The following is a 72089-nucleotide window of genomic DNA, read 5'->3' as shown; positions in this document are numbered from 1 at the left end:
GATAATGGCTTCCAGCTCCATCCATGTCCTTGTAAAGGAGATGATCTCATTCCTTTTTATGGCTGCATAGTATTCCATGGTATATATGTACCACATTCTCTTTACCCAGTCTATCATTGATGGGCATTTCATTTGAGTCCATGTCTTTGCTATTGTGAATAGTGCTGCAATGAACATATGTATGCATTTATCTTTATAATAGAAATGATTTATATTCCTTTGGGTATATACCCAGTAACGGGATTGCTGGGTCATATGGTATTTCTGGTTCTAGGTCTTTGAGGCATCACCACACTGTCTTCCACAATGGTTGAACTAATTTACTTTCCCACCAACAGTATAAAATTTTTCGTATCTCTCTGCAGCCCCACCAGCATCTGTTGTTTCTTGACTTTTTAATAGTCGTCATTCTGACTGGTGCAAGATGGTATCTCACTGTGGTTCTGATTTGCACTTCTCTAATGATCAGTGATATTGAGAGGTTTTTTTTTATATGTTTATTGGCCACATAAATGTCTTCTTTTGAGAAATGTCTGTTTATGTCCTTTGCCCACTATTTTTTTTTTTTTTTTTTTGAGACAGAGTCTCACTCTGTTGCCCAGGCTGGAGTGCAGTGGTGCCACCTCAGCTCACTGCAACCTCCGACTCCTGGGTTCAAGCAATTCCCTGCCTCACCCTCCCCAGTAGCTGGGATTCCAGGCGCCCACCACCATGCCTGGCTAATTTTTGTATTTTTAGCAGAGATGGGGTTTCACCATGTTAGCCAGGCTGGTCTCAAACTCCTGACCTTGTGATCCACCTGCCTCGGCCTCCCAAAGTGCTGGGATTACAGGCATGAGCCACCATACCCAGCCTCCTTTGCCCACTTCTTAATGCTATTTTTTTTGTTGTTGTAAATTTGTTTAAGTTCCTTTGTAGACTTTGGATATTAGATCTTTGTCAGATGAATAGATTTCAAAAATTTTCTCCCATTCTGTAGGTTGTCTGTTCACTCTGATGATAGTTTCTTTTGCTGTGTAGAAGCTCTTTAGTTTAATTAGATACCATTTGTCCATTTTTGCTTTTGTTGCAATTGCTTTTGATTTTTTCATCATGAAAGCTGCCCATGCATATGTCCTGAATGCTATTGCCCAGGTTTTCTTCCAGGGTTTTTACAGTTTTGGGTTTTACATTTAAGTCTTTAATCTATCTTGAATTCATTTCTGTATATGGTATAACAAGGGGTCCAGTTTCAATTTTCTGCATATTGCTAGCCAGTTCTCCCAGTACCGTCTATTAAATAGGGAATCTTTTCCCCATTGCTTGCATTTGTCAGGCTTTTTGAAGATGAGATGGTTGTTAATAGCCGGTCTTATTTCTGAGTTCTCTATTCTGTTCCATTGGTCTATGTGTCTGTTTTTGTACTATGCTGTTTTGGTTACTGTAGCCTTGCAGTATAGTTTGAAGTCAGGTAGAGAGATGCCTCCAGCTTTGTTATTTTTCCTTAGGATTGTCTTGGCTATACACGTTCTTTTTTGTTTCCATATGAATTTTTAAATAATTTTTATCTAATTCTGTGAAGAATGTCAACAGTAGTTTAATGGAAATAACATTGAATCTGTCAGTTACTTTGGGCAGAATGACCATTTTTATGATATTAATTTTGCCTATTCATAAGCATGGAATGTTTTTCCATTTGTTTGTGTCCTCTCTGATTTCCTTCAGCACCACTGTTCAAGGAGAACTTGGTGTTTACTTTTGAAGTAGTTGTAAATTGGCTGGATTTTGCATTGGTGATTTCCACATTTCTTATCACAAATGAGCAAGTTGAATTAGAGTAGATGAGTTGATGACAGTTGGTGACACTGTTGCTTTGCACTCCTATGTACTTGAATGAGCCATCTGATGTTTCAAATACTAAATGTAACCATTTATTAAATGAACTTAGCTAGACTTACGTAACCTAAGGTTTGGATGAAACCTTATAAAGATCTTGTCATCTACATTTTTTCTTCACAGATTACTACAGAGAGAGAGAGAGAGAGAGAGAGAGAGAGAGTTGGGGAGAGAGAGAGAAAAAAAGAGAGAGACAGAGAGATCATAAAATCTCATGTTTTTACATACATAGTTTTTCCTGACAAGTTATTATGGCTATCACTACATAGAAAGATTGCAGATTCGTGTCACATTAGTATCCTTCTTTCTGCTTAAAATAGAAATAGCTCATGATTTATTTATTTAAAGTAAGTTATGTGTCCTATATATAATTGATATGATTTGGCTGTGTCCCCACCCAAAACTCATCTTGAATTGTAGCTCCCATAAATCCCACATTTCCATGGGTGGGAACCAGTGAAAGGTAACTTAATCATGAGGGCAAGTTTTTCCCATGCTGTTCTTATGGTAGTGAATAAGTCTCACGAGATCTGATGGTTTTATAAAGGGCAGTTCCCCCTGCACATGCTCTCTTGCCTGCCACCATGTAAGACATGACTTTGCCCCTCCTTCACCTTCCACCATGACTGAGAAGCCTCCTCAGCCATGTGGAACCATGAGTCTATTGAATCTCTTTTCATTATAGATTGCCCAGTCTCAGGTATTACTTCATAGTAGTATGAAAATGGAACAAAAGCACATATTTTATAAACTTCTTTGCAATAAGATTAATGAGAAGTCTTTTGCTGGTAAAATAAAAGGTTTTATCACATCAAAACCTCATTTGTAAACTGGTTTTTAATTTAAAGGTACATTTTGTGCCTTGGTACTCTTTTATAAGAAGATGTAACACGTGTTCTTTACACTGGGCATTGAAATATCTATAGTGTTAGAGTCTTGAACTATCTCCTCTCTCCCTTTTTCTCATTCATAAATTCCTGATATATACAATGATTTGTTTCATTAAGTCTATAACCAGAAGCTTATGCCTGAGGTGAAGCCTTTTAGGAAGTGTTTGTCTGCAGCCATCTACATAGCTTATTGCAACGGTTAATTTTTGTGCCAATTTTACTGGGCCACGGGGTGCCCAGAAATTTGGTCAAATATTGTTCTGAGCATTTGTGTGGGGGAGTTTTTGAATAAGTTTAACATTTAATTTGGTAGACTTTGAGTAAAGTAGATTGCCCTCATTAATGTAGGTGGGCCTCATTCAATCAGTTGAAGGCCTGAATGAAACAAAATCACTAGTTTCTTCAAAGCAAGAGAGAACTCTATTAGCAGACTGCCTTCAGACTGGAACCATGCCACTGGCTTTCCTGAGTCTCCTCTGTCAGTTCACCTTGCGGATTTTGGACTTACTAACCTTCACATGACATGAACCAGTTCCTTACTATAAATCTCTTTGCATGTTTGTGACCCAATCTCTTTTCCTTCCAACACACACCCTATTAGTTCTGCCTTACTGGAGAACTATGACTATCATACTCAGTTTATATATGATGGAGAGGTAATTTTTACTGTCACTTTATAACAACTGATTGATGCTGTCAGCTGTGAATTTTAGTGAATTAAAACTCTTATATCAAGGGGGGTAAATATGAAAGCTTTGAGTATGAAATAGTTTTGGTACAAGTATAAAGGAAATACAAACTGTCACTGTCTGAGATATTTTTAACACACCAAAAATTGTACAGAAACAATAAAGATAGAGTCAAAGGAGGAAATTGAGTTTGTTTTGAGGTGACCGTGTAGGGAGTCAATGGGAAACATGCAGGTTGTGACCCTAAAATTTTCTTTGGATTGTGTCAGTGTGAGAGCTACTATGTCACTGATAGAGATGGAGAAGGGTTTAGAGCCAAGAACGTATTTTCAATGACAGTGTGAAATCTGAGGACATTGTTTAAAGAAACTTTTAAGAATTCAGTCTGGAAATTCCTTGTAAAAAAATTGAGGACAGTCGGGAGAAAATATCTGCAAATAAAGGGGAGATTGAAGCCATTCGTTGATTAAATTTGTGCGGAATAAATGTAGAGAAAAACAAAGCTAAAAACTAATGCTTGAGGAAATTACTCCAATCTAGTGGGAAGAGAAGAAAGAGAAGCTAGTAAAAGAAACATTCAGAAAGTAAGAAAACAATTAGAGATAGTCTAATGTAGCTAGGAGTACATATCCCAGACCTTAGAAAATGGTTTTTACCTTCTCAGATTTTTCTGAAGTAAATATAAACAAATCCATTTTCTGTCTCTTCTTCCTTTAATTCCATTATTATCCATTGGTCAAAGCAATATGAACCAATTCTAGTAGAAATTACATTGAAAGCTCCAATTAAATAGGATTTTCTTGTGAGTCATCCAAGAAATAGATTCTCTGAGCAGAGGTTTACACTTATGTATGGTACTAATAAAGATTATTTGCAATGAGATTGGCAATGACAAATTGCCTACTATAGTAATAGCTTCATTATATAGAATTATTACTTGGAAAATTAATTTTAATTGAAAACAATTTATCTGAGTGGTAGAAGTAAAAAGATTCTCTGGGCAGAGTATACACTTGCTTTGTCTACTTAGCAGTGATTATTTCCCTAACTTTCTTTTGACTCAAGGCTTTCTGTGCTCTATATATGCCTCATGCATATGAAATTATTTCCACAGATAGGAACACAGCATTTATTTGCATTTAATCTTCATTTATAACAAAATTACCATATGACACTTATATATCTGCATCTCATTTGGGGAAAAAATGGTACTTGCAAGAAAGTTTATTGGCAATAAAAAGGATGTGATTTAAATTTACACACACACACACACACACACACACACGCAAACATTCAAAATAAAGTCATCTCCTGATAGCTTCTCCCATTTACAATATTTGTTCGAGGAATGAAAACGACATATTCCCTATTAAGAACGTTTTCCTCCATTATGATTTGAAATTGTCAAATAAGAGGAGTGGTCAAATCCCAAATCAAAAGTTCTTTCTGAACTGCACCATTTCTCCCTATTAAGTATTTAATCCTCACCTAAAGGTCTCTCTAAAGTTGAGATCTTGACAAACTCCTTCTTGGTGTATCTTCCAGATGGAAATGCACTGTTAAAGCTTTCATACAATAAGAACACATTTGGAATTACATATTTGATTCATTGCTACAGTTTACATCTAGAACCTAGGAGTTTCCACTGAAAACTGAGATAATCACACATGGTAATTTAAGAATCGTAACTTTTCTGTATGTTTCCTACTACCATCATATTTGTAGAAAATAGCAAATACCTATTTTAAAAAGATTTTTAAAAGATTCCATAGAAATGTGTTTAATATATGTCACTATGCACAAATGGATGAACAACTTTATACTGTCTTTTGATTTTTTTTTTAAGATGTAATCTCGGTCCATTGCAACCTCCACCTCCTAGGTTCAAGCGGTTCTCCCACCTCAGCCTCCTGAGTAGCTGGGATTACAGGGGCCCACCATTGTGTCCAGCTAATTTTTGTAATTTTGTAGAGATGGGATTTCACCATGTTGGCCAGTCTGGTTTTGAACTCCTGATCTCAGGTGATTTTTTTTTTATATACTTTAAGTTCTGGGATACATGTCCAGAACGTGCAGGTTTGTTACATAGGTATGCATGTGCCATAGTAGTTTGCTGCACCCATTACCCCGTCATCTAGGTTGTAAGCCCTGCATGTATTAGATATTTGTCCTAATGCTCTCCCTCCTCTTGCCCCACAACCCCTGACAGGCCTTGGTGTGTGATGTTCCCCTCCCTGTGTCCATGTGTTCTCATTGTTCACCTCCCACTTATGAGTAAGAACATGCAGTGTTTGGTTTTCTGTCCCTGTGATAGTTTGCTGAGAATGATGGTTTCCAGCTTCATTCCTGCCCCTGCAAAGAACATGAACTCATTCTTTCTTATGGCTGCATAAAAAGAGGTATATATGTATGTTATATATGTGCCACATTTCTTTATCCAGTCTATCATTGATAGCATTTGGTTTGGTTTGGCTTTGAAACTGCAATCCCTCTTCCCAAAAATCCCCACTTTTCCCACTTTCTGAATTAAGCTCACACAACAGGTTGGCATTTAAGACATACTGCTATCTGGAAAAAAACCCTCAATTTTACCACATATCTATAGTCTATAGATTAACTGGATTATTATTAATCTGTTTTTAAGCCCACCTTGAATATATGAGACTCTCAAGATTAGAAGATGTGATGGCATTCTCCAGGAAAACTGACCTCTGGATCAAATGACACACCAATTTCAAGATATTCCTGATTCCATCAGTTACTCCCTTTTTCTGTCAACTGCTTTGTGTGTTTCTGTCCTTGGATTGAAGATATTTACATTTCTGATTTACATCAATATGTGAAAATCATTTTTTTTTTTTCTGAGACAGAGTCTAACACTGTTGCCCAAGCTGGAGTGCAGTGGTAAGATCTTTGGTTCACTGCTACCTCCACCTCCTGGGTTCAAATGATTCTCCTAGCCTCAGCCTCCCGAGTAGTGGGGACTATGGTACATGCCACCAATCCTGGCCTGATATATATATATTTTAGTACCAACAGAGAGACAGGGTTTTGCCATGTAGGCTAGGCTGGTCTCAAATTCCTGACCTCAGGTGATCCGCCTGCCTCAACTTCCCAAAGTGCTGGGATTATAGGTGTGAGCCACCAAGGTTGCCCTCTTATAATCATTGTGATATGCGCATTTCCTTCAAAATTTATGTTAATGGAACCGAATTGCTTGTAAATCATGAATGAATGGCTTGTAAAATCATCCCACAATGAAATATTCATTGGAATTTTTTTTCTGTACTGACTCACAGCTGAATAAGAAAGTAGAAACAGTCAATTACATGGATATTTTATGTGCATATTATCAAATAAAATTATATTTTTAAAAAAATAGCATATTTGATATTACAGATACATATATTAAGCCAGGATAACTTCAAGAAAATTTTATTTCAGGTTCTTTAAATTAGATACCAGTTATCATTACTCTTTATCTCATTTATCTGAAAAAAATGCACATGAGGCATAGGAATCTCTCCTCCCTATTACAGGGGAAACAAGCAAGAAACACATTTTGTTCTTGTGAAAGACTTAATGGGAGGAAAAAACAGGATGGAAAGCCCTAATCTGACCTTCAAACAAAAAAGTCCTTTGAAAATAATGAAGTAAGTAATTTCCTCCCCTCTATTGGCAATGCCATCTCAATCTCTAAGAATTTCCTATTCACTCCTTGACCTTTTGAATGAGGTCATCACCAAAGGAAATGTCTTACTTCAAGAGTAACGGCAGACTTTAGAGATCTTAAACAGTTTCAGAATATAGACCTTGTTAGATCTTGTTCTCTTGAAGGGGAAGAGTAACCAAGAGTTATTTGCCAAAGAAATAACGTTTCAATGAATTTCAAAGCACTTGTACGTGTTCTGAAAGTATAGAGTTGGACTCTATATAAATTCTAACATTTCAATATATTTTACATTGCCTACATCATGAAATAATACTTTAGCTACTGAGGATTGTCATTTATTGATAAGGCTATATCTGATATAGGAACTTACACTATTAAAAAAAACAGAAGAAATGTTGAGCTGAAAAAAATATAAACTTTTCTCAAATAAAAGATGTCCATTTGATTGACTACATGGTTTCACCTTATTCAAAGGACAATGATTTTCTATTAATCTATGTAAGTTTGTAATTTATATGAAAATTTTAGAAAATAATTTGTACTGATCATATATAAGTAGCTACAGTGTTAACATTTCTATTATATTATTTTACTGTTTAAAATAATTTGTATCTGATTTACGGTGTCCACAACTTAAGATGAGAATTTAGTGAATTATATTTATCTCATTCAGAACAGCAAAAAATATAAATAAATGATGGCATATGATTTTCTAGTCATGGCTGGGCATGGTGACTCATGTCTATAATACCAGCACTTTGGGAGGCCAAGGCGGTTGGATCACCTGAGGTCAGGAGTTCAAGACCAGCCTGGCCATCATGGTGAAACCCCATCTCTACTAAAAATACAAAAATTACCCAGGCATGGTGGCAGATGCCTGTAATCCCAGCTACTCAGGAGGCTGAGACAGGAGAATCACTTGAACCTGGGAGGTGGAGGTTGCAATGAGCTAAGATCACATCAATGCACTCCAGCCTGGACAACAAGAGCAAAACTCTGTCTCAAAAAAAAAAAAAAAAAAAAAGATATTCTAGTCATGAAAAATAACAGTTGTGAAACTTTACATTAAGAAATTGAGGAAATGATAATTATTTTTTACATTGCAACAGCTTTCTTTGTGCTGATATTAACTCACAACTGTTCTAAACATGATTCTTATATAATTGTTTACTATTTTAAAATCACAGATATTGAATGTGTTAATAAAACTTTCTGAGGCCCTCTTAGTTCATGGCCCCTCAGAAGTAGAATCTGAACCCAGAATTTGAGAGCAAGTGACGCAATAAAGAAGTTCTGCCAAAAGAAACCACTCAGAAGTGTGGGAAACGTGACTGGAAAAAAGAAGTCAAGCAAGGCTATGATTTCAGGTGAGGTACCAGCCTCAGACTGACTGAATGGGGAGCTCTGGAGGGTAAATTGCATTTTATAGTTGGTCTTATGGGGAATCAAGTGTGTTGAGCTGTTGTATTCCACTAACCATTCATTAGCTGTGGGCCATAAGCTGTCCACAGACCACTCAGCTCTAAAAAGACAACCTGACCTCTAAATTTTCCCTACCAGTCGTTAGCAGCAAAGCACAGACAGCCTAAGGAATGGTCACACAATTTCTATGGGGGATCCATGGTTTTTAGATGAGGCACCAACATTGTCTACTCTAGGAAGCATGTTGAATTTTAATTAGCAATATTAAAAATAGCTCATAATATTGTTGCAGATATTCCCAGCCATTCACCACTCCAGAACCATTCACCACTGCTACAACCACCACCAACGCTGACACCACCACCTGTAGCTCTCTTACCCTTTGCTGATTTAGCCTGATATTATTAAAGTGTCTACCTTTACACTGTGCACTTTTAACTATTAGAATGATTATTGGTTTTAGCCAGTCATATAAATGGCGTTTTCTTTCACAGTGGTTAGTTTAGAAGTTAGCAAGAAACTTAATCCTCTTGATTTTTCAGGGAAAATGTGTCCACATTTTCCACCTAATAAAAAAAAACTGCACAGCAGAAAATATTCTTCACGACAACATCATTATGCCTGCATGCATTGACAGAAATTACTAAGGCCATATTGCCATCAAAAGTGGCAATAAAAAATACAGTCTGTAGGTAGCAAAGTAAATCATGGAAAACCACAAAGGTTTGGGTGAGATTTCTGGGCCACTGTAACCTCCCCAGAGCTGGATTTCTATTAGGCAAATAAAAAATACTAAATAATTGTCAATTGGGTCTTCTGTGTTAGCAAAAGCATTTTTATTAATGTAATAATAGCTATCAAGCTATTGGACTTTATAAAGAGCCTACAATGTGCCAGCTATATTTAGAAGTACTTTATATATATCAATTCATTCTGGTGAAAGAGAACACATCCCATAGCTGCTAATAAATATCATAATTGTCACATATAGTCAAGGTATTTGGCTTATTGAAAACATTCAAATTACGTTGTGTTGCTCACTAAAGTTACTATACATTATCACTACTGCTTCCAGCAAAAACTATAGCAAGGAAACAGCAGATTATATGATTTTATGTTTAAGTAATGTAAATAGCCATCTTAATAAAATAATTACATAACATGTCTTTTTGATTTTCTTAATAATCATCTTGTGCAGAAAAAAAGTATTATAATTTATAAGAATACTAAACTAACTATTGAAAACATTTGTATGTCGTTTTTCATCTCCTATATTTTTCTAGGCAATATTAGCAGAACACTACCCAGAAAGATTTCCAGGCCATATCAACATAATCAATATGTTTGTGAAATCAAGCACAAAAATTCAAATTTCTGGTATGTAATGTAAAAAGTGTATCTATACAATTTATAATTTGATAAATTTTACATGCTTATTCTTTCTCTGAATGTATTACATAATGACATGAGATATATTGACTCATGGGCTATAATATTTCATTTAAGAATAGTGTCCTCTTCAAAATAGATTTAGGAATACTTAAAGCTTGATTTACCTCAACCAAATAAATGAAAATCTTAGCAGTGTCATTGTTGCTAGATCCAATAAGAAAAACTATCCAGTCTGGTACCTTTGGCTGCTGTTATTCTTCTCTATTTATCTTTATTAGTATTCTAGAGTTATTAAGAATAGATTATAGTTGAAATACGAGAAGTCCTGGGAAAAGCTTCATGGGCAGACACCTAACCACTTTTTTATATTCTACCTGAGACTGGCTTTAAGGAAGAACAATCAGAATACATACTTTAATTAGAGGTGGAAGAACAGAGTAACTTTAACTCTATGATACTCTATCAGGGGAACCAGCCCCGATATTTCAACATAGGTTCTTTTCTATTTTCCCTAAGTGTCAGCTGTTCTGAGAAATAAAGGGAAAGAGTACAAAAGAGAAATTTTAAAGCTGGGTGTCCAGGGGAGACATCCCATGTTGGCAGGTTCTGTGATGCCCCTGAGCCACAAAACCAGCAAGTTTTTATTAGCAATTTTAAAAGGGAGGGAGCATATGAATAGGGTGTGGGTCACAGAGATCATCTTTATAGGGCAATAAAAGATCACAAGGCAGAATGTCAGCGTGACATCACAAGGTCAAGGCGAAACTAGAATTACTAATGAAGTTCCATGTCCCATTGTGCACGCATTGTCACTGATAAACATCTTAACAGGGTTCAAGAGCAGAGAATCAGTCTGGCTACAATTCGCCAGGCTGGAATTTCCTAATCCTAGGAAGTCTGGGGACGCTGCAGGAGGCCAGGGCATGTTCCATCCCTTATCTGCAACTGCATATGGCAGACACTCCTAGAGTGGCCATTTTAGAAGCCTCCTCCTGGGAATGCATTCTTTTCCCCGGGCTATTAATTATTAATATTCCTTACTGGGGAAAGAATTCAGCGATATTTCTCTTACCTGTTTCCAGCAATAAGAGAAATATGGCTCTGTCCTGCTCAGCTCCCAGGCAGTCAGACCCAATGGTTATCCCCCTTGTTCCCTGAACATCGCTGTTATCTTGTTCTTTTTACAAGATGCCCAGATTTCATATTGTTCAAACACACATGCTTTACAAACAATTTGTACAGTTAACGCAATCATCACAGGGTCCTGAAGTGACATACATTCTCAGTTTACAAAGATGATGGGATTAAGAGATTAAAGATAGGCATAAGAAATTATAAGAATATTAATTTGGGGAACTAATAAATGTCCATGAAATCTTCACAATTTATATTACTCTGCCATGGCTTCAGCAGGTCCCTCTGTTTGGGGTCCTTGACTTCCTACAATAATATGCAAGAGTTTTTTTATCCTAATCTTTATGTGACCCTGGAAATGTGAATTCAGGCTGAGTGTGGTGGCTCATGCCTGTAATTCCAGCACTTTAGGAAGCCCAGGTGGGTGGATCCCCTAAGGTCACGAGTTCAAGACCAACCTGGTCAACATGGTGAAACCCTGTCTCTATTAAAAATACAAAAATTAGTTGGGTGCGGTGGCATGTGCCTGTAATCCCAGCTACTTGGGAGGCTGAGGCAGGAGGATCACTTGAACATGGGAGGCAGAGATTGCAGTGAGCTCAGATCACGCCATTGCACTCCAGCCTGGGAAACAGAGATTCCATCTCAAAAAAAAAAAAAAAAGTAAAATAAAATAAATAAATAAATAAAGTGAATTCATCCTTCTGAGAGTTAAAGCTAATGTCTGTAAATTTTGATTGATAATTAATAATATTTATCTGTGACTTCATAAAGAGTTAAAGGATGAATATGAAAGAATATCATTGCCTTAGTGTGTGAATCTCATGTGGTAGCACACTTTGTAAATGTTAGATCCTCTCAGTTATTTTTTTCTTTGTGACTCAGAACCCACATTAGGTGGAAATACCAATTCCAAATTACCCTATTGAGACTAAAAATAGGACTAAAGGAGTTAAAGATCTGAACTTCAGTATCTTGCAGGAGCTAAGATTTAAATTTATGCTGAGATGTAAAAAGCTGACCTGATGTATTTTATGCCACAAGGGTATTTGAATTTTAAAAGATAAATGTTTAAATAAATGTTATTATATATGTTTATCCAAAATACTCGAGGACAGAGTAGAACTTTCACAGAGGAGGAATTTTCCCAAGGTGGTAAAGTGCAGTGTGCCATGCAGAGGGCTGCAGGGACAGTAGTATAAAAGGACTAAACAGTGGTTAGAGTGTTGAACATTCTCATGTAGCTGACACATGAACTGTAAATGGGATGTGAGACAAGAAAAGCAAAGGCTAGGTTTTGAAAGTGAGGGCCAAACTTCAAAAATCTTGTATGAAATAAAGTAATAATTAATAATCATAGTTGACATATGGATTTCAAATGGCACTCTAAGGCAGTATGTCTTGGAGTATCAAATTTAGTTTAAGATTGAGAGTAGGATTATAGAAGTAGGAGATGCATCATATTCAAGTGAAAATAGAGATACACTGAGGAACAGAAAGAGAAATTAACTTGAAAAGTTAGTATGAGACTTCAGAGAATTGTAAGTACCACAACTATAGAAGGCAATCATCACCTTTATTGATAAATGAAGAAATTAAATTTAGGTGATCAAGATAATTTTCCCAGGATTATGTAACTGACAAGTCAGAAAATGGGAAATTTACTTATCTAAACCTTGTTTTTTCTAAAACAATCTACTATATATTAAGAAAATAAATTTTTAGACAAAAGTAGCAAGTCATTTGAGCATTTAAAATAGCTAAAAGCTACAATCAGACACACACACACACACACACACACATCCCCACAACAAGGAAGGTAGAGGTATTTTGGCATTTGAAATTATCCTAGTAAGAAATGATAAAGGTCTGAAAGAGTGTAGAATTATTTCACTTCACTATCAGAGGCTAAATTGATCTTGGAAACATTACTTTCTTTGATAATGAAATATTGTCATTATTAAGTATTTATAAGGTGTATGTGAATAATCACAGAGTTACTTTTAAAGATAACTCATGCTGGTGAAAAGTTATGGAGGAACAAATAAGCCAATGTTTTAGTTTTAATACATTTTTAAGTGTATGAAGCAACCAATTTATTTTGATATAATCAGTGGTGAAAGTAATGCCATCAAGCATTAGTGGAGGCTTTTAATTAGAATCATGTGCTATGTAAAGCTGTTGGACAGAGTTTAAAGGATCAGAATGTTGGAGGATATAAAAAAAATGGCAAATGCCCAGTTGCTTTTGTAAGCGGTTTTAAATTAAAGCAGCAAACCTTTTAAAGCATCACACAGTGGGCAGAATGAAAATGAAAGCTAATTAACCTGAATTATTTTTCAGTTGTACAGCTTTGCAATAATCTTCCATGGAGTTCATGACCAGAGGATGACTAGACCTTGAGAAGTATTTGAAGAAGGGGTCAAGGTGGGAGCCAAGGCAACCATCTGAAACAGCTGGCCTGCCTGCCCGGGCATGTCTGAGCCAGATGTCCACTTCTGGTCCAGAGTTAGAATTATGTCTAAAATCAGGTACTGGGAACAATTTATCTATGTTAAAAAGTTGTGTGTGTATGAATGGATGTATAGATGTGTGCGATAAGAACAGGAAATAGTACCTTAACTGTAATAGAAGATACTCTGACAGCATGTTTCAAAAGCCTTAAAATTCATATCATTTTATACATTATTTCAATTCTTACTAATTTATATTAAAGATATCATTAGAGCGAATATGAGTATTTATTACTATACTGTTTAGTGCCATTTTATTTATAATAACAAAAACTTCCAATAATTTTAATTGTTAGTAGTAGGGGAATGGTGAAACATTTCATGGAATATTTATGAAATAAAATGTGTGCAGCCATGAAAAGTCATGCAATAGAAGACTACTTAATGACAGGTGTACAGTAAAACTAAAAATTATTATAATCACATCTACAAATTGTGAGTTTAAAAGTATATTTAAGGAATTTATATCCAAATTATATATGTTTTTATAAAGAGACAAGTAATGAGATTTGAAAGTGACCAGGGATGAAATGATATGGTACGGCTATGTCCCCACCCAAATCTCATCTTGAATTGTAGCTCCCACAATTCCCACATGTTTTGGGAGGAACCCAGGGAAAGACAACTGAATCATGGGGGGGTTCCCCCATACAGTTCTCTTGGTAATGAATAAGTCTCACGAGATCTGATGGTTTTATAAGGGGAAACACTTGTGCATGGCTCTCTTTCTCTCTTTGCCTGCTACCATGTAAGATGTGAATTTTGCCTCCCACCATGATTGTGAGGCCTCCCCAGCCACATCAAACTATGAGTCCATTCAACCTCTTTCCTTTATAAATTACCCAGTCTTGGGTATGTTTCATTAAAAATGAAAACATTTAAATCAAAACATTTAAACGTTTACAAGTGTTTCTAGTTGTTGAAAATTATGTAAAAGACAATTGAAAAAAAATAGAAAACACTGTCTTGGAACACATATATCCCTGTAACCATCCACCTAGAATTTGGTGAGTCCAGTGGGAAAGGCTTTCCAGTATTCGTATTTGTGCACCCATGTTTTAGCTGAGTGGTAGGAATACAGTTATCATTTCATTTCCAAGTATTGAATAGATATAGTGTCATATTTGAAAGAAGATTATAGGACTTAGAAAATCTAGATATCATAACATCCCAAACAAGGTATAGGCAGGATTTTCACTTCTATAATTCTTGGTCTTCATTCATAAAAATCGAGGCACACTAATGCTTACCTTGGAGGAGCTGAATGTCAGCAAAGGCTAAATAATGTACAGCTTAATGGATCGTATTAAGAATTACAAGTTTTATTTGAAAGAATATTTCCATCTGAATGGTCTTTCTAAACATCTAAAGAATGTGTCAAGCATAAAGATTAGTCTATCTCATTGAAGTATGGAGAAGTAACTAGAGAGTAGAGAGGTTAGTGGGGAGGCTAATTAATAGGTTGTCATGTCAGTACAAGTGAGAGGACAAGTCTAGCTTGCACTAGGATGCTGACATCAGAGAAGGAGACAAATAGATTCAAGAGGAATTGGCAGATAAATGTCTCAGAATATATTGATGAATGCAAATGAGGATAATTTATGGACAGCCAGAATTCTGGTCTGAACAGCTGGATAGGTGGTGGTGCCACATAACAGCAGGGATCATTGAGGGATACAGGAGAATCAGGTATAAGAGTGACGATCATGATTATAATATTGGTTAGGTTGAGCTGAACCAGTCTTTGAGACATGAAAGTGAATGTGTGAAAGAAATTGGGTGTATCAAGCTGGAGATCAGACAGGATGTTCTGATGCTATAGATGCTGATGAAAAAGTCACTGTTAGTGGAATGCTCTCCCGCTTTCTACTAACAGAGATAAGGACTGAAGTTATTTGCATGGAGTTGGTGGAGGGAGAGAACTTCAGGTGTAGACTCTGAGGATCATTAAGTTGAAAATACTTATTGTGTAGTGTGGATAAACACATTATACAGAGTAACAGTGTGCTGAGAGTAATTGCAAACCCTCAACCTCAATCCAGAGGTTGAATGAAGCTGAAAATAGTTTGTTGGAGGCTGGCCTCCATTACCAGGGAACATAGAGAGCTCACATTAATTAGTGTGCATTTTTGAAATTCTAATAGTCTTTCTTGGTTGAGCAGCTAAACAAATCAAAACAAAACAAAAAACCTCATTATTCACTGAAAGTTGCTAAGAGAAGATATGGGTTTACATCTGAATAACCTGCATATGGATTTATACCTGAATTTCACCTTTCCTAAAAAATATAATAACCTTTGTGTTTGTGTGTGAAAGTGATGTATAAATTCCTGGAATTAAAACAAACTAACAAAAAGTAAGTAATTCAATCTGAGAAATCAAAAGCTGATGTATATGTGTGTGGGTAAGTGTGGAGCGATGGAAGTTAGAAGTAGGGGAGGCGTATCAGCATCTGTGGAAAGGGACTTCCAGTCATATCAATTGAAGGAAAGTTTGGAGGAAAGCTTTGGAGCTCTATTCCTGTCTCTTGATATTAACTTGAGGATAATTGCCCTTTCATTCATTATGGAAATCCTAAGCAAGAGGCTAGGTTGCTGAAGGATACTGAGTAAAACTAAGACAGCATAATAACATTAATGTATCAGTGTAGTAAGGAGCTGACACCAACCACACCAGAATAACAAGTTTTCCTTCTGTGAGTTTTCCTTTCCATCCCATTATCCTTTCAGTCTCAAAGATAATGGGGTGGAGCAGGGGAAGCTAAGAAGATATTCTCCTCTCTCAGTCTGGTCCCAGGGAGGAAACACTTTTGATATTTGTATGTATGGGGTCCTCTCTGATACAGTATCTAGAAAAGAGCAAGTAAAGCTAGGGTAGGTATAAAGATTAAATGAACAGCATTGCAGTTGCCACAGTAATGTCAGTCAGTCCCAAAAGGAATTCTAGAGCCCTTTAGAGATATCACTAATTGAGACCAGGGAGTCAGGCCTTTGAATGCAGCAATGACCAATTATTGGACACCAATCACTGGACACAGGGAAAGAGATGGGACAGTTCCCTTAGGTTGAGAACAATTTCTGACAAGGGATGCAGGCAACACTGCCGGTAGCTAAGAAAATAAGAGCCCCCATCCTGAAGGATGACATAAACTGCACCTCATAATAACCACTACATTTTCTTTCAGGTTACTCTTTTCTTTTAAAGAAATGTAAGGTGAGTATTGTCCACTCTACCCAAAAGAATCTACACATTCAACACAATCCCTGTCAAAATACAAATGACATTAGTCAGAGAAATATTTTTAAAAATCAAATTCTGTGTGGAACTACAAAAGGGCCCGTGTAGTCAAAGAAATTTTAAGCAAAACGACAAACAAACAAACAAACAAAAAGCTGGAGACATCACACCACCTGATTTCAAAATATACTACAAAGCTATAGTAACCAAAATAAAATGGCATTGGTATAAAAACCAGACACATAGATGAATGGAACAGAAGAGAGAACCCAGAAATAAATCCACGGATTTACAGCCAATTGATTTTTGACAAAGACATCAAGAACATACGCGGGGGAAAGGACAGTATATTCAATAAGTGGTGCCAGGATATTTGGATATCAATATACAGAACAGCTAAACAGGGCCCTTTAAACAAAATTTAACTTAAAATTATTAAAGACTTAAATGTAAGATGCAAAACTATAAAAATAATAGAAAACAAGTTGCAGAAAATTCATCAGGACATTGGTCTAGGAAAAGATTTCATTGATGAGACCTCAAATGCACAGACAACAAAAGTTAAAACAGACAAACAAGAATGTATCAAACTAAAACTGCCTGCATAAATAACAAAGGAAACAATCAACAGCATGAAGAAACTATCTGTAGACTAGGAGAAAATATTTGCAAACTACGCATCTGACAAGGGACTAAGATCCAGAATATATGAGGAATTCAAACAACTCAACAACAACAACAGCAACAACAAAAAATCAATCCATTAAAACACAGGCATTTCTGAGTAGACATTTCTCAAAAAAGACTTACAAATGACCAACAAGTATATAAAAAATACTCGTCACAAATCATCAGGGAAATGAAGATTAAAGCCACAATGAGATAACATCTCACTCCAGTTAGAATGGCTACTATCCAAAAGACCCCCCCAAAAAAAATTGTGCAGAGAAAAGCAAAGTCTTACATACTGTTGATGGGAACATAAATTCATACAGCCATAATGGAGAACAGTAGAGTTTTCTCAAAACACTTAGAATAGAATTTCCATATTATCCAGCAATCTTACTACTGAATATTTATCCAAAACAAAGAAAATCAGCATATCAGAGATACATCTGAACTCCCATGTTTATTGAAGTGCTATTCACAATGACCAAGATACAGAATCAAACTAAATGTCTATCAACAGATGAATGAATAAAGAAAATGTGGTATATATACACAATGGAATACTATTCAGCCATAAAAAAGAATGAAATACTTTCATTTATGGCAACAGGGATAAGCCTGAAGGAAGTTATGTTGAGTAAAGTAAGTCAGGCACAGGAAGATATATAATGAATGTTCTCACTCATATGTAAGAACTAGAAGAGGTTGAACCTATAGAAGTGGAGAGAACTGTGGTTATTAGAGGCTTGGAAGTGTAGCGGGTATGGGAGGATAGGGAGAAGTTGGCTAAATGATACAAAATTACAGCTAGATATGAGGAGTAAGTTCTAGTGCTCTATAGCACTGTAAGGAGAATATAGTTAAAAGTAGTTTATTATATATTTTTTGAAAAGCCAGAAGAGAGAAGTTTGAATGTTCCAAAAACTGTTATGAATATGCTAATTATCTTTATTAATCTTGATTACCTTAATTGGATTATTACACATTGTACACATGTATTGAAATATCACTAGATGCCACAAATACGTATTAGGTTGGTGCAAAAGTAATTGCGACCTGGGGCTATGAATTGAAAATCATTATAATTAGGCTTGAACATATCTTTATTAATCAAAGTAGGAGCCATTATAATCAACACATTTTTGTCAACAAGAAATAAGTTTGTTTATTCTTGTAGCATAAAAATATGTGCTTCAGGATTCGACAAACTCTTGGAAAGCATTTTCTGTATCTTGCTGGTTGTGGAAGCATTTTCCCTGCAAAAAGTTGTCGAGATGCTTGAAGAAGTGGTAGTTGGTTGGAGGGAGATAAGGTGAATATGGCGGAAAAGGCAAAGCTTTGTAGCCCAATTCGTTCAACTTTTGAAGCGTTGGTTGTGCAACATGTGGTCAGGCATTGTTGTGGTCATGGTGTCAGGCCCTTTATGCTGACCACTGCCAGCTGCAGGTTATGCAGTTTTCGGTGCATCTCATCGATTTTCTGAGCACACTTCTCAGACATAATGGTTTTGCTGGGATTCAGAAAGCTGTGGTAGATGAGACCAGCAGCAGACAACCAAACAGTGGCCATGACCTTTTTCTGGTGCAAGTTTGGCTATGGGAAGTGCTTTGGAACTTCTCAGTCCAACCACTGAGATGGTCATCACCGGTTGTTGTATAAAATCCACTTTTCATCGGACATCACAATCTGATCGAGAAATGGTTAGTTGTTGTTGCATAGAATAAGAGAAGATGACACTACCAAAAGTCAAAATTTTGGATTTTCACTCAGCTCATGAGGCACCCACTTATCGAACTTTTTTGCCTTTCCTATTTGCTTCAAATACTGAACCACTGTAGAATGGTGAACATTGAGTTCCTTGGCAACTTCTTGTGTAGTTGTAAAAGGATCAGCTTCGATGATTGCTCTCAACTGGTCATTGTCAACTTCTGATGGCCAGCCACTGTACACTGTGCTCCCCATCAAGGCTCTTGTCTGCTTTGCAAAATGTCTCGAACCACCACTGCACTGTACATTCGTTAGAAGTTTCTGGGCCAAATGCATTGTTGAGTTTGCAAGTTGTCTCTGCTGTTTTATGGCCCACTTTGAACTCAAAAAGAAAATTATTTGAATTTGCTTTTTGCCTAACATCATTTCCACAGTCTAAAATAAACATAAAACAAACAGCAAGTAATAAGTCATTAGCCAGATTTATTACTAGTCTAGTAAAGCAAAAAAATGCCCATTAAAACACTGTATAACATAACCACATTTATTTAACAATGTATTCCAATATTGAATGGCAAATTCCAACAGTGAAAAAGCCGTAATTATGTTTGCACCAACATAATACAATTATTATGTGTCAACTAAAAATAAGTGAGAAAATATGAATAGAATTAACAATAGCTATCCTTTGCAGAAACCAATTCTATTCTATGAACTGTCAAATACGATCAACATGTCCTTCACACCAGTGTTCAAATCAAAGGCAGGGAAAAGTTCATTGATGTGTTCTGATAAGAATAAGACTTACAGGTGGATTTGCAAACTTTGGGGAGTCATTCATGATGAGTGTAAACAAAACTTATTATCTTTGATGAGCATTCAAACCAAGACACACAATTCATGAAACATGACTAGCTTTTAAAATTCCCTCATTGGCTGCAATGGCTGTTTCTTTTAAATAAGAAAAGGGACCTGGTGAGATCTGAAACACCTGGGTGACAGTGGCATCAATCAAATGTCTCTTTCATCCATTTCTTTACCCCGATGTAAGAAATCTAGATGCTTGCAAAAAGTTCCCTTTAACAGGATGAACCATGTTTGTCTGTAACGACAGTAATAGTTTATTCAGAAATGCAGGTCCCTAACATTTGTGGGGCTCAGGATAGGAAATCAAATGTAAGCCTACATACCATATGTCTAAATAATTAAAAGTTATAAATCAACCTAAAAACCCATTAAATATATTCTATTCTTCTACATTGACCAATATAGCTTTATAATGATCATTTGCAAATATGTGTGAAGCTACCATTTTCAATCTAAGAACATCTGGAAAATATCAAATACCACTGAACTTTATTATTGTTGTTCATGTCAAGCATCTTGGAGAAGGCCATGTTGTCTGGATTCAGCAAGTTGTTTTCTGATTAAAAGGCAAATGTGCTTTTGCCATTTACAAAGAATTGTATTACGGCTTATGGAAATACATATTGTTTTAACATTTACCCAAACTGTGACTTTCAGGTTTTGGAAATTACTAGGAAATGCACCAGCTAAAAGTCAAAGGGATTACTGTTAGTTTTATCTCCACTATTTTTACTTCAGTATTAATGATGAAGTCATTGCAAAAGCAAGAAAAGGATAATGTCAACCAGGGCAAATACAAAATGAGCAGGTATATAATATGTTAAAGCCCTTCATGGTTTACTTTGTTTCTATACCTGTAATGGAAATGCTTGCTTTTTCCTAGAAGAATCTCTACCCAGTTTAACTCTAATTTCCCAGTGTACCTGTTTTTGTGTTTTATCATCACAATCAAATAAGCAGGGTAAAATAATAAGCTCAGATCTTATTTATTAAAATTTATGGACCATTTTTTCACCAGGAAAAGTGAAGAATATTCTGAACAGCCTTGCATACATCAGACAAAATATGCATAATGAGGGCAGTAGGTACATTTAAAATTGTGGGGTGACACATTGACTTCTTTTAAAAGTAAACAAAGATGGAGGAAAATGTGAGTTTTTAAATATTAAATTCCATCAAAATTCCTGATATCTGATTAAGTACATTCCACTGTTCTTATAGGCAGATACCAATACAATAGCATGCAAGTAATGTTTAAAATGATTTTTTCTCTTTAGACAATCACATTGTACTCACCCCTCCTAAAAGATTTCCTACTTTAAGACCCAATACTCCAATATAAAGAGTACACAGATGTAAGGCCATGTAGAGAAAAGTTAAAAATAAAAACTACAGAATCTCGTACAGCTGGGGATAATTAGCAAAAACCAAGTTTTTGCCAGAAATAAAAGGAAGTTGGGTAGACAAATTTTTCTTTAGCCAGGTTTTGGAAGATTCATGGAAAGAGAACATATTTACAACCCCACCCCTTCTCTTCTATTTCATAGAATCTAGCAAAAAAAAAACCTCCATCATATAATACTTCTTAAAATCACCTAACAGTCATACTCATAATTCAATTGAGAATTTTTAATGAAACTTGGTTGATTCTAATAACATTTGAAAAATCTATCAATTTTGAAGTTCTCTATGTCTTCTTTAACCAATCCTGAAGCTTAAACATGCTGTTTGGAGACCCAGAGCAGTCCTTCCAAATGTCTGTATCATTTGTAACCTTTTATTTCCTGTACTTGAATGCTAGTGTCTGATAGTGGAAGATTACTATTTTACAAATACTATTTCACGTATTTTCCTTTAGAAGCAAATCTTCCTCTGGGTTATGAATTTAATGACATGATGTTGCTTTCATAAAACCAAACTTTCTAGCAAGATTTCATTCAATTTAATAAACAGTAATCAGCATCTGCTGTGTGTCAAATAGTTATGTGGGGATACAAATCTTTCTACATAAGATTCAGTTTCTAGCCTCGAGTCCCTTGCAGTCTAGTTAAGTAAGCAGACACAGACTGTGTTTCCCCTTGATGATTAAAATGTTCCATGGGCTGCGAATTCTGTGCACTAGACGTTGTCTGCACTTGATTTCTATCATTCAACAGGATATTTTTTTAAATTGGCGAGCTGAAAACACTTCCAATTGTATATTTCATTTCTGCTCTCATTGCAAAAGTATGCAATCAATGAGGAAATTAATCATAATGAGGAAACTGATTGAATATAATGACATAGCTATACATTTATATAAAAATATATCTTTAATATTTAGGTGCTTCAAATGAAGTTACACCCAGTAGTTCTAGGAATGAGAGAAAACTGGATTTGTTATTGTGAAGCCAATTTAGACTTATGTTGACTTAAATTTACTTTTTATTTAATCCATGTGCTACTCCTTAAATTATCAACATACATCAACTCAAAAGGATAAGACTGCATTAATTTATGATGTCTGGGTAAAGAGCTTGGTCTTTGCTTTTCTGTCAAGCAGAGCCATCACATGAATATTCACACTTTAAAATTCATAAAAGGACATTCTCACAGGTTCACTGGAGCTTAATGAGTAGTTAATACATCTGCACCGAAGTGACAGGAAATGTAAGTTTTATGTAATGCTTCCATTTTGGATTTTGCTTTCTTTCTTGACATCCTTCCCTTCCGTATAGTTACCTCTCTTACTTCTAAACATTTCCTGTTATTTTCCAGTACAGTCTTCCTGCAACTTTTTAATGTTGACATTAAGCCTAGGCCCGATGTATGTTCTTTGCTTAATCTTTAAGGATCAGGTGAAGAATAAACAAGGATTTATAAAATGTTGAATTAGTGAACTGATTTAATATGACCTCAAGGCAGTTAAACTTTCTATCTACTTAAGTAATTTAACACAGGAGCTGAAACAATTCTCTAAATCTATACCTACCATATTGCAGAATATTTGCAACAAGCATTTTAATATCCAACATAATTTTTACAATTTTCTAAAGACCTTTTGTATAGAACACTCTGGATAACAGGTTTAATAAAATTGCCTTATGGAAAAAAATCATTATCATTTTTACTCCAGCAGTGATAGTGGAAACAGACTCCATTACATTTTACTTTCTTGAAAATGTTAAAAAAAGAAACACATACGTATCATTAATATTCCCTAAATAAGATACTTGAATCTAATTACAAGAGTCTTCAAAAATCATATAACAATTAGTTTAGAGCAATTGATTTTCTCTTCTACGAACATCTTGAAAGCATTTTCTTTGTGTGAAGAAACTTAGAAGTTTCAAAACCAACATGGTAAAATCTAAATACGCTTTTATTTCGGTAAATTAAAATTATGATTAAGAATATTTATTCCGAGGGGGGCGGAGCAAGATGGACGAATAGGAACAGCTCCAGTCTCCAACTCCCAGCGCGAGCGACACAGAAGACCGGTGATTTCTGCATTTTCAACTGAGTTACTGGGTTCATCTCACTAGGGAGTGCTGGACAATCAGTGCTGGTCAGCTGCTGCAGCCCGACCAGCGAGAGCTGAAGCAGGGCGAGGCATCGCCTCACCTGGGAAGTGCAAGGGGAAAGGGAATTCCTTTTCCTAGCCAGGGGAACTGAGACACACAACATCTGGAAAATCAGGTAACTCCCACCCCAATACTGCACTTTAAGCAAACAGGCACACCAGGAGATTATATCCCACACCTGGCCGGGAGGGTCCCATGCCCACGGAGCCTCCCTCATTGCTAGCACAGCAGTCTGCGATCTCTCGGCAAGGCAGCAGCGAGGCTGGGGGAGGGGCGCCCGCCATTGCTGAGGCTTAAGTAGGTAAACAAAGCTGCTGGGAAGCTCGAACTGGGTGGAGCTCACAGCAGCTCAAGGAAACCTGCCTGTCTCTGTAGACTCCACCTCTGGGGACAGGGCACAGTAAACAACAAAAGCAGCAGAAACCTCTGCAGACGCAAACGACTCTGTCTGACAGCTTTGAAGAGAGCAGTGGATCTCCCAACACGGAGGCTGAGATCTGAGAAGGGACAGACTCCCTGCTCAAGTGGGTCCCTGACCCCTGAGTAGCCTAACTGGGAGACATCCCCCACTAGGGGCAGTCTGACACCGCACACCTCACAGGGTGGAGTACACCCCTGAGAGGAAGCCTCCAAAGCAAGAATCAGACAGGTACACTTGCTGTTCAGCAATATTCTATCTTCTGCAGCCTCTGCTGCTGATACCCAGGCAAACAGGGTCTGGAGTGGACCTCAAGCAATCTCCAACAGACCTACAGCTGAGGGTCCTGACTGTTAGAAGGAAAACTATCAAACAGAAAGGACACCTACACCAAAACTCCATCAGTACGTCACCATCATCATCAATGACCAGAGGCAGATAAAACCACAAAGATGGGGAAAAAGCAGGGCAGAAAAGCTGGAAATTCAAAAAATAAGAGCGCATCTGCCCCGGCAAAGGAGCACAGCTCATCGCCAGCAATGGATCAAAGCTGGACGGAGAATGACTTTGACGAGATGAGAGAAGAAGGCTTCAGTCCATCAAACTTCTCAGAGCTAAAGGAGGAATTACGTACCCAGCACAAAGAAACTAAAAATCTTGAAAAAAAAGTGGAAGAATTGATGGCTAGAGTAATTAATGCAGAGAAGGTCATAAACGAAATGAAAGAGATGAAAACCATGACACGAGAAATACGTGACAAATGCACAAGCTTCAGTAACCGATTCGATCAACTGGAAGAAAGAGTATCAGCGATTGAGGATCTAATGAACGAAATGAAGCGAGAAGAGAAACCAAAAGAAAAAAGAAGAAAAACAAATGAACAAAGCCTGCAAGAAGTATGGGATTATGTAAAAAGACCAAATCTACGTCTGATTGGGGTGCCTGAAAGTGAGGGGGAAAATGGAACCAAGTTGGAAAACACTCTTCAGGATATCATCCAGGAGAACTTCCCCAACCTAGTAGGACAGGCCAACATTCAAATCCAGGAAATACAGAGAACGCCACAAATATACTCCTCGAGAAGAGCAACTCCAAGACACATAATTGCCAGATTCACCAAAGTTGAAATGAAGGAAAAAAATCTTAAGGGCAGCCAGAGAGAAAGGTCGGGTTACCCACAAAGGGAAGCCCATCAGACTAACAGCAGATCTCTCGGCAGAAACTCTACAAGCCAGAAGAGAGGGGGGCCAATATTCAACATTCTTAAACAAAAGAATTTTAAACCCAGAATTTCATATCCAGCCAAACTAAGTTTCATAAGTGAAGGAGAAATAAAATCCTTTACAGATAAGCAAATGCTTAGAGATTTTGTCACCACTAGGCCTGCCTTACAAGAGACCCTGAAGGAAGCACTCAACATGGAAAGGAACAACCGGTACCAGCCATTGCAAAAACATGCCAAAATGTAAAGACCATTTAGGCTAGGAAGAAACTGCATCAACTAACGAGCAAAATAACCAGTTAATATCATAATGGCAGGATCAAGTTCACACATAACAATCTTAACCTTAAATGTAAATGGACTAAATGCTCAAATTAAAAGACACAGACTGGCAAACTGGATAAAGAGTCAAGACCCATCAGTCTGCTGTATTCAGGAGACCCATCTCACATGCAGAGACATACATAGGCTCAAAATAAAGGGATGGAGGAAGATTTACCAAGCAAATGGAGAACAAAAAAAAGCAGGGGTTGCAATACTAGTCTCTGATAAAACAGACTTTAAACCAACAAAGATCAAAAGAGACAAAGAAGGCCATTACATAATGGTAAAAGGATCAATTCAACAGGAAGAGCTAACTATCCTAAATATATATGCACCCAATACAGGAGCACCCAGATTCATAAAGCAAGTCCTTAGAGACTTACAAAGAGACTTAGACTCCCATACAATAATAATGGGAGACTTCAACACTCCACTGTCCACATTAGACAGATCAACGAGACAGAAAGTTAACAAGGATATCCAGGAATTGAACTCATCTCTGCAGCAAGCAGACCTAATAGACATCTATAGAACTCTCCACCCCAAATCAACAGAATATACATTCTTCTCAGCACCACATCACACTTATTCCAAAATTGACCACATAATTGGAAGTAAAGCACTCTTCAGCAAATGTACAAAAACAGAAATTATAACAAACTGTCTCTCAAACCACAGTGCAATCAAACTAGAACTCAGGACTAAGAAATTCAATCAAAACCGCTCAACTACATGGAAACTGAACAACCTGCTCCTGAACGACTACTGGGTACATAACGAAATGAAGGCAGAAATAAAGATGTTCTTTGAAACCAATGAGAACAAAGATACAACATACCAGAACCTCTGGGACACATTTAAAGCAGTGTGTAGAGGGAAATTTATAGCACTAAATGCCCACAAGAGAAAGCAGGAAAGATCTAAAATTGACACTCTAACATCACAATTAAAAGAACTAGAGAAGCAAGAGCAAACGCATTCAAAAGCTAGCAGAAGGCAAGAAATAACTAAGATCACAGCAGAACTGAAGGAGATAGAGACACAAAAAACCCTCCAAAAAATCAATGAATCCAGGAGTTGGTTTTTGAAAAGATCAACAAAATTGACAGACCGCTAGCAAGACTAATAAAGAAGAAAAGAGAGAAGAATCAAATAGACGCAATAAAAAGTGATAAAGGGGATATCACCACCGACCCCACAGAAATACAAACTACCATCAGAGAATACTATAAACACCTCTACGCAAATAAACTGGAAAATCTAGAAGAAATGGATAATTTCCTGGACACTTACACTCTTCCAAGACTAAACCAGGAAGAAGTTGAATCCCTGAATAGACCAACAGCAGGCTCTGAAATTGAGGCAATAATTAATAGCCTACCAACCAAAAAAAGTCCAGGACCAGATGGAGTCACAGCTGAATTCTACCAGAGGTACAAGGAGGAGCTGGTACCATTCCTTCTGAAACTATTCCAATCAATAGAAAAAGAGGGAATCCTCCCTAACTCATTTTATGAGGCCAACATCATCCTGATACCAAAGCCTGGCAGAGACACAACAAAAAAAGAGAATTTTAGACCAATATCCCTGATGAACATCGATGCAAAAATCCTCAATAAAATACTGGCAAACCGGATTCAGCAGCACATCAAAAAGCTTATCCACCATGATCAAGTGGGCTTCATCCCTGGGATGCAAGGCTGGTTCAACATTCGCAAATCAATAAACATAATCCAGCATATAAACAGAACCAAAGACAAGAACCACATGATTATCTCAATAGATGCAGAAAAGGCTTTTGACAAAATTCAACAGCCCTTCATGCTAAAAACGCTCAATAAATTCGGTATTGATGGAACGTACCTCAAAATAATAAGAGCTATTTATGACAAACCCACAGCCAATATCATACTGAATGGGCAAAAACTGGAAAAATTCCCTTTGAAAACTGGCACAAGACAGGGATGCCCTCTCTCACCACTCCTATTCAACATAGTGTTGGAAGTTCTGGCTAGGCCAATCAGGCAAGAGAAAGAAATCAAGGGTATTCAGTTAGGAAAAGAAGAAGTCAAATTGTCCCTGTTTGCAGATGACATGATTGTATATTTAGAAAACCCCATTGTCTCAGCCCAAAATCTCCTTAAGCTGATAAGCAACTTCAGCAAAGTCTCAGGATACAAAATTAATGTGCAAAAATCACAAGCATTCTTATACACCAGTAACAGACAAACAGAGAGCCAAATCAGGAATGAACTTCCATTCACAATTGCTTCAAAGAGAATAAAATACCTAGGAATCCAACTTACAAGGGATGTAAAGGACCTCTTCAAGGAGAACTACAAACCACTGCTCAGTGAAATAAGAGGACACAAACAAATGGAAGAACATACCATGCTCATGGATAGGAAGAATCAATATCGTGAAAGTGGCCATACTGCCCAAGGTAATTTATAGATTCAATGCCATCCCCATCAAGCTACCAACGAGTTTCTTCACAGAATTGGAAAAAACTGCTTTAAAGTTCATATGGAACCAATAAAGAGCCCGCATCTCCAAGACAATCCTAAGTCAAAAGAACAAAGCTGGAGGCATCACGCTACCTGACTTCAAACTATACTACAAGGCTACAGTAACCAAAACAGCATGGTACTGGTACCAAAACAGAGATATAAACCAATGGAACAGAACAGAGTCCTCAGAAATAATACCACACATCTACAGCCATCTGATCTTTGACAAACCTGAGAGAAACAAGAAATGGGGAAAGGATTCCCTGTTTAAATAAATGGTGCTGGGAAAATTGGCTAGCCATAAGTAGAAAGCTGAAACTGGATCCTTTCCTTACTCCTTATACGAAAATTAATTCAAGATGGATTAGAGACTTAAATGTTAGACCTAATACCATAAAAATCCTAGAGGAAAACCTAGGTAGTACCATTCAGGACATAGGCATAGGCAAAGACTTCATGTCTAAAACACCAAAAGCAACGGCAGCAAAAGCCAAAATTGACAAATGGGATCTCACTAAACTAAAGAGCTTCTGCACAGCAAAAGAAACTACCATCAGAGTGAACAGGCAACCTACAGAATGGGAGAAAATTTTTGCAATCTACTCATCTGACAAACGGCTAATATCCAGAACCTACAAAGAACTCAAACAAATTTACAAGAAAAAAACAAACAACCCCATCAAAAAGTGGGCAAAGGATATGAACAGACATTTCTCAAAAGAAGACATTCATACAGCCAACAGACCATGAAAAAATGCTCATCATCACTGGCCATCAGAGAAATGCAAATCAAAACCACAATGAGATACCATCTCACACCAGTTAGAATGGCAATCATTAAAAAGTCAGGAAACAACAGGTGCTGGAGAGGATGTGGAGAAATAGGAACACTTTTACACTGTTGGTGGGATTGTAAACTAGTTCAACCATTATGGAAAACGGTATGGCGATTCCTCAAGGATCTAGAACTAGATGTACCATATGACCCAGCCATCCCATTACTGGGTATATACCCAAAGGATTATAAATCATGCTGCTATAAAGACACATGCACACGTATGTTTATTGCAGCACTATTCACAATAGCAAAGACTTGGAATCAACCCAAATGTCCATCAGTGACAGACTGGATTAAGAAAATGTGGCACATATACACCATGGAATACTATGCAGCCATCAAAAAGGATGAGTTTGTGTCCTTTGTAGGGACATGGATGCAGCTGGAAACCATCATTCTTAGCAAACTATCACAAGAACAGAAAACCAAACACCGCATGTTCTCACTCATAGGTGGGAACTGAACAATGAGATCACTTGGACTCTGGAAGGGGAACATCACACACCGGGGCCTATCATGGGGAGGGGGGAAGGGGGAGGGATTGCATTGGGAGTTATACCTGATGTAAATGACGAGTTGATGGGTGCTGATGAGTTGATGGGTGCAGCACAGCAACATGGCACAAGTATACATATGTAACAAACCTGCACGTTATGCACATGTACCCTAGAACTTAAAGTATAATAATAATAATAAAAAAGAATATTTATTCCTTGATATGTCTCTATTGTATTCTGTAATCAAAACTCTAGAACAAAAATAAAGTGTCTCTCATTCTAGTTTCCAAACAGGATGACAACTGACACTTAACATTTTTTTATTTAAAGTCCTGTTGTAGAACATTCCACTATATGGAACACTGCTTACCACTGGGAAAATTCTTTCCTCTTGAATGCAGGAAGTGTTCAACCCTGATACATGCATGGCAAAGACATCCAGGTTGCACAATTGTCTAAACTCCCTGCCAATTACTTGGACAAGGACTCCCAAAAACTTTACGTGCTCCTATGGAACTTGGCTTCTGCTATGCTCTTTAAAACAACATAGTCCTAACTAACTGCATTCCACTGCTAAAGAACAACCCTGACTCCAGATAATGAGTCACTGAAGTCCTTGCCTTTTCACCACCATTTGTTTAAAACAGGGATCCTGTGTCTTTTTAGCTCCTCTTTTTGTCAGAGGCCCATTCCAGATGAACACCACTCTTGCCCTTCCTCTCATGGGTCTTTTTTTTTTTTTTTTTTTTTTTTTTTTTTTGAGACGGAGTCTCGCTCTGTCGCCCAGGCTGGAGTGCAGTGGCCGGATCTCAGCTCACTGCAAGCTCCGCCTCCTGGGTTTACGCCATTCTCCTGCCTCAGCCTCCCGAGTAGCTGGGACTACAGGCGGCCGCCACCACGCCCAGCCAGTTTTTTTTTTTTTTTTTTTTTTTTTTTAGTAGAGACGGAGTTTCACCGTGTTAGCCAGGATGGTCTCGATCTCCTGACCTCGTGATCCGCCCATCTCGGCCTCCCAAAGTGCTGGGATTACAGGCTTGAGCCACCTTGCCCGGCCCCTCTCATGGGTCTTTAACCTTTCTGCATGTTTCTCTCTCTGCCTAGGATGGCTATTTCTACCAATCACGTTAAAGTGACCAACAGAATGTTTAAATTTCTTCAATGTAAATGATAGCTTATGGACAGCAACTATTAATGGGCATTTTGTCTTTTTGTTCCTGGGTTTTTGTTGTTGTTTTTCATTAATTAATTTTATTTTACCTTATTTCTTTTTAGAAGCACTGTCTCACTTGTCACACAAGTTGGAGAGCAGTGGCACGATCATAGATTACTGCCATCTAGACCTCCTGGCTCAAGCTATTCTTCCACTTCTGCCTCCCAAAGTGCTAGGATTACATGCATGAGCCACCACACCTGGCCAAATATTTAGCTTTTTAAAAAAAGGAGTTGGTCATTGTTTGTAGAGAAATCTGCCCATTCCCTTAGTAAAATCAGCCAGGTCAGTTACTGGTTCAGGGATTAAAATAAATAATTTGTAGTTGTGTTACAATAGATACTATTTTCCATGATTGGCAATGGTAAACAACTCCCTTTAAGGTGAAATAATTAGAAATAGAAACTTCGAGCACCCTGCCGTAGTAAAATGTGGCCCTCTGTGGTAAATTAAAGATGGCCACAAATATTTTCCTATGTTTTATATTGAGAGGTGAAGTCTAATTCCCCTCTCCTTGAATTTGTGCTGGCCTTAATGATTTGTCCAATAGAAAGTATGAGGGGATGACATTCTTAGACTTCTCAGGCTAGCTCAGAAGAAGTCTCATAGCTTCCACTAAATTTATTAGAATGTTGGTTCTCAGATCATTGAGATACCATGTAAGAAGTCAGACTATCCTAAGAAACCACAGGAAGACCCTGAGAAGACCTGAAGCGAGAGAGAGACACAGCTATCCAACAAGCCTCAGCTGTTTCAGGCCCTAAGGATTTGAGTCATCCTAGCTGAGATTTCCAAATGTTGGGATCGGGTGCATGTTATCTTTACTGAGCTCTGCCCAAATTGTAGATTCATAAGCAAAATCAATGATTGTTGTTATTTTAATCCATTAAGATTTTATTTCTCAGGGGAGAAGTGTTACTCGGCAATAGTTAACTGGAACATCTTCCATTATTATTGGTTGTATGACTTTGAAATTATGAAAATTGTTGGAGAGTCTCATTATCAAATTTTTCCTATGTAGTAATATAGTTGGAGCCACCATGAGACCGAATTTTGAAGCAGGTAAAACTTGTCTTTTATGCCCTCTATTTCAAATCTCTCTCTCTCTCTCTCTCTCTCTCTCTCTCTCTATATATATATATATATATGTATTCTCCACCTATGGCATTTCCTACCAACTGAGCAGTTTAACAGAGACCCAAAGCTCCTCAAGGACTGCTTCTCACCGCTTTTTCCAAATAAACCCTGTTAGAAAGTATAATTTTAAATATATCTAATTTTATCCATTTTTTGTTGTGACTGATCATTCCTACTTGGTTGTTTATTTTAGAATTACTTCTTCCTTCTACAAATATCATTTTCTCCTCTCACTATCTCTACATCAGTTCTGAAATAGATAATTACTAGATCACATCTGTTTATCCTAAGTTCACCCAGGCCACTCTCTACATTGCATCCAGGAGTCGTTCCTGAAATATAACTATTAACACTATAACACTGCTTTGTAACCCTCCCCTTCACACGTCATGTATAACACATACACATATGCGCGTGCGCGTGCACACACATACTTCTTTAGAAAAGAGACTAAATTCTTTAAAATATTTTACATATGGCTGGGTGCGGTGGCTCACGCCTGTAATCCCAGCACTTTGGGGGGCCAAGGCGGGTGGATCATGAGGTCAGGCATTCAAGACCAGCCTGGCCAACATAGTGAAACCCCGTCTCGACTAAAAATACAAAAAATTAGCTGGGTGTGGTGGCGGGCGCCTGTAATCCCAGCTACTCGGGAGGCTGAGGCAGCAGAATAGCTTGAACCTGGGAGGCGGAGGTTGCAGTGAGCTGAGATCGCACCACTGTACTCCAGCCTAGTTAACAATGCAAGACTCTGTCTCAATAAAAAGAAAAAAAATGTACATAGTCCTTAAAATTTGTCTTTGGTTTTTGCTTCAGTCTTATTATTTTCTCACCATTACCCTAAACTCAACTGGAGTTCTAATTCCAAGAAACATTCATAGCCCCTTGATGTGTTCACTGTCATTTACAGGTCTCTGAAAATGTTTCTTTCATGAGTTTCTCCGCTCTATGGAACTCACTGAATCTCTCTGCCTTTTCTTATACCCTTCAAACTTCCAATTGTCCCACTGTCCTTCAGTCAAAACAACAATTGTGATAAAGACTTACTGGAGTCATCTCTCTTAATATTAATTATATAACCTTTCTACTTAATCCCTTGGAAAAGATAGATATCCCCACAATATCCCTAATATTATTATTTGGTTTTCAGTGTATCATAAATATCTAAGTGCCAGTAGAGTGACTTATTCACAATCCTTTGTAATTCTAGTGACCTGGATAGAAGAGGAAACAAGTCTGTTAGACGGATAAACATATAAGCGAATGATTATTTTTGTGAATGATTATTTTTGTGTGCTCATGTTGAACTCTGTATTTAATATACAACAAATACTATTTTAATATCAAAACTATTACTATTATGTTAATATTACTATAGCTACTTTTAATCTTAAATTGAAAGATTTCAAAATGCATTTTTGTAGGACTACTTCCTAATTCTTTCTCTTTGGGTAAAAGCACACAAAAATTTTCCAGTTTTACCATGGGCTCACATGTTTTTATAACATTTCTGTAAAATATCACTCTAACTAGATTACTTGTTTATGTAGTAGTATAGCAGCTTCCCTTTAAGGAATGTATAAGAATTATATATTGCTGTTAACAAATTAATAAGATTTTTGTTTTTCCTAGAGTTTATAGAGCCCTAGATGACTATTGGGAAATTCCTTCAAATAGTAATCTAAAATACGCTTCAGTAAAGTGACTCTTGTCAGTGGCAATAAAGCAGGTCATTGTTTATGATTATTACCAAATTTTTTACATTTCACTGAATTATCTTACCATCAGAAACAACTTATCAAAACACAGCAATACCTGCTGAAATACACTTTTTTAATCTATTAATTCATAAGTTTTATAAAATGGTGCATCTATTTTGTAATTTTAGATTAATACAACCATAACCATTGGTTTATTTCTAAAAACAAAAAATGCTTATTTTTTAAAAAATATTTATTATTTCTTAAAATAGCATGTATTTTTTAATGTAGTCTGTTGAGCACATCTCATATTTAAAATATTAGATTTCTAAAAGAGATATTGAGCTAAGTGAAACTATTGCCTGGAGGAAAATGGGGAGAGAAAATGGAAAAGCAAGTAGAGGTACTAACATGAACCAGGAAAAGCTGAATCATATCTACCTGCAAATGACCTGAGTATCACAAGTGTTCCTCAGTTAGAAAGCAGGACATTGATAGGGTATCCTATCAAGATGGAAAAGGAGAGCATCTAAACCACAAGTTTCTGACATAGCTGTTGACAAAGGTTTGAGCAATAAAGCTTTACTCCAGAAGAAGGCCTCCGCGGTGGCTCAAGCCTGTAATCCCAGCACTTTGGGAGGCCGAGACGGGTGGATCACGAGGTCAGGAGATCGAGACCATCCTGGCTAACACGGTGAAACCCCGTCTCTACTAAGAAATACAAAAAATTAGCCGGGCGAGGTGGCGGGCGCCTGTAGTCCCAGCTACTCGGGAGGCTGAGGCCGGAGAATGGCGTGAACCCGGCAGGCGGAGCTTGCAGTGAGCTGAGATCCGGCCACTGCACTCCAGCCTGGGCTACAGAGCGAGACTCCGTCTCAAAAAAAAAAAAAAAGGAGGCCTCAACCTTCATGAATGGCCCCCAAAATGAAAATAAGCATATAAATCAGCATAGAAGATTATGTGTCAAAGCCAAGTTTCGCCAAAGTTAATGACTGCATTTAAATGTGGCTATTGAATGTGTTCTTGACAAATGAAAAAGAATACTCTGAATTTTTTAAAATGGGTATAAATAGATGCTTTTCCTAAGAGCTAGTCTGTATCTAGAGAGAAGACAGAATCAGAACGTGGCAGAAACAGAAATCTCTCTACAATCCCAATAAGTGAATTTTATTTAAAAATTTGTTTTTTCTTTTCTTTCTTTTCTTCTTTTTTTTTTTTTTTTTTTTTTTTTTGAGACAGAGTTTTGCTCTGTTACCCAGGCTGGAGTGCAATGGCATCGTCTCAGCGCACTGCAACCTCTGCCTCCCAGGTTCAAGTGATTCTCCTGCCTCAGCCTTCTGAGTAGCTGGGATTACAGGCGCCTGCCACCACACCCAGCTAATTTTTGTATCTTTAGTAGAGACCGGATTTCTCACTGTTGGCCAAGCTGGTCTCAAACTCCTGACCTCAGGTGATCTGCCCGCCTTGGCCTCCCCAAATGCTGGGATTATAGGAATGAACCACCGTGCCCGGCCCAAATAAGTACATTTTAAATCACTCTCAAAGCAACCTACTGGAATGACATTATCAAACATTCATCAGGTACACTTAAGATGGGAGATGTGAAAAGAGACAGCATGCTTATAACTCATCAGCTCTCAATATAATTCGATTTTGGTTAAACTGTAATAAGAACATTGTACTGCATTAATTCAGCTTTATTTTCTTTTTTCTTATGTCTTCAGTAGGAATTTATTTTGAAAAAGCTGTACACAGCTTGCTCGTAGGTGTTAGAGAATCACCGTGGTCAAAGGTTATAGGAGGCAAAGAAATTCCCATTCTAGATGCAGAAAAGCCTGCAAACTGAGCAAGATACATGTAAATGCAAGATATCAAAAACAGGTCTAGGAGTGGACGGTGACCCCTTTCTACATGTTATTCAGCTACTGCAATATATGTTAATCAAGTTGAATAATATACGTCATTCAAACCTACTAAACATCAAGCTACAATGAATGACACTGTGAATATATTTTTCATTGCTCCTCTAATTATGTCTTTAATATCGATTTTGACGAATGGAACTAGAGAGGGCATAAAAATATCTGTATTGCTCTTGAGACATACCCCGTGCCAACCAGGGCGTCACTCATGTAATAAACCTTTAACAAGTGTCTGTTGAATGAGTAACTGAGTGGTACAAATTAGTTGCAATGCTGTGGTAATTACACATCAATCACTAGCATATTCACTTTCCTAAGTGCTGATAGACTAATAATAGGTATTTCAAATTTCACATGTCCAAAACTGATTTCCGTTTTTTCTCAACCATAATATTATCCTCCTGCCGACTTTCCCATTTCAATCATAAACATCTCTAACCTCTCTGTTTCTCAGGTTCTACCTTCAAAATAGATATTTATAGAACCAGTTCCTTCTCACCACCTGCACTGTTACCATTGTGTTCCAAGTCTCCATCACCTCTCACTAAGATTATTTCCATAGCTTCTTGGCTGGCCTTTACTTCCATCCTGTGCCATCTACTTTTGGCATAGCCACCCAATGTGTTCCTCAAAAAACCTAATTCAGATCATGGCTTTCCTCTCTTTTAAGCCTCCATTGGCTGCCTTACAATGGCCTTCAGTGCCATAGATGATTTACTCTTGAGCTACATGACTAAGTAACATTATCAAATATCCACCAAGCGAAGTTAAGATGAGAGAAATGAAAAGAGGCAGGATACTCTGTAACTCAACTGCTCTCAATATAATTAGATTTTGATTGAAATACACTGAGAAAATTGTATTCTGTTAACTTGGATTTCCTTTTTTCTTCTGCTCAGCCTACCTCTTATTACTCCTCCCTTTGCTTATTCTTCTAGAAACACAGTGGCTTGTGAACCATTTCTTAACCATGCCAGGTATGCTTCCAACCCATACTTGCTGTTTTCTTTTGCGTGGAACCATTCTTCCCATCATTATTACCATGGCTCATTTCCTTGTTTCCTTCAGGACTTATTTGACTTACTACTTAAGTTTTCCATTTTCTAGCATTCCTGATCTTCTTTTCCTGTTTTATTTTTTTCTATAGCAGTTACAACCATCTAGTGGATTTTAATATACATCTCCCCTCACCCATGACAGAAAGAAAACTACAGGAAGACAGGTATGTTTGTTAATTTTGTTTACTACTATACCTCCAGAACCTAGAACAATGTCTAACACATAAGAGACACTCAATGAGGCTGGATGCGGTGGCTCATGCCTGTAATCCTCGCACTTTGGGAGGCTGAGGTGGGCAGATCACAAGATCAAGAGATCGAGACCATCCTGGCCAACATGGTGAAACCCCGTCTCTACTAAAAATACAAAAATTAGCCAGGCTTGGTGGCACGTGCATAGTCTCAGCTACTCGGGAGGCTGAGGCAGGAGAATCACTTGAACCTGGGAGTTGGAGGTTGCAGTGAGCCGAGATCGTTCCACTATGCTCCAGGCTGGTGACAGAGCAAGACTTCGTCTCAAAAAAACAAAAAAGGATACTCAATGAGTATTTGTTAGATGAATGCATGAATGTCAGGAAAGCCTAATCGCCATTACTCATTGTATTGCTATATATAAGGCAATGATAATTTCTTTGGCTCATCCAGAAAGCTTTAGCAAGACTGGTAACAATCCCCAGAGAAGAATTCATGAACTCCATACTGCCTTACAAAATCCTTTTCTTGGCTTCTCCTTCTTTTTTGTCACTCCTCTTTGGCTTTTCTCTTCCCTGTGCTACCTCCTAATAAAATTCCTTGCTTGAATGCTGTCCAATGCAAGGCTCACAAAAATAAGTTAAACAGATCTTTCCAGACAACTAGTGTTTTCTACTATCCTAGAATTTCACTGCAATACAGTATATTTCTATCACACTACCTTTGAATGAAATCTTTATCCTCCTGTAGGCTCCTGAATATTCAAAAAGTCATCTTCTCTATGAGTATGTCTGCTTTGAGTAGAAATAAATGACCAGCCTCTGTGACTATTTTCTTTTTAACAATAAAAGAAGAAACAAATGCAATGGACAATTATTAGACAACGGACAACTGATTACAATTAAACAATGGACAATTTATTTTAAAAAAGCTCGCTTGCTAACTCAGTAATTCTATGACACAAAGTTTTCATCTCATTTTATTATGTTAAAAAATAGAATAACACGATAACACAGTAAAACCCTGTTTTGAGGCATCACTATAGTATAATTATGGATTTAGTTATATGGCCCACTACCTCATATCCCCGATGTATCATATAGCTCAGCATATTACACAATTCGTCAAGGGTAAAAATTATTTTTCCCAATCTAGGCTTAATTATATATTGAGTATGCCACTGAAAAGTTCCCCTACCATCATCTGTTCTCAGCATAAGGGGGACAGTGTTTGTACATTGAGAAGTTATTGGTATTGCTATTATTTTTAGCAACCTATCATCATGCACCCTCGGAGGTGAAAACGTAAGTTGACAGAGATGACAAGGGACCCTTCCATGTACAGAAAGAGCAGAGTGTCTGTGGAGCTACATATACTCAAGAGCTATGAATTACTTCAAGAGAATCCAATATGTACTAAGCAAAATTTAAAATTGAACTGTTCACTGCAATGTCAACAGTTGTAAAGTAATGTCCCCCATATTCATCCATTTTTACGCTGCTGATAAAGGCAAACCTGAGACTAGGCAACTTACAAAAGAAAAAGGTTTAACTGGACTCGCAGTTCCATGTGCCTGGGGAGGTCTCACAATCTCCCCACAAAGCAAGGAGGAGCAAGTCACATCTTACATGGATGGCGGCAAGCAAAAAAGAGAGCTTATGCAGAGTAACTCCCATTTTAAAAAACCATCAGATTTCATGAGACTTAATCACTACCCGGAGAACAGTGCAGGAAAGACCCTCCCCCATAAGTCAATCACCTCCCACTGGGTTCCTCCCAGGACATGTGGGAATTGTGGGGGTTACAAGTCAAGATGAGATTTGGGTGAGAATACAACCAAACCATATCATCCTGTAAAGAATAATAATATCAGTAATAATAGCAAAAATATATAGTAATGATAGCAAACAGTAATAGATGACATTAAATTAGCACTGCTACATGCCACTGATCTAATTATTTTACTTGTAATAATCCATTACAGAAATAATTCTTTGCAGGATCTGAATTTTAGGGGAATACGTGTCATGAAATCTGAGGATTTTTTAAAGATTACCATGCTCCCGTTAGGCAAGGGAACACTCATTGTTGTTCTTGTCTTTGCCTTCACCTAAGAAAATAATGAAGCGTGGTAAATAAGGATAAGAAGAAATTCATTTATTTATTTATTTTCCTGAAATACAAATGAAAGGTCCACAATAGAAGTTAGGAAGAGAAAAAAAGAGGGGAAGGGTAGATATTTCAAGGACATAGATAACTAATGAGCTAATGAGCATTGAATCACTACTACATGCCAGGCATTGTATTAAGCATTCTACAGGTATTTCATTCAATCATTATAATGTCAAGTGAGGTAAGGATCCATTATCCTCTTCATAGTGAAGAGAAAAAGAAGCAGTTAAATATCTTAACTAAGGTCACACAGCTAATAATAAATGGTGGAACCAAAACCATAATCTTGTCCTTCTGACTTCAGCACATGACTCTTAGCTCTCAGGCATATACTACGAGCATTTTTAATCTTTTAATTTAAAATGTTTTTATTTTTATGTGTTTCCCTATGGTATTGAGCAGTAAAGCTTTACAGTAAAAAGAGACTAGGTGGTTTTCCTTTAGGGCAACTAGGAAGCAGGGAAACAGCATTCCATTTCCACAGTCTACTTTGTAGAGTGAGACCAGACAGCAGATGACAGTAGAAAAGAAGAAAACAAAACAGCATCATGTTTTTAAAGACCTGTTATAAATGGATAAACAAAGGAAAAAGCAAGGAAAAAGGAAAAAGTTTTCCTGCTTTGTTTTTTCTCTTTTATTTATTTTGTTGAAATTCCGAAACTTATCCTATTTTGAGTATTATTACTTGCACTTGAAAACATTACATAGATGATCTGTTGGAAGATTAAGACTATGAGTATACAGTATAGCCACATAAGATGAATTAAATCCCTTATTTGTAACCATGAAAGAAACTATGTTTTTATTTTCTTTTTTTGTCACCAACTCAAAATGCAAATACACACACTCATACACTTAAATTTAGTAAAGAGAAAACAATGATAAGAATGGATTGCAGCTCAAATATCTACAAATTTCTCATGACCTTAAATAATTTGTGAGCACAAAAGTATACTAGTACTTGGTTACACTTCAGGAAATATTTAAAAATATTTATTAACAGTGATTTATTAATATTTCAGAACAGAAGATAATTGAATGTGCTATAGATTCTATTTATTTTCTATTAAATCCAAATAAGATGTATTTTCCATGAAAACTAGGTCTTACACCGTATTTGAATTTAAATCCTGGGATCATATTAATGCAGAAATTACAAGTGTATCATTTAGCACATAATTTCCCCAAATGGAGACATTTTACTGAATAACAAACTGCTAAACTGAAGGTACAGCATATGATGAAAGCAGTTGGAGTCAAATTTTCCCCCAATGAAATCAAACAACAAATTGTGTTGATTTAATTGTGAACTTATGGATTATAACATGAAGGAATGAATTTTTCACTTTCCTGTTACACCATTGCCTTTATTTCCAATCCAGAATTATAGAGGAGTTGTAAGGCAATTAAGGGTGTTACACAGGGCTTTTGGGTGCAGCACTGGAATTTTAAAACAGGTTTAATGGCAATTTTTGATAAGTAATATACTGTAATATACCTTTTAAACTCTACATGGACTTTAAAATCTTTTATGGAAAATTCTCAAGTTTCCATAATAAAAAAAGCTCTGCTTTCTTTGGGGAATATTTTTGGGAAAAATAACTCAGTTCAATTTTCATGGAAAAAATACCTAAATAGTAGTATTGCTGTTCAAATTTTGTCACATTTCTTTTTGTGGGTCTTTTGAAGTAAATGAACAGGTTTATGTAAACATTATGATTTGGCTTCTCCTAGATATTAGAAAGAAGCAGTGTGTAAGTAGTGACGTACTTGGGCTTTACGTAAAGAAATTGTGCCATTTTTTCAAGCCAGATATAGCTTCTGTATCAACAAATGGAACACAAATCTTTAGTCTAGGACTTAGAGTTGGGGGGAAAAATGGAAAAAACAACTATATCACTTAAATGAAGTCTTTGTATCTTAGGTTTGTTTACCAGAGTATTACATATATCTAATGCTACTAAAATTATGATGTTATCATATATTCAAGTTAATTCAATAAGTGATGGTTATCTGTAGTAATCATAGAGAAAGGAACTATTACTATTAGGGACCTGTGGGTACAGGACCCTAATAGTAAGTTAGAGTAGAGGTAAGTATCTGAGCAGCCCATTCTGGTTTCCTGTGAAATAGCAGGTATGCGCCACGTATTTGCTAAGCACACCAAGGTGTAAGAATGATATACATTGAGAAGTTTGAACATTATTACATCTTGACAGCAGTTATGAAAACTGTTAAATGAAGGTTCTTATGGTGCACTTAGAAATCACTCTTTAATCCAATATGTGATTTTCATTTCCATTAAGATTCCACCCACATATACTAATGTCTTCTTAACTTTCTGTACAATTCCTTGGCCTTTTAATATAGTATCTTAGGTTATGTTAGTCTTTACTTTCTATCTGTTTACTTATAGGACACATTCAGTTACCTGTTAGTCACACCACAAACCTTTGTGCAGACACTTGGAATCTATTCCTAATTGTTTTCAGTTGATTTTCGCGGAGTCAGCTATATAAGAAAGAGCCACTGTAATTAATGCAGCTGATTCCTATGGTGAGCTGCGAACATCGGTCTGTTTGAAAGTCTCTTTTTGTGCATTTACACACAAGTTCTTAAGCAATGATGACAGCAGTACCCTAAAGATTAAAAAAGAAGAAGGAAAGAAAGAAAAGAAAATAGTATGTGGAAAAGCCAGGTCGAGTTTATTCCATGGCATAGTCATTTTCAAAGCAGGTAGTTTTTGAGAGGAAGGGTTTTGTTGTTGATGATGATGATTTGTTTGCTTGTTTGGAGAAACCAGCAAAGTAGAACTCCAAAGTCCATCTTTTAGCAGTCTGCCTCAGGGTTTTCAATTCAGACACCATGTATGTGGGCTGACACTTTCCAGATCATTGAATGCAAACCATTAAAAAGAACTGTAAGTAGCCAGGAAATAAGAAAACATTTTATGGCTCTCTAGAAGACAGACTGGGTGTCTGCTTCTGCATGCCCTTTTCTTTTCTTTCTTTCTTTCTTTTTTTTTCCTTAATCTCTAGGATAATGCTGACATCATTGCTTAAAGGTCTGAATGTGACTGAGAATAATCATTTCACACAAAATATCCCCAACAGGCCTGTCATCTGGCAAACAGCTAGGAATATCTTTTGACATCTTGCTTTGCAGAACAGCAATAATCTCTCACCACCCATCAATTCCACATGTCTCATCCCCTACCCCTGGCGATTCTTGGCAATCAGCAGCCAGTGCCTGTGTAATAGCACTTCTGCCTGCTTCTAGTGTAGCGCTTCAAGCTATCCTGTTTCTCAGAGAGTAGACACATTGCCTGAAATGAAATCTTGGAGGTACTGTCCACATCCTGTCAGTAGACAAAGGAATCTGAACCACTCAGACTGAAAATAAGGTGCAAGCAGTTATAATATAGATCCTCTTTACCTCGGGTACTTGCATACATGCTCCTTTGGCATATGTTTACCTCTATAAAAAATTAAGTTGTAAAATACATTAATGACATCATTGAGTTAGATAAAGAGGAGCAAAGAAAACAAAGAAGTTTCACATGATACATTTTGAATTTAGCAAAATATGGTTTTACTAGGAAACATCAATCAAATGTAGATGAAAATCAAATTCATTCCATATTTCTCCCCAGGAAATAATGATTAATAAATGAGTGAGCTTTGAATTCAAACAAACTTTGGTTAATGAGGAAAATAAAAGCTTTGACTGTAGGTAATGGTCTTGACATATATTTTTTCCCTCATTTCTGGAATAACTCTTGCCTCATGATTCATTGGATGAATAGTTGCATAATGGTGAGGAGATTGTATGTATATTTTGAAGACTTTCATTTTCTTTTGTCTTCCCTGATTAGTCATGTCCATTATCCAGCTAGCTCTAAAACTCACATCCTAGTTGCTCATTAGTTTAGTTTAGTGAAAAATGATTTAAAAATTATTATTCTACCTTTAAAAAATCTAATAGCCATTATGATCGAAGGATAAAACCACTAAACATTATATTTAAGAAACATAAAAATCATATTTAATATAGTGGGAAATATTTCAAACTGGAAATGGCATAGATGAGAGATTTGTTTAAAACTTATATTTATTATGAAAGTACAAATGCCAAGCAGCAAAAATTGTTTAAAAGTCAGTTTAAAAGTCATATACACAGATATATTCCAAACACTGTTGCCAACTGATATGCCTTTCTTGCATATATGCCTGATATGCAAAATCTCATTTTGAAGAAAAATTCTTTGATAATTACATAGCAAATTTCATAAAATGGGTTTTTAGCAATTTAAAAAAAGTAATGCAATTGGAAAATCCTCACTACATTTTAAATGTAGACATTTATGGGCAAGTATTAATCAAAAATATCAACAAGTTACAAAAAAAGCCGCACAATTTTATTGTATGAAAATTTGTTTTATGCACACATTATAATATTTCTTATAATATATATTCAGAGCACAAATAAGCATAGATATCTAGATGGCTTATTCATAAGCAAGTGATATGTATGTGTCACAACATAAATTTTATATTTGGTAATTTTTGCCGAATTTTCTCAAATGGGCATTGAAGTTAGTCAAAGTCAAACTTCAAATCTAACTTTTAATCTTACATCCATTTCAAAGATTCTACATACACACACACATTCTACATACAAACCCACACACATACACACACACACACACGCAGAAATGCACTTACAAGTTCCAGCCTTAGCCACTACTTGGGACAGCAGGCCTGGGCTGTTTGTGTGTGTGTGTGTTGTGTGTTGTGTGTGTGTGTTTGCATGTTTGTTACTTTTTTTTCCCTCATTTCTTTTCTGTTTCTTACCCACTCAATGAGCTGCAGGAGAGGTGGGTTGGGAGGGAAAGGGGCACATCCTACCTCACTTGTACATTGACACAAGAGCCGTCAAATGTCACTTCTCTTGGGGGTCAGTTCCTCTTGCTGACTATCTCCTGGCGGTGCCTTTCAGGCTCCTTGGCAACCTCTCCTCTGAGCATTGCCGTACTGCAGTTTTCTGAGGCATTCCCTCCGCAGCAAACATCCTGCCACTCAGCCTCTGCTCCACGTGCATATCAACGTGCAGCCCCCCACTTGGACTTGCTTAGTCCCACCTAGTGGCCGCCTTGAGTTGGGTTCATAGTGAAGGCTCTGCCTTTTCTTTTGTGTACTCCCGAGCCTATGTCCTGCCAGAAGTGTAAGTTCTATTCCGACACTTGAATAGATAGACACTGGTTTCTACTTCCTGGGCCCCGGGGACCCACAGTTAGTTCTCCAAAGCATCCTCTCACTGTGGTCCGCAAAGCATTCTCTCACATCATCCTTCTACCAGGGGTGGATTAAGAAGTAGAAAGTATCCACTTCTTTCCACTTCCTGTTAGGCATACATGGAAAACAGTACCTACAAATTCAGCAAATCTAGCAGATGATATTCTAGTATTTCTGTATAAAATATATGCAAAAAATCTAGTTTTTGCATGATAGTGAGAATAATGGATAATATCCATTGTAACCACCCATTAGACAGAAAAATAGGCAGATATAGCAATCTACACATATAAATAAAGAGATAGATACATAGATATATAGATATATAGATGACAGGCATATATACACAGATATATTGCAAACACTGTTGCCAACTGATATGACTTGGATCTGCCCAAATCTCATGTCTAATTTTAGTCACCATTGTTGGAGGTGGAGCCTGGTTGGAGGTGTTTGGATCATGGGGATGGATTTCTCATAAATGTTTTATCACCATCCCCTTGGTGGTGTCCTTGTGATAGTGAACGAGTTCTTGTGAGATCCGGTTGTTTAGAAGTATGTGGCACCTCTCCCCCACCCCCACCCCCACTACCTCTCTCTCTTGCTCCTGTTCTCACCATGTAATGTGCTTGCTCCCTATTTGCCTTCCATTGTGATTAGAAGCTTCCTGAGGCTTCCCCAGAAGCAGAAGCCACTGCGCTTCCTATACAGCCTGCAGAACCATGAGCCAATTCAACCTCTTTTCCTTATAAATTACTCAGTCTCAGTTATGTATTTATAGCGATGCAAGAACAGCCTAATACACCAACTGAAGATATGTTTTGTTATTAATGACTTGAACATTCTCAACTATTCATGGCATTTAACAATGCTTCATTACAAAAAATGGATTTAATTTTTTACATTTTATGTGCTTTATTCATGATAAATGTATGGCTTTATTCATGACAAATGAAAACTTGTTCTTTTCATTTGTTCTTTTTATCATGAATAAAGCACATGAAATGTACCTTTCATGTTACAGACTATAACGTTTACATTGCAGGCTTTCTTCCCCTCCTGCCCTTAACCTCCCCAACCATAAACATCAATAAAGAAAAGAGAAAGAGAAATGAATTAGCAATGTGCAGTAGGTGGAAAAGGTAACAAGTTTTTTTCATGGCCAAGTCTAAAGTCATTTTGAGTTAATTAGACACAAGCTACTACTAAGCCAATAGAGGACATATTAAGTCTTTAAAAATATGAATTGTGATTTTTCTACACTAGATTTTTGTTGCTTGATTTCTCATTCATGACTAAAATTGTTAGACCTGTTAAAATATGAAAACACTTGGGAAAAGAATCCCAAAACAATTGCTCCTGAAAAGTTACCATCTTCCCTGGAAGTTTCCAGTGAGTTGAGTTATTCTCATTGCAGCAAGAAGGACACATAGACCCACAGTATCAATCCTTTTGTTTGTCTTTCCATTCTCATTTTCCAGGCTATTGCATGCAGCAACAATCCCAAAACGTTTTTGGGATACCTTCATTAGCTATGGCTTCCAAACGTTTGGTTAAAATAGTAAGCTAAGGTGACCAAGCAACATTTTGGCCTTTTCGTTTTATTGGGCACACTGGTCATTTATTGCCCCTCCCCCACTCTATTCCCCTAGCACCAGCGCCGAGCATTCCCTGGATGGGGATTTGGCTGTCTGGCTAGTGGCCACTTCACTGCCTGCCACACATCTGTGCCCTTGGAATCGGGGGCCTTCTCTTCATTTTAGGGCACTAGAAATATTTCTGCCAAAACTCCGAAAGTTGTTTCTTTCTTTTCTATTCTTCTCTTTTTTTTCCTCCTTTTTCTTTTCTCTTTTTCTTTTTTTAAGAATTTCTGAGAACAATATAAACTACACACACATTTGATTGTCAACAGCTGACACTACTAGGAAACATATGTGTAAGAGTATATTTCAAAGGCCTTAATGCATCTCCTAGCTCCATCTCTGACTCTATAGTGTTGTAGAAGTCGCTTAAATCTCTCATCCCCTGTCAACTTAACTGCCACATGAGACCAGTTATAGAACTGTGTGAGAGGAGAAAATAGTTGATATAGATGGAAGAGCTTTGGAAATTCTGCACTCTCACATATGCATTGTATTAGTATTAATATTAAGTCAGATGGCCCCTCATCTATGACTGACCAAGATGCAGGGTACATGAGCTAAAGGAATCCAATTCCAAGGCTGCATTGCAATGGATTTTATACAGGCTAAGAAAAAACAAAGATGTTTTTAAGCCTCTATCCTCAGATTCAAACAATAAACAAAAAATGATGATAGCCCTAACAATGTCCTGGGTTAATATTTTATTCCATAAATCAAGATTTCAGAACTCTTTACCCTCTAAGAGATAGAGATTGAACACACCTTTATAAGCTTTGAATTTCATAACTTCTAATCTATGCTCATAACCTGGAAAATGTCATCAAACTGAATGCCCACATGAAGAGGTACTTTTAGGACCTGCCAGTGACAGTTTATACACATATCAGTCCCTTTTCAAATGTCATTTCCATTAGTATCTTACATCAGAATTACAAGTGAAATGAACACGCTGTAACCTAGTATTTTAAAAGGTTATGTTGAAGGAGTAGAGAGGCTTAAATTAATTTTCCCTTTTCTCATCCAGTAGGCCTTTACTCAATAGGATTTCCTATAATTCTATCTTAATCCATGTCTCTGTGGATGAACCAAACAGACCACAACATAGAAGAGCCTGCCAAAGTGGCTTCCTGCCAGCAGCCCTCTCTCCTCTTTAAGATAGACTTCGGCTTAATGATTGTACAGTGATCCAAATCAATGAAGAAAGCAAAGAACAGACACGTATCTCATTATCTTCTGCAAAGATCTATTTGTTTAGCCATGTGCAAATATTGCCCTAAAATGGTAAGTTGGTTAGCACATATTAATCATTTACTAGATCTATTCAATTCCTAACATGAATGATAATTTAATATGCAGGGGGTGTTGCATGGCTGTTTTTGTTGCTGGGGACTTGATATAGGCAGAGAATAAGCAGAAAATGATTTAGAATATCCAGTGGAATCCATCATTATCTTTTTGAGACTATTAATTAGCCAAAGATTGTAAAAGTATTTTCTAGCAATACTAGTTAAATGAAGTAGAAAAGTTAAATGAAGGCTAAAAGCCCACACAATGCTATCATGCTCTAAGAATTGTTCTCAATTATTGGAAGTACATATATTATAGAAGCTCAGTATGGATTTCCAAATGAACTGCTTCACGTGAATTATTTCATGCCATAATCTTATCCTTTCCTACACTTTGGCAACTGTGGAGAGGCTGGAAAAGACTGTATTATTTAATTTATTCTGAGGTCAAAATATAATTATACTTGGGTAAAAGGTATTAGATGTTCATCCACTGAATATTTATTACAGCAAATTTTCATACTCCATAAAACATAGGATATTTACATCTAACTTTTATCTTGATTGAATTCAGCATTAATAAATGTGAATTTTCTTCACTGAAATATTATTTGGGCTGTGAATATTCTGGCAAAAACCACCCAAATGAGACTAGGTTTTTATCAACTTATAATGGATAGGTTGATTTTGAAAAACTTATCTTTTTAACTATCTACAAGGAATTTAGAAAATGCAAAATATCTTATTAATTTGAAGGTTGGTATAGTAGATTCACTTTCACTCTTTCTACAGGAAACTTTTTCAGAATATGAATCAATAAAATAAATAAAAAGTGTTTACTTCTGTATCTTACATAGAAATTATTACTAAGGTAGGAATGAATCCTCTCTTAATAGTCCATACAATCACTTCTTTCAATCACTTATATATTTACCAAGAAAACTACAAATCTTATACTTTGTATATATGAAAGACTGTTAAAGTATGAGATATACCCATATTGTTATTTAAGAAAACAAAACTAAATTATGAAAAAATAATCAACTTTGTGATATTGCCCTATGTAAAATTTCTTCCACTTCACAGTCTATAGACTACAGCTTCTCTATAAAAAACTCTAAGCTCTTCACGATCTTACCTACAAATAAAAATATCTCCACATTCATCATTACCTTTTTCCTATTACCTAAAACGAAAGTATTCTCTGGAAATGTTGCTCTTAATACTCTTTCCCTACTGATACAAGAAGGAATGTATCTTCTTATAATTCCAGCCCAGCCTTTTGAGAGGCTGATAAAGGAGGATCACTTGAGCCTAGGAGTTCAAGACCAGCCTGGACAACATAGTGAGACCCCCCATCTCTACACAAATTTAAAATGTAACCAGGCATGGTGGTGCATTCCTGTTGTCCCAGATACTCAGGAGGCTGAAGTGGGACGACTCCCTGGGCCTGGGAGATTGAGGCTGCAGTGAGCCATGAGGGTGCAACTACACTCCAGCCTGCACAATACAGTGAGACCCTGCGTCAAAAGAAAAAAAGAAAAAGAATAGCCACCAGGCAGGCTGCAACCCTTTATAAGAAACCAATCTCTCCTTTCCAAATTTATGAATCTCATCCTTCTTCAACTGACAGAATCCTCTCAGTTTACATGCTGCACATATTTTTAAAAATTCATGGAAATTGACATTTCTTTTTCATTCCTTGGTATCTATCCCTGTAACTTAGAAATCAGCCATGTGTGTCTATTATGCAATTTTCTGTATTTCATCATGTTTTATAGGTATTTGTGAATTTATATTGCCTTACTAAAAAATAGTACCCTTTTGAAAGCAGTCTCTTGCTATATATTGGGTTTGTATCTCACATAGTGTCACACATAAAATCCTTCATGTAGTGGAAACTTGCCATATGATGGCAAGAGAAACAGGAAGGCATGAAGACCCATTCATTCATATCACCCATTCAGAATCATCTTTTCATGGAGAATCATCTCTAGGCCATTTAGTGAACAAGACATTTCAGTGCTCAGTCAATTTCAAAGGCATATACATTCAACAACTAGATCAGTATTAGCTGAAGACAGTTTTCCAGAGATAGTTTAGAGGTACCAGTGCTCAGAGATCCTAAACCAGTATTTCGGAGGTGGAGTCCAGCAGACTACACTTTTAAAGAACTCCACATACTTTTTCAAAGCCTGTTTCACAGCAAGATTTTAGAACTAATGAATATTTTACATGATGTTTTCTTAAAATCTTGGGGTCTTAATATTAGCATGAAACATGAGTAAACTATGACTTGGAGTAAATAAATAAACTTGCCTAAGTTTTCTGAATTATAACTCACATCTGGACTTTGGGGTCAATACTACCTTTTACTATACCACAATTGCCTCCCATGGAAATACTTTTTTGTTTAATTATGTTTATGACTTTCTCAGGAGACACTATTCTAGATTGTGGGTTACTACACCAAGCCTATCTAACACTCCCCCTTTCTCCTAAAGTTTTGGTCAAGGTTTTATTTGCTTGTTGGTTTAATTCTCCACTGTGGCTTCCTTGAGCACACAGGGAATCTGTCTTTTCTTCCCATCCCTAATCTGAACCTGATCCTAATCCATTACCTGAGTAAAACATTTATATGAGATCCTCTTTTTCCTAAGGAATCATTTTGTATATCCAGTTTCTTCTAACCACTTAGTAGTAATTTAACCAATTCTCCTGGCCAACATTTGAATCAAAGTGATATGACAAATTAATTCACACTAACCTGCTAATGAATACAAAGAAAATATAGCCTCATTCTCCAAAAATATATAAGAATTCAATGTGCTTATAAAAAATTGAAGAAAGTACAGTCATTGAGTGACAATAATTTTGCCTAGAAGAGGCATTTAGTATCATTTATACTTATAATGCAGCTAACAAAATTTTGACTGGTGTATTAATATCCAGAGAAACAGAAACATGTAAACACACACACACACACACACACACACACACACACACACACATACACACACACAGATGTGTATGTATATACATGTGTTTACATATACACAGATATATATATACATATATACATATGTGTATGTGTATATATATAGGCACATACAGCCTATTGATAAATTTGGAGAGAAAGAGAGAGAGATTTTAAGGAATTAGATTACAAAATTGTGGGAGCTGGCAATTCCAAAATCTGAAGTATAGGCTAGCGGGCTGAAGGCCCAGGTAAGAGTAGATGCTGCAGTTTGAATTTGAAGGCAGTTTTCTATTAAGGCCTTCAACTAATTGGATGAGGCCTACCAACATAATGGAACATAATCTGCTTTGGAATGTAATGGAATGTAATTGCTCAAACTCAGCTGTTTTAAATGTTAATCTTATCTAAAAGATATCTTCATAATACATGCAGAATCATGTTTGACCAAATATGTGAGTACTGATGCCTAACCAAATGCACACATAAAATTAACCATAATACCTGGTAATACATAAAGAAAATTCATTATGCAAATCAAAATAATCTGAGACTAAAATTAAGGCAATGTATCCTTACAGAGTGTTATTGTATCTCATCAGTCAACTTACATAAAATGAGACTACTAGGACAGGACTAATGAGAAAACCGTAGTATAAAGAAATAACATTTCATAATAACATTTCACAAACAGAGTTCAGGGGCCTGCAGGATCCGAAACTCAATTATGTAATCATGGTTTTTTTGTGTGAGATTTGAAAAGCAGCATTATAATTTTTTCCAGGGTATCTATAGATCTGAATTTCATAGGCAAACTTCTAGCAGCAGCAAACATGTGCATTTGAATGTATTCTAGACAAGAGACCAGAGTAAAATATAATACAAATTTCAAAGAAACTAATATCTAGTTCTTTGAAAAATGCCATAATGCTTCTACCCCTCTCTTTTCTCTATATCTTGTGTATATACACAAGATACTTAAAGGAACATCAGTGTGTTCTTTCTTCAATCACCTTACACAATTTTATGCTGGTCTTCTTTTACTTTTTCACACACAAACACACACAACTACACACACACAAGTGTTTTCGAAGCATGTTACTATTGTATGGGGATCTCGATAGCTTGCTTGCTTATGTAAAAGCTATGCTAAACTTAATTTTTCTTGAGGATACTGGAATCTGTGAGAGAGTGAGAGAAGTTCTTAGATATTATGTTTGGCTTAATTTTTCAGTTTGTAAAACAATCAGAACCCCTCAGCGGCTCTAGGACTGATAGAATAGAGATATGGACACACAGAAGTCTTCAGGAAACGTACACGTAGCTGGAGCTGAGGTCCAGCACTATTACAGATGGGGGACATGTGTCTAGTCTCAAGTAGGGGGATTGGCCAAGGAAAACTAAGTCAGACAACAAAGTTAGGATTTCAGGCACAGTGATGTTATGGGATACTTGCAGTGTCGCTTTTCTGGCCTGAAACCTCTGTCCAGTGGTGCCTTTTACTGAGTTTTGCTCGGCCCGCTGGGCTTGTTCCACCCACTCGGCCTGGCAGGCGGTGCTTGGCTCAAGCTACTAGCCTGTATCCCATGCCTCCCAAGGGTGAGTTAGGCATGGAGTGGTGAGGGGTGTGTCAGCAAGTGTGAGGTCCAGCCTCTATGCAGTCAGACCTGTCAGCTACTGCAATGCAGGCAGCACCAGGTGTTGGCACAGGTGCCAGCTCTCTGCAAGGCTGCAGCTGGACAGGCACCCCACAAGCAGCTGGCACTGGGGAATGTGGTGGTACCCAGAAGCTCTGAGATGCCAGGAACCGCAGGGCCTCAAAGAGGGACTAACAGCCCTGGCTCAGGGAGTTCCCGTGTCTGGGCTCCTACAAGGGCTGCAGCTCTTCTCTGCCTCTCTTCACCCACAACGAGGTGAGCAAAGGGCATGTTTCAGTCCTGTTTGTGGTACAGCTCTTCTAGACTTGCCATTCGGCAGGCCCCGAGTTCTTGTCCTGCAACCAGAAAGAATGAGGCACATAGACAAGTGGAGGATGAGCAAGAGGAAGAAGAGCTTTATTGAGCAGTAGAACAGCTCAGAGACCTGCTTTGGATAGCTCTTTTCTGCAGCCAGGGTGTTTGGACAAGTGTTCAGCCCTCAGCAGAGTGTAGAAGGCCCTGGGTTAGGTCGCTCCCCTGTGCAGACAGGTCTCCCTGGAGTGGAAGCTCCTCTCTGCTGCTGGTGGTCCCAACATTCTCCAGTTATCAGCAGAGAGTAGCTCCTCGTTCCTCTCTGCAGCTGATATCTGCTTCTCTGCGCTGTTCTGGCTGAGGCCTGGGATTCTGCGGGCCTCAGAGAGAGGAAAGGTATGCTGATTGTTGCATGCGCAGCCATGGGCAGGCCCACGTAAAAGCACCACGAGATCCCCCTCAGAACTAGCAGCAGGCCCCCAGGCTTCAGTCCTTCCCCGGCCTAAAGGCGGGGCTTCACTGGGGGCCTGCCTCCTTCTGTCATCCTCCTACTGCTGTTCAAGGTACCCAGGCTGCCTGACTTTGCTCCTATCTGCTGGCACGAAAAAAGGGAGAAGCCAGGCATCAAGAACAGACACTCTGGTGCCTACGAGGACAGAGGGGACTTCCTTGGCAAGAGGACAGGGAGGCCTTCCCAGGCCCCCAAGAGTGTAAGGATGCCTGAGTCTGCAGCTGCTGTTTGGGCAGCTGCAGCTGTGCCTGGGAGTGGGGCAGGACTCCTGCCTGCTCCACAGAGCAAGGCTGGGTATGCAGTCGTGGTTTGGGTGGCTGCAGCAGCACCCTGGGTGCTCCCACTCCAATTCAGAAGGGGCGGGGCTCCAGCTTGTCCCCGGTCCCCTGGCTCCACAGAGCATACAGCCCCCACCGCATCTCCCTGCTCCAGCCGGGTGACGGCAGTGGCAGGTTGTCTGGAGGGTTGCTACCGTCGAGGCACCAGGTGGAAGTAAAAGTAAGCCACAGTGCTTAAAGTGGCTTCAGACGGGACAGAAGCCAAATTACAAAAACATGGAGGCATAAGGTCAAAGATAGACTGTTATATCTTGATTTAACTATTGTATGAATTGAAAAAACTGTATGCCTGAGAAGATAGCAGCTGAGCCTGAAGATCTGAGTAAAATAAACCAGTAACTAGGAGAGAAGAAACAAGACAGTAGGAAACGAGGGGCCAAGACCTAAGTTAGGTGGCGAGTGCCCAGTAGCTCAGTCAAGTGGGTCAGTAACTGTGCAGGTCACTGTAGAAAATGTTGACTTCAATTTCCTCTTTAAAATCCTTTCTGGAATCTGTATTTAAAAATGAAACAACACTATCCTGAGCATTTTATATGGATAGAAATTTGTTTTCTTCCCCAGATATGTTTGATTTGTGTCTTAAGTTAAATCCTTTAGATATTTTGGTACCATAAACAGGAGTGCAGTTAGTACAGTGTATTTCGTAGACAATAGAAAACAGTGAGTATATTTTGCAAACCTAAGAAACTGTATTATAAAGTTTAGTGGGACTTGTGTATCCACCACATCTAAGTCTACTTAATAAAGATATAATTTGACACTACAGATGCTATGTAAGATATATAGTTCTAAACAACACACACACACATGCACACACACACACACACACAGATGCAATCATAGTGCACTACAGCTTCAGACTCCGGGACTCAAGTTAACACGCTGTTTTCTCATGGTGCCTCTTTTTCACTGCCCATACCCCTTTGTAAAAATGTTTAGCAATATACTCTCAGCGACATATTTTTTCTATAGTTTCAATTCCATTCAACATTAAATATATCAGTCAGGCACAGTGGCTCACGTCTGTAATCTCTGCACTTTGGGAGGCCAAAGTGAATGGATCACCTGAGGTCAGGTGTTCAAGACCAGCCTGGCCAACGTGATGAAACCCGGTCTCTACTAAAAACACAAAAACTTAGCTGGGCATGGTGGCAGGTGCCTGTAATCCCAGCTACTGGGGAGGCTGAGGCAGCAGAATCACTTGAACTCATTAGGCAGAGGTTGCAGTGAGCCAAGATCGCGCCACTGCACCCCAGCCTGGCCAATAGGAGCAAAACTCTATCCCCACCTCCCCTCCAAAAAGGTTAAATATATTGCTATTCATAAAACTACCTCAAATATCAAAACCTGTAATACTGTAGGTTTTGGGCATTCAGAAGGAATCCTGAGACCTCTATAAAATCTTAAATTCACAAAGCATGTAATTTTCTCCCTAAAATATGGACAAGACATAACGAAGTGCCACAAAATCAGGTGAAGATGTAGAAGCTTGGTGGATTGTGTGCATAGGCCTTGAGCTAATTCCCAGAAGCTCTTACGAGAGTATCACAGTTTCTCAGATTAGTGTCTTAGTAAAATTGAAATGAAATTCTAGGGTCTTTAATCACTAATTACAAAGAAAGTTATATATATGACCTGTAGATGTTTTAGGAATTTGGATTTTATACAATTTCTTGCTAATAGATCCTTCTATTCTTTTCAAGTAAAGCCCATTATCTTTATTAAAAAAAAAAGGTTTTCTCAGGAAACCCTTGTGTATTGTTGGTGGGAATGTAAATTGGTACAGCCATAATGGAAAGAAGGATGGAGGTTTCTCAAAAAAGTCAGGAAACAACAGGTGCTGGAGAGCATGTGGAGAAATAGGAACACTTTTACACTGTTGGGAGGACTGTAAACTAGTTCAACCATTGTGGACGACAGTGTGGCGATTTCTCAAGGATCTAGAACTAGAAATACCATTTGACCCAGCCATCCCATTACTGGGTATATACCCAAAGGATTATAAATCATGCTGCTATAAAGACACATGCACACATATGTTTATAGTGGCACTATTCACAATAGCAAGGACTTGGAACCAACCCAAATGACCATCAATGACAGACTGGATTAAGAAAACGTGGCACATATACACCATGGAATACTATGTAGCCATAAAAAAGGATGAGTTGATGTCCTTTGTAGGGACATGGATGCAGCTGGAAACCATCATTCCCAGCAAACTATCACAAGAACAGAAAACAAAACACCGCATGTTCTCACTCATAGGTGGGAATTGAACAATGAGATCACTTGGACACAGGAAGGGGAATATTACACACGGGGACCTGTTGTGGGGTCGGGGGAGGGGCGAGGAATAGCATTAGGAGATATACCTAATGTAAATGATGAGTTAATGGGTGCAGCACACCAACATGGCACATGTATACATATGTAACAAACCTGCACATTGTGCACATGTACCCTAGAACGTAAAGTATAATAAAAAATTTTTTTTCTTTAAATAGAGAGCCGGGCGCGGTTGCCTCATGCCTGTAATCCCCACACTCTGGGAGGCCAAGGTGAGGGGATCACTTGAGCCCAGGAATTCAAGACCAACCTGGCCAACATGGTGAAACCCCATCTCTACTAAAAATACAAAATTTGTCAAGGCATGGTGGTGCCTGCCTGTAATCCCAGCTACTTGGGAGGCTGAGGCATGAAAATCGCTTGAACCCGGGAGGCTGGGGTTGTAGTGAGCCAAGATCACGCTAGGGTACTCCAGCCTGGGTGAGAGCAAGACTCCATCTCAAAATAAGAAATTAATATTTTAAAATTAAAAATAGAACTACTATATGACCCAGCAATCCTTCTACTGGGCATATACCCAAAGGACATGAAATCGGTACATCATAAAGATATCTGCACTCGTATGTTCACTGTAGCATTATTCCTGATAGCCAAGATATAGAAACAACTTAAGTATCTGTATATGAATGGCCAGATAAAGATATCATGATACATATACATATGCACATCATATAATGGAATATTATTCATCCTTTAAAAAAAAGAAGGTGATCCTACCATTTGAGACAACATGGATAACCTGGAGAACATTATGCTATGTGAAATAAACCAGGCACACACAAAAAAATACTGCATGATCTCTCTCATGTGTGGAATCTAAAAATATGTTCAATAAACAGATACAGACAATAGGAACAGCAGACCAGAGACAAAGGGTTGGAGATAAGAAGATACAGGGCAAAGGGTATAAAATTGCAATTACTTAGGATAACTGTATTTAGGATCTAATGTACAGCATGAGGACTCTACCTGGTAATAGTGTATGCTAAGAGAGTAAAGTTTAAATGCTCCTAGCCACACACAAAAGAGTTAACAATATGAGATGATCGATATGTTAACTGGCTTGACAGTAGTAGTTTTAACTATGTATATGTATATCAAAACACTAATGTTGCATACTTTAATATATAAAATTTGCAGGACAAAAAAGTCCTGCAAATGTTCCTCATGCTCTTTCTACTTCTAGTTCACAGGTTCCAGGATAACCAGATGTCTGAGGAATGTTGAAGATTTGAGTGATGCCAGTGCCTCAGTCAGCCTGGAAGACTGTATGGAAGGAGGCTGCCTGGCCACACACACTGTTATGTCCCTCTCTCCCTAAAAAAGAGACACATTTTGCCTTTGTGCAAAGCATTACATACATGTGGTCTATGTGTTCTGTTATTTAACATCTAATAATGTTGATGACATTAAAATATACTTGACAATGATCCTTGTAAATCATTATTATTCTGCCTTCTGTAAGATAAGAATTATGGGCCAGGTATGGCACTTATGCCTATAATACAAACATTTTGGGAGGCCCAGGCAGGGGGATCACTTGAGCTCCGGAGTTAGAGACCAGCTTGGGCAACATAGTGAGACCTCATCTCTACTAAAAATAACAAAACAAAAAAAGTTATGATAGTGACACTGCACCCCAGCCTAGGAGACAGAGCGAGATCCTGTATCCAAATAAATAAATACCTAATATAGGAATTATCAAATTCAACATATACTAATTATTTTCATATCCATTTATGGAAAATAATAATGTGGGCATTATTCTTAAAAGGGATTCTGGAAGTGGCTTCTTCAATTAAGTATACTCAAAACTCATTCCCGCTTACTACACAAATCAAAGAGGAATTGAAAATGTGTGTGATTCCCACTAAATTATTTTCCTTTTGTATGACTTGACATTACTGTCTTTGTGGAGTGGCTGAGAAATGTCTCCTTCTTGCCTTTGTCTTCAAAGGCTCTGCCAATGTGAAGTACAGGAGAGAAAGGCAAGAGCAGGGTCCACTAGTGGAATCATCTCAGCCTTATTCCCCAGGGGAAAACACATTCTTTTTCACTTTCCTGAGTTGCCTCATATGATAAACATGATTCTTACATTTCCCAGTAATGCCTTCTGATTGCAATGTAGTTTATGCCACTTGTTTGCCTATTTCTCAAATATAAACACACACACATGTACCCACATTTGGCCTTAGCCTTTCTAATTCCACTCTCATCAGAACATATTGCACACCTGTAAACATTCTTAGGTCAACTCCAGTAATCAATCCACATTCGTGTAACTCCTGCAGAATAAAGACCATTGGAGACCTTCAAGACTGACTTCTCATTTAAAGCATAAGAAAACAAGACCCCAACGTGTCAGCTGCAGAACCACAATAAGGACCCAAGTCCCGTGTCTTATTGTTCAGTGGTTTTTCTAAGTCACTGTAAAATTTTTCTACATTCCTGGCCTGAGAACCAAGGTACCTTTTACTTATCTATTCAATTAAATTCAGTAGTTGGTAAATGTGAATAAAGGAAATCAAAATATTATTGAAGATTATTTAGATATGGCTGAGAAGTGGGATGAGCAAACCTGATCCACTTTAACTTAGAGATTCAAAACATGAACTTAACTCAGTTGCAATCAACAGCCTGACAGTAGATGCAAACATACAAGTAAAGAACCCAAATAAACAGAAGAAACTAACCTGCTGTCTACCTTAAAGCACTAAATATAGAGCTCCTGTCATCCTGTTTCTTCCTGATTTATAACTTCAAATAACGGGTCAAGAAAAAAGCTACATGTATAAAAAGATGAGATCTGTGTTTCAATCCAAATCTTTCTTTCAATAACCCTGCTACTTGAAACCATAGAAGGAGATAGGAACTTCCTCCCTTGTTTCTTTTTTCTTTTTCAAAACTACCCACTAATCTTTTAATTAAAAGTGAATGACGGAGAGATGGCAAGTGAGCAGGAGAAGCTGAGGAACACGGCTCCCTTATGTATTTGCACAATGCTAATCAGTCTTCACATCTTACAGGGAGATCTGTATTAGTTACACGGAATCTAATCTGTTCTACTAAAGCTGATTCCTTAGGCTGCCATGCTTAGCTCTCGTTCATTATGCCTGTAGACACATTTTGAGAAAATACATAATCTAGAAGGGAAACTTCTAAGAAGGTTTTATATACTATATGATGCTAATATTTTAGATAATGTTTTACGCTAGTTTAGTCTTCGTGTATTGAAAGAACTCTAATTTTCCTGGAAGTCCCCAGACAGTACATTTAATTAATCTTACCTCTCAATTCAACAAGTTGCCTTTTATTTGAGTCATGAAATCAATCTCTTGGTAACAATATATAGTGACATCCAGGCATGTATGATGCCAGCAAGTTTTTAGTTTAAAGCTAAGGAAACCAAATGGAAACAACCTCTGTATAACAATGACTGAGAAGAGGTGGTGAGGGCTCTTTATATACAAGCCACTGTGCTGAGCATATTCCATAAGTTATTGCCATGATTCCATGTAATTATGTATTACAATTTTACCTTTGAAGAAAACAAGCCTCAAAAATGGCAAGCAGTTCACCCACCCATATTTAAATGTCTGTTAAGCTTCTGAGATATACAAGCTGTGAATTCTACCTGTATTCACTTCCTCTCTTAACTGCATTCTGTCTTCATTTACCTCCAAGCCCAACTGATGAGTCAAGGCATTGGATTTAATTCATTCACCCCAAAAATATTTATCACATGCTTATATGTGCTTGGCTCTCTCCCAGGTGCACAAGTCACATCAGTGAAAAAAATAAAAGAGATCCTCATCCTCATCAGGTTTATATTCACTTCCCAAGATCCGATCTCAATTTCCTTGCCAGGCACTTCTTTCATCATAGAAGCCTTACAAAATCCCCAATCCGATTGACTCTAATTCTGTGCTTCGTATTTGTCACCCTCGCATGGTAAAACCCACAACTGTGCTTGCCAGATTTTACCGTAAATTACTAACCATAAACTTCAAGTGGTCTGTTAGTGATCAGCACCAATGCTTTAATAGTTGCCTGCTCCTTTGACTCTTTCACGTTCCTAAAATGTTTTCCATTTCTTCTCTATCTCCTTCCTGTATCTCCTGCCCAATTCTCATCTCACCTAATGACTTTGGCTCTTATTATACAAAGACAATGGTAAAAATCAGAAGAGTACTTGTATAAACTGCTACCACGAAAATCATCACTCCACCTGTATCTCTCCTGACTCTTGACCATCCTTCCTACCACTGTGGAGAAATGTTTCCATGCATTTTGTTCTCGGTACTGCTGAAGATTTTTTCCAGGCCTCTGTCCAAGGAAGGCATCTCTTCACTAGATCCCACTTGTATCATTCTAGCATTTGCCCTCATTTTCTCCCATATCAGGAGACTTTCCAATTTTCCCCTTTTTAAAAGATAATTCCCATAAATTTACAGCTATAATAGATAATAGGAAAAAAGCCTCTCTTGATCCAAGGTCTCCTTCCATTTCCTGCTCCATTTATCTCTTTTTCTTTACATTAAAGTTTCTCCAACTGTTTCCAGTTTCTCTCACACAATTCTCTCCTTGATCTAGTCCTGAAAGGCTCTCAGTCCTACGACTTCAAAATGAGATCCTCCACCCAGACCATCATTGATCTCAAAGTTGCTAAGTTCGGGTCAATTCTTGGTACTTGTCTTACTTGACCTCTGTGGTGCTTAAATTAGCTGATCGCTTTCCTTCTTGAAACACATTGTCCAGTTTATTTCCAGGATGCCGTTTTCTTGATTCTTATCATGAGATTCTGGTTAGGTTTTTTTTTTTTGTTTGATCTTTCTTAACTCTCCAGCCTTTGAAATTTGGGATGCACTAAAACTCAGTCCATTGATATTTCCTTTTAAAAATACCCATTGCCCTACTGAACTCATCCGGTCTCATGTCTACATACGGATGATTTTGTAATTTATATTTCCACATTTAAATGCCTACTCCAAATATTTGCTTGGATATCTAAAAGGCATCTCAAATGTAGCATGTCCACATTTGATCTCCCTCATACTTCCCTCTTCTAATAAAATTTTGAAGTCTCCTTCTCAGTAATGGTAAATACTCTCTACGGCCATATCATCATGAACGTGCGCGATCTCGTTAACAATGGCAAATACTTTCTTCCAGATGCTGATGTGGAAAACCTCTTCAAGCCATCTTCACTTTACGCCTGCATTATTGCAATATCCTCCTGAGAAGCTGCTCTTTTTTTTTCACCACCTCCAACATCAGTTCTTAAAACAGCAGCCAAAATGATTATTTTAAAATGAAAGTTAGATCCTATCTCTCTCTCAGTATAAACCCTCTTTTTCAGAGTAAAAGCCAGGTCTAACAATGACACTACATAATTGTCCATCTTATCTCCTGACCTCATTTCTTACCTCTCTCCTTCTCTAGCTCTTTTCCTTATACCCTGGAATCCTTGAACTTGACCCAGACTCAGGGTCTCTGCCTGGAACATTCTACTCTCTGGTAGCTATAGAACTAGAATATAAGGTAAATAACACTTACTGGTTTGCAAAATATACTACAAACCTAAGTAGTTTAATACAATGTCTTTTTTTTTTTTTTTTTGCTAATATTACAGTCCAGTGAGTGTATGGAAGGACCTCTGGTTAGCTGTCTTCTAAGCAGAGATTAAGTCCTTGATTTTGGTCCCATAGAAAAGAGAGAGAGAAAGCAAGGAGAAGAGTACAGTGTGTTTTAAGAGTCTGACCTGAAAATGGCCTGTATTTTTCCTTCCCACATTTCACCAACTACTGCTCAGTCTCATGACTAAACTATCTGCAAAGAGATAAATTCAGAAGAACAAAGCTAGCCTAAATATTTGAACACACCCCCCCCCTACCAAATCTCTGCCACATTATCCTCCTACTTTCCCCAGGAAGGCCAGGAAAACTTTTTCTGGCTATCCTGCTTACAAGAGTAACACTTCCTGAATTAAATGTTGCTCAGTGATCTCCAATCCTGCTTGTTTGTTTGTATGAGAGAGTCTCGCTCTGTCACCCAGGCTGGAGTGAAGTGGTGCAGTCTCAGCTCACTGAAAGCTCTACCTCATGGGTTCAAGTGATTCTCCTGCCTCAGCCTCCTGAGTAGCTGGGATTACATGTGCCCAGCACTATGCCTGGCTAATTTTTGTATTTTTAGTAGAGACGGGGTTTCACCATGTTGGCCAGGCTGCTCTCAAGCTCCTGACCTCAAGTGATCTGCCCGCCTCGGCCTCCCAAAGTGCTGGGTTACAGGTGTGAGCCACTGCGCCCGGCCCAACACTGTTTTTTAAACGCCCCTGGACACAAAGCTCAACTGCATAGTTTGCTTTTCTTAAAGTTAGGTGAAGTCAGGCAATTGAGCTGTTAGACAAGAAAATGCATATAAACTGAGTGGAATTGACCAAACCTTGTAATCCTGCTTCCTTAAAATGCCTGTGTGCTGTTCTCTACTCCCTTTCTTCAACCACCAACTGAACACACGATTCTAGAGTTCTCAGGAGGGCAGATGCAAGAAAGCAAGAGGGTGGGTTCCTGAATGACCACATGGAAGGTTTCCCACTAATAAGTAATCTTAGTATCGGACTTCACATAAACACTGAGAAAATGGCTCTTCGGGAAGCCACTAAAATTTTTTGATTTATCTGTTATAGCGGTTAGTTATAGCCTTCACATTTGAATGTCCTATTTCTCTGAATGTGCTTTATTTAAAACCACATCACTTATCACCATCTGACATATTCTGTATTTGCCTGTCACTTTTTCTCCTATATCTTCTGTCCAGAGAAAGTGCTGGCCAACTATAACTCAAGAGCCAAATCTAGCTTGCTTCTTGTTTTCATATATAATTGTTTATGGGAATATAGCCACAGCTATTTATTTATAGATTTAGAGAGGAGGAGCTGTGTCTATGCTATAACAGGAGAGTTCAGTAGTTGCAACAGAGAAACTGTATGATCTACAAACAGTATTTACTATCTGGCCCTTTACAGAAACAGTTTGCCAATGTTTGTTCTAGAATGTAAACTCCAAGAAAGTAAAATCTTTGTCTCTTTAGTTTGCTGTTATATACCCTGCATTAGAACAGTGTCCGTTCCATTGCAGGTGTTCATTTAATATTTGTTAAATACATAAATGAATGAGTGAATGAGTGTGCAGTAGGTCCAAAACGTTTCAGAAAAAATTCATATCTAGATTTCTTGAAACTCTGAATATTACCTTATATGAAAAATCAGACAAAAATCAATCATTGCATGTGATTAAGTTAAAGATCTTGACCTAAAAGATTATCCAGTATTAGCCAGATGGACTCTAAATACAATCACATGTATCTGTGTAAGAGGGAAGCAGAAAGAAATTTGACCACACAGACAGAAAAGGAGAGGGGATGTGATCACACAGGCGGAGGTGAGACTGATGTACCATAAGCCAGTGAATGTTGGTGGCCACTAGAAATATTATCTAAAGGATAAGGAGTTATCTGTGTAGAAGTTTCCTGATGGCCACACCCTCCAAACCCCTTGATACTGATTTCAGATTTATGACATCCAGAACTGTGAAAGAATAAATTTTCTGTTGTTTAAGCCACCAAGTTTCCAGTAATTTGTTACAGAGGCAGCAGGAAACCAACACACAGAAGACAGTGACTTAAAACTACTTCTAATTCCAAGATAATGCTCAAAATGCTCATGCAAAAACTACTTCTTGCGTCAACATTCAGTCTATATAAGTGCTCTTCAAATTAATTATCACTATAACTAAGTTGCATGAGGAAAAATATTTTGGCTTTTTTTGCTAACCAAAAATTTATAGTAATTCATAATTTATAGTTTATGGGTGAAATTAAACATATTTGAGATTTTTTTATATCAGCACTTTATAAATCAGTTGCTGAAATAGTCTGTTTTGAAATATTAGATCTAAGTGCCAGGAATAATTATGATGTTTTCTTTAACATATTTTAGTCATTTCTTGAATTGCATTGTTTTATGATCATAAATTATTGTCAAACTAATAAAATTAATTGCTACTGAAAAATAAGAATTGTGAATGTCTTCAGGTTGAGGGCTGAGCATGTAAAAAAAAATTTTTTTTTCCTTAATAAAATGAGACTCAGGGGAGGAAGTTCCCTTCTCCTCCTTCAGAGAATGTGGTCATGATCATTTCTCCCTGCAAAGACCTGGAAAGGCTGCAGCCTTTTTGGAAATGTGGACTTACACTTGGCTGACAGGCTGAGTCGGAGAGAGTGCAAAGATGAAAAAACACCTAGCACATGGATCGTGTCACTGAGATACTGAATCAATAATGGAACCACGCTCCGTCTGTACTTTGTGTTCTCTCATAGAATAAATGTTCACTTTGGGTTGTGTATCCATTACTTGAAGCTAAAAATCTCCCCATGTAGGCAATCATCACTACAATGTGTTATTTATGTTTCTGACGAATGTACTCATTTGATGAAAAAAAGATATAGCAAAGTCCTCAATCATATTTATCAATTAACAAGGGTCTGACTAAATCTACTTGAGGTTCCAGGGAAATAACATGGGAACCAAGATATTTAATTGTCCATCAGCCATTTGAGGCCTTTTTTTTTTTTTCCCACATAAGGAATCAATTTGTGTAGCCATGATGGTGACTTCAACTGACACTGCTATTGAGCACTGGCTGTACTGTTTAAATGATACACTGAAACGGACAAATGGGCAGAAGCTTCTTCACAAAGAACAAATGTATCTCTGGTTTGCATGGTAACTTTCATGCCTGTAGTAGAATAAACTTCAGCATATCCTTTTTTATAAAAATTGCTCTGAAAATGGAAGACATCTTAAAATTTTGGTGTGCATTCAATAAAGTGGTATTCTCTCCACATTTAATAGACAATTGATATTTTTTAAAATTGACAACATCTTTGAATCTACAAAATGCACGTGCTCCACTCCAGATCTACCACCATGCTGACTCTATACCTACTAATCTAACACATAGTGAGCTTGTTTGGATTTTGCCAAGAGCAAATATTTAAACATGAGAACAGTTAATATTCCTAATTGATGCTTCATATAAAACTAAGCTAGCATTAATTTTATCTCCCTGTCTTGTTCTTTGTACACTGTTCTGGCTCTGTAGGAATACTAGACTTTGCATGAGAAAACTAAGGATTCAACTGAAGATGAGTTATTAAGTTGGTGATTTATTTAAGTACATTTATTGTCATTGTTTTGCAACACATAATACAATTTCCAAAATAACTAGGAACTGTTTTCTTCTATATATATATATATATATATATATATTTTTTTTTTAAATTTCCTCTATGAAGGAATCATTTAATCTTCCAGTTTAGGAACTATATTGTTTACCTCATTATGCAACAGAAATGTTTTGGAAGTTATAGTCTGAAACCCAGAATTCAGTCTCAGCTCCACAACTTAGTCGTTACTTAGGTCTTCCAATCTTTGCATTTGCATATGTTTGGGGATAACCGTAATTAAGATACCTTCCCTTAAGTGGTAAGATTTTGGGATTAAATGACAAAATCTGGAAAGTCTTTGTGTTTAAGTTCTGTATACAAATGTTCCTAGGTTTTGTTACAATTGTAATAAAAATAACAAAATTAATGTGATAATAATGTCTTACGTATAGTAAGAAACTGAGTCATTAAATTTTGTGTTCTAATATCCAAACAATGACCAAATTGGGTACACCCCAAATTTTTTGTTGAAACTTAATAGACAATGTAATAATATTAAGAGATGGGGTATTTAGAAGGTGATGAAGGGATTCAGGCCCTTATAAAAGTGTTTGAGGGTGTGGGTTTTTTCCCTTCTGTACCTTCTACATGTGAGGACATGGTGTTCCTTCCCTTCTGAGGAAGCAGCAACAAGGCTCCATTCAGTTCTTTTACAATGGTTTCTTCATTTGTCTCTTACATAGTTTCATTCTAAGACAGAATAAGGAATGACATATTCTGTGAGTTTTTGCATGATTAAGTATGCCAGTACTGCCATTTTGTACTTGGATAACAACTTGTCTGGTTATAATATTCTTGAGACACACTTGTTCCATTAGAATTTTGTAAATATTGTTCTGTTATCTTCTGGCACTTTATTTTTCCATGGAGGCATTTGAGCCCAGCCAGATTTATCCCCTTTGTAAGTTCTTGGATACCTGATGAATTCTTTCTTTATCCTTGAAATTCAATCACTTTACCAGAATGCCATAAAATCAGTTCTTCTAATGAATTTCTTGAGAACAGTATGCCTTTAAATCTATGAGTATTATTTTACATTTTAGAAATATTTTCTTCTACTACATAATTATTCTTTTTAATTTCATTTGTTGGACTTTTATTGCAGGTGTATCATTTACCTTTATTTTGGATCCACATTTCCTGTATACCATTAACATTAATTTCTTTCTGACTAGTATTTTTTTACCCCTTTATTTCACTGAGACTACCTCATGGCTTTTTCTGTTACTAATTTTATCATCCACACTGTCTAATCTGTTTCCTATGGTTTCTATCTAATTAGCTCTGTAATGTTGTCATTTTGATTCTCTGTTCAATTAATTTTACAATTGTTTGAGTTTATTCACATTGTTTATATTTGATGTCTTCTTTAATTAAAAATTACATTATCTTTCATTTTTCTTTTGTGAAAAAATTCTTCTGTTTTTTTTTCTCAGTTGTGTAAGAATAACTTAGGCTCTTTTTGTGCTTTACATCTGTCTTTATTTTTAATGCAGTATTTTTCATGCTTGCATGACTTGCATGCTAGCATGGCAATCAAAGAAGAAAATTACCAATATCAGAAATGAAAGCTGGGACTTTCACAAATCCACTAATTGTCAATGTGGCACATATTCATCTCCTTACATACTTAAATACTATGATATAAAGCCAATATATCTTATGTTACATGATAAGAGAATAGGAGAGAAAAGAAAACAAGTGTATTATATACACAACCAAAAATGCATTTATAACAAAATGGGGAGATCATATTTGTGACAATTAAAATTATCATTGCTGTAACTGGTCATGCAGTCATAGCTACTATTTATAACTACTTTATTCAACTATCCATTCTGTATTCCCTTTGTCTTCGGCAAGCACCTCAGCTGGTAGTGGGTTTTTGTCTTTTGGGGTTACCCAATGTTTTATTCCTGAAGGGCTATGATCATTAACAACCTTGTCCTCATTGAGCTGTTGTTTCCTATTAACCTTAATTACAGGGCATGGTAATACTAAGCAAAACTACAAGGGATCACCCACACTCTAGACATATTTTACCTTACCTTCAATTATGGACTAGCAGTCCAATTTCCCCTTGGTAATTAGGATCAATTACCCCAGATAGTACTTTAACTCCCTTCTTTGCCTATCGATTGAGAAGGATGAGGAGTTCAAAGTGGCCAGGTGAGTCTTATCTTCCATTTCAGTGGAATCATTATTGTGTCTCCTAACGGAAGGACTCCTCCCTTTGCAACTAAGACCTCCAGCTCAGCACAGCACAAGGTTTGGGAAAAGAAAATAAATATGTTGCTAGTGAGTCACTAGTGGTAGTAGTGAGGGTTTTCACTCCCATTTCCGCCCCGTAATTCCTAGACCCATGAAAGCTGACTGTCATATATCAGATGCTGATACAGAACATACACAGCCTTCTGGAAACCCTTTCCCCATTCTCTCCCAACAAATGTTCTTGCTTTAACAAGAACACTCTGAAAGGCTTGGAGTTTAATTTCCGTTATAATTCAGCCATTCACAGGATGAGATTCTGCATTTCACTTTCTGCAATCTCAACTCAGTGGATACCAAAAATAAGAGTATCTTCAGATGACAATAAGTCCGCAGGTCACTTATGCTTCTGGGAATTTAAATCTTAAGCTCATCCTTTTCCTTCACCACTTTGTCCAGTGACATCAGGAGCAAACAGCCAACCTTATTATATTTGTTAGTTTTCCAAAACTGTTCAAAAGCATCATTTACACAGCCATTCAGTTCCTTGCTTTTTATAAGTGGTATCCAAGGCAGATTGTTTGTGTATCTCTATTACCAGATTATGTCATGGACCTTGGTGCTCTCTTTACTACTAGAAATAGAATCATCTAAACCTTTATGTCCAATCAGATTAGACAGTTTATTCCAAAATCTATAGCATCAATCTGGGAAACTTATTTATAAAATTCTGTTTCTATAAAACCACCCCAGTACCAATATATGTTTTAATCAGGGTTATTCAGAGATATAAAATCAATAAAATATATCCTCTGAAACCTGGAGACCCAGTTGGTGTAGTCTGAAGACCTGAAAGTCAAAGAGTCAATGGTGTAATTTTAGTCCCAGTTTGGAGGCCTGGAGTTTCAAAGAATGGAGAAGGATAGATATTCCAGCTCAATCAATCAGGCAGAGAAAGAGTGAATTCTCCTGTCCTTCACCTTTTTGTTCTATTCAGACCCTCACTGAATTAGTTGATATCGCACATAGAGAAGGGCAATCAAGTTTACTATGTCTATTGATAAAAAATGCTAATTTCTCCCATAAATACATGACAGAGACACTCAGAAATATTGTCTAAACAGATATCTGGATCCTCCGATCTAGGAAAGTTAACACATAAAACAAAATATGGCAATCAATAACTAGTAAGTTTTCAAAGAAGAAACCATAGTATTTGAATGGTTTCATTGCTGAATTACATCAAATGTTTAAGAAGAAATTGTACAAATTTTCCACAATCTCTGTCAGGAAGTAGAAAAAAACGAGAATGTTTCCTAACATTTTTCATGAAGACAGTGTTACTCTAATTTTAAATCTAGCTAAAGTCCTTACAGAGAAGAAAACTAAAGATTATGAACACAGATGAAAATTTCACATGAACACAGATTCAAAGTTTTTCAATAAAATATTAACAAATCAAAAAATAACATATAAAAATAATTCTACACCATGATCAAGAAGGAATTACTCCAGGTATGCAAGGCTGTTCTACATCCAGAAGTCAGTTTTATCTACCACATTAAAGACTAATAAAGAAGAAAATTAAATAATTATATCAATAGATATAGAAAAAGCATTTGAAAAAACATGAAACCTATTCATAATAAAAAGTATTAGCAAATTAGAAGTAGAGAGGATGGGAACTCCCTGTATTTGATGAAGACACCTACAAAAATCCTCAGGTGGAATCATACTTAATGTTGAGAGACTGGAAGCTTTTCTCCTAAGACTGGGAACAAAGCAAAGATAACTTCTCTCATCATTTCTACTCAGCATCATACTAAAAGTCTTAACTAGTGCAGTAAGACAAGGAAAGAAATAAAAAGATAAAAAAGGAAGAATTAGAACTATCCATGCCGAGTTTATATTATTATCTATGTAACAAATCTCAAGGAATTTGCACAAACAAGAAGTTTTTAAAAATCTAATAGTAAGTATAAGATCTCAGAAAACAAGGTCAATATACAAGTTAGTTATTTACTATGAAATTCATCCTTTGCAGTGAGCAGTAAGAAACATTAGTTTCTAAAAATGCCATTTACAATAGCACAGACATGAAAATAAATACTGAGATATAAATCTGACAAAATTTTTAAATAAACTACATGTCTTTTACCACATGTGAAAAACTACAAAATTCTGATAAAAGAAATCACAGGAGATCTAAATAAAACGTGATCAAGTTCAACATTACTTCATTAAATATTGTTAAGATGTTAATTCTTTCCTATTTGATGAATATATTCAATGCAATCCCAATCTTTTAGAAAAATACTCTTTTTAGATATCAACAAACAGATTTATAAAGTTTACATGAAAAGTCAAAAAACCTGAAATACTCAATACATACTGAAAAAACATAAAGTTGGAGGATGCATACTACCCGATTTTAAGACTTACTATAAAGGCATAGTGTCAAGACAGTGTGGTATTGACTAAATAATTCACACATAATTCAATGGAACTAGTGGGTCCAGAAATAGGCCTCATACAAATATAATCAACTGATCTTTGACAAAGGAGCACAATGCAATTCAATAGCAAAGGAATAGTCTTTGCAATAAATGCAATAAGTGGTGCTGCAACAATGGATATCCTTCTGCACACACATTAAAAAAATGACCTGGACACGCGAACTTCAGAGCTTCACAAAAAATAAACTTAAAATATAACATAGTTTTAAATGCAAAACTACAAATATAGGAGAAAATTTAGGTGACCTTGAATTTGACCATAAGATTTCAGATACAACCACAAAAAGATTCTGTGAAAGCTTAGATGTTACCAAAATTAAAAACTTCAGCTCTGTGGAAGTCACTGCTAGGATAATTTAAAAAATGTAATAGACTGGGAGAAAATTTGCAAGACATGCATATGATAAAAGGTTTGTATCCAAAATATACAATAAACATTGAAAACTCAACTAAAAGAAAACAACCACATTTGAAAGTTGGCAGAAGATTTAAATAGACATCTCATCAAAGAAGATATACAGATAGAAAACAAAGATGGTCAACATCATTTGTTACTAGAACATTGCAAATCAAAACAATTAGGAGCCATTACTTATTAAAATTGCTAAAATCTAAAAATCTGATAATACGTAATACTGAGAAGAATGCAGAGTCACAGGAACTCTCATTCTTTTCTGGTAGAAATGAAAAACTGTACAGACTCCTTGGAAGACAGCTTTTTAATTTCCCTTCCTTCCTTCCTTCCTTCCTTCCTTCCTTCCTTCCTTCCTTCCTTCCTTCCTTCCTTCCTTCCTTCCTTCCTTCCTTCCTTCCTTCCTTCCTTCCTTCCTTCTTTCTTTCTTCTCTTTCTCTTTCTTTCCTTCTTTCTCTTCCTTCCTTTCTTTCTCCCTCTCTCTCTCCCCCTCTTTCTTTCTTTTTTTCTTTCCTCTTTCCTTTTAGAAGAAGTCTCGCTCTATTGCCCCATCTGGGGTGCAGTGGCACAATCTTGGCTCAGTACAAGCTCTGCCTCCCGGGTTCACGACATTCTCCTGCCTCAGCCTCCTGAGCTTTTCAATTTCTTTTTTTTTTTTTTTTTCTTTTCTGTTTGAGACAGAGTCTTGCTCTGTCGCCCAGGCTGGAGTGCAGTGGCGCGATCTCAGCTCACTGCAAGCTCTGCTTCCTGGGTTCACGCCATTCTCCTGCCTCAGCCTCCCAAGTAGATGGGACTACAGGCGCCCACCACACTCCCGGCTAATTTTTTGTATTTTTAGTACAGTCGGGGTTTCACCGTGTTAGCCAGGATGGTCTCGATCTCCTGACCTCATGATCCGCCTGCCTCAGCCTCCCAAAGTGCTGGGATTACAGGCGTGAGCCACCACGCCCGACCTCAATTTCTTATCAAGCTAAACATATAATTCAGCTATCATGCTCCTAGATTTTTATGAAATTGATTTGTTAATTTTTGCCCACAAAAATTCTATTTATATTTTTATAGATGTTTTATTCAAAATTACCCCAGACTGGAAACAATCAAGACGTTCCCCAAGAGGTGAACAGATAGTCTGTGATACATCCATATGGTGAGATAATATTCAATGATAAAAAGATATGAGCAGTCAAACCACGAACAAAACACGAAAGAATCTTAAATGGAAATTTCTAACTGAAATAAGCCAATCTGAAAAGGATGAATGATTCTGATTATGTGACATTTCACAAGAAGGAAACCTATCAGGGGTCGCCAAATGTTTGTGGGGAGTGAAGGAGGATGGAAGAATAATTGATGCACAAAGGATTCTTCTGTTAATAAAACTATTCTGTATGATACTGTAATGGTGGATACATGGCATTATGTATTTGTCAAAACCAACAGAACTTTACAGAAGAAATCGTAAACCTTAATGTATGCAAATTTTAAAAGAAACATAGTGTGTCTGGAAATCCCTGACACCAACTAAGCCAAAAAAAAAAAAAATCTAACTGTATTTCACATGTGTGACACAACCTCACTGAAGTCGGTAGAGGAAGAAAATGTGCTAATCTAAGTTACTTTATATATGATATAAATGAATTATATTTGTCTCATGGACACTGTACTTTAGTTGACAAAAATGTTTTTGTTAAGAGGTAATTAGGTCACAAGTGCTCTGCTGAATGAATTGATTAATGCCATTATCTTGAGAGCAGGTTAGCTACCCAGGAAGTGAGTTCTTGATAAAAGGATGAGTTCAGCACTCTTCCTATTTCTCTGTCACATGCATACATGCCCTCTTGCTCCTCGGCCTTCCACCATGGGATGACACAGAAAGAAAGTCCTTGTTACATATAGGTTCCTCAACCTTGGATTTCCCAGCCTCCAGAACTGCAAGAAATAAGTCTCTGTTCTTTGTAAATTACCCAGTCTAGGGTATGCTACATTAGCACAAAATGGACTATGATGCTATCTATCCATCTACCTGTATGTCTATCTATCTATCTAATCTATCTGGCTGTTTATCTATCTATCTATCTATCTATCTATCTATCTATCTATCTATCTATCTATCTATCTATCTATCTACCTATTCCCATCTAAGCAGGTGAAAGTAAACTACCTTATAAAGCAGAAGATAATATACACATCAAAACACTCTCTCACCTAATAAAGGCTGGGCCACTAAAGGTAGTGGTACACTGCTTTTACATCTCAATGTTTATTTGCTCATTTGTTTTTTCCAACTGTGAACAAAATGTTATGCAGAAGCTATTATGATAGCAACGAGCATGCAGTTCCACCATCTTTAACTTAATTGGAGAGAGACATGAAGAAAAACCTTTGTTCTTACATTCTTGCAAGAAGAAGCAATATGCAGAGAATGTTTTTTTCTTTCTCTTTCTGTGTTTGTGTATACATTCATTAATCTATACTTATATATTAAAATTC

At 37.2% G+C, this 72089-nt stretch overlaps 1 long non-coding RNA gene across 2 annotated transcripts; it reads left to right on the top strand.

Moving 5' to 3' along the window:
* The first annotated feature begins 36178 nt into the window (after positions 1-36178).
* Positions 36179-56608, top strand: LOC106997290 (uncharacterized). 2 transcript variants are annotated; one of them, XR_013414947.1, is made up of 4 exons: positions 36179-36386; positions 36557-36631; positions 46796-47049; positions 56365-56608. It is a non-coding gene; the product is annotated as an uncharacterized LOC106997290 (long non-coding RNA). The 2 variants fall into 2 exon arrangements; XR_001443440.3 differs by having other exon boundaries at positions 46793-47049.
* The last annotated feature ends 15481 nt before the right edge of the window (positions 56609-72089 follow it).

This window comes from Macaca mulatta, chromosome 3, assembly GCF_049350105.2.
Source record: "Macaca mulatta isolate MMU2019108-1 chromosome 3, T2T-MMU8v2.0, whole genome shotgun sequence".
NCBI lineage: Eukaryota > Metazoa > Chordata > Mammalia > Primates > Cercopithecidae > Macaca > Macaca mulatta.
Note: the sequence above shows the minus strand (reverse complement) of the source record. Positions and strands in the feature narration are given on the sequence as shown.